At 48.1% G+C, this 60948-nt stretch overlaps 2 protein-coding genes across 8 annotated transcripts; both read right to left on the minus strand.

Annotated features, from left to right (window-relative positions):
* Positions 1-8672: 8672 nt before the first annotated feature.
* On the minus strand, positions 8673-16754 carry LOC133114214 (ADP-ribosylation factor 1-like). Its single transcript, XM_061223384.1, has 5 exons — positions 16635-16754; positions 12783-12932; positions 12321-12431; positions 12023-12147; positions 8673-11401 (listed from the first exon to the last, which is right to left on the minus strand). The coding sequence occupies exons 2-5, from the start codon at positions 12925-12927 to the stop codon at positions 11237-11239; spliced, it is 546 nt and encodes a 181-aa protein (XP_061079368.1). The 5' UTR covers positions 12928-12932; positions 16635-16754; the 3' UTR covers positions 8673-11236.
* Positions 16755-21302: 4548 nt separating this feature from the next.
* LOC133115171 (G patch domain-containing protein 8-like) lies at positions 21303-59979 on the minus strand. 7 transcript variants are annotated; one of them, XM_061224934.1, is made up of 9 exons: positions 59894-59979; positions 53404-53481; positions 41924-41996; positions 30519-30586; positions 30134-30220; positions 29294-29437; positions 25826-25956; positions 24650-25468; positions 21303-24502 (listed from the first exon to the last, which is right to left on the minus strand). In XM_061224934.1, the coding sequence occupies exons 1-9, from the start codon at positions 59936-59938 to the stop codon at positions 21439-21441; spliced, it is 4509 nt and encodes a 1502-aa protein (XP_061080918.1). In that variant the 5' UTR covers positions 59939-59979; the 3' UTR covers positions 21303-21438. The 7 variants fall into 7 exon arrangements, with proteins under 7 accessions (XP_061080918.1, XP_061080919.1, XP_061080920.1 ...); XM_061224936.1 differs by lacking the exon at positions 59894-59979 and adding exons at positions 33983-34024; positions 36441-36576 and having other exon boundaries at positions 21304-25468; positions 53404-53470; XM_061224935.1 differs by lacking the exon at positions 59894-59979 and adding an exon at positions 36441-36576 and having other exon boundaries at positions 21303-25468; positions 53404-53470.
* Between the last annotated feature and the right edge of the window lie 969 nt (positions 59980-60948).

The raw sequence follows: 60948 nt of genomic DNA on the forward strand, positions 1-60948 counted from the left end.
TCGAGTCATTTCAATTCCCCTCATGGCACCCCGAGTACTGATTCACCTTGTTTGCAGCCGTGAGAAATAATTCTCAAAAGCCAAGACGCAGATGCCTTTGGAGATTAATATGGCTCGTTAATACTGGACCTCGATTGGATCGGAAAGGTCCGGGGAACAGGGGAGTCGCCACCGGAGCCCGCTGCTGGGATGATGAATTAAAGCGTATTGGCATTCAATGACAAGCTTACAAGCAGCTGAGCGATGCACCTGTCCGTGGGAGCCGCCGAACACCCGCCCCCGTCAAACTGAGAGAAACGGCAGTGTCAAAAAAACCAGCAGGCCAGCTGGAGGAGGGCCGGTCAATTCAGTCAACTCAACTTCCCGGGTGGACCGAAATGGAAATGGAATTCACCCAATTTAATACAGAGCAAACAATAAGGGACATGTTCTCGTATTTTGAGTTTTCTGGGCGTGTAAAGTTTCTTCCGCCCTCACGCTCTCCTCCAATATCAAACCACCAGCGTTCGGCAATATACTTTGGCCGCTTATTCAGTTAAAATGAATGCCCTCCATATTAGATGTGAATGGGGGGCAAAGACTCAACCCCTGCATATTAGTTGTGAATGGGGGGCAATGACTCAACCCCTGCATATTAGATGTAAATTAGGGGCAAAGACTGAACCCCTGCATAGTCGATGTGAATGGGGGGCAAAGACTCAACCCCTGCATATTAGCTGTGAATGGGGGGCAATGACTCAACCCCTGCATATTAGATGTAAATTGGGGGCAAAGACTGAACCTCTGCATATTAGATGTGAATGGGGGGCAAAGACCTTAGGGGGTTTTAATCATGCGTGACACATTCCTCAGAGAGAAGAACTGACCGCAAGTGAGAAACAATGAATGGGAATGCTCTCACCAGCAAGTGTTTAATGAGGCACCATCTCTCTCAGGTGGGCCAGTGGAAGGGTACTTTGACATTACATTACATTAATGGCATTTGGCAGACGCGCTTATACAGTTGATTAGGAGACAATCCTCCCCGGGAGCAATGCAGGGTTAAGGGCCTTGCGCAAGGGCCCAATGGCTGTGTGGATCTTATTGTGGCTATACCTGGATTCGAACCACTGACCTTGCGGGTCCCAGTCATTTACCTTAACCACTACGCTACAGGCCGCCATACTTCCTGTCTTCAGTAGAGCATTCTGGGAAAGCCCACAGTGGCACAGCAGGTACCATTCTTTCCTCGCAAGACGGAGGTCCTGGGTCCGAGTTCTGGTTGGCTCAGATCGTGAGTTTGCCTGTTCTTTCAGGCCCCCACAGCCACACCATATAGCCCAGGGACGAGCCAGGAAAATTTGTCTTCCTGGCTAACTGTGGTAGATTTACAGAAATGTTCAATTTTCCCTGTCAAATAAACTGAATTAAACTGTGAGCTGTGATCGAGGATAAACAGCCAAAGCACTTCAGGTCAGGAACACAGCAGCATTGAAAACCCGCAACCCCTTGGTTACAAGCCCAGTACCAATACACTCCACAGCTCCCCCCCCCCTCAACCCCACATACACACCCCCACCTGCCCTCCTAATGAAAGTGAAGTTCTCAGCACCTCAGCACTTTAACCACATCAATCAATATCCCAGCTGCTAATTAACTCCTAATCCAGTCTTAACTCCAACTGTACTGCAGCACCTGACCCACACACAGATTCTGCCTTAGAGGGGCAGTTCAACTCTCTGGGGTTTTCTGATTATTATTCATGCGGCCCTTGGCCCAGGGAGATGTGTATGTGCAATGAAGGGTATTTTAGACATACGCCAAGGCTTCTGATGGGCTGCTGGCTTTACGATGTCAGTAAAGCAGTTGGGGGTTTGTGGTCTAAGGCCAAGATAATAAAAATAAAAACCTGAACTAGAATTATTCAATAGCTTCCAAAGCAGCTTGTACAGGGATAATAATAAGAGATAATACGAAGATGAGTGAGATTCCCCATGACCTTGGACGAGCATGAAGGGCAGAGTAGCCCAGGATGGGTTTCTTCAAAACCAGAAGAGAACCTTCAGGCTTGGCTGTGGGGTTCCCCTGGACCATACCTGGGTCAAATACTTTGACACTTTACTGAGCTTTGACCCTGGTCTGCCTCCAGACCTCCTGAGCTGCTGCAGACCTGTGTAAAAGCACAGTTCCACTGGGTCGGCCATTTTGGTGTTCTTCATCATCTATGAATCTCCAAGCAGCACAGAGACAGACACGTGACACAAAGAAGTAAACACAGACACACACACACATCCCTCCTACCTGCAATATATGATTAGCACACAGTGTAGCAGTAAACACCATAGACTTCCAGGAGTGTCAAGTGTTAGTCTAATAGTGATGGAGATTAAACTAATGAACTGCAACAAACAGCAAATTAATATGCAAAAATGGTGTATTGTACAGCATTGCACCAAAAAGCAGTGACAACTGAATAATAACCTGAATAATAAATGTAAATTTACTCAAATTATTTAATCTCTCCACCAATCGCCATCCAGCCCTCCAGACCAGGAAGAGGGGCTGGATCACAACAGGAAGTGGCGGCAGCACTCTCTGTGCGGCAGGTGTTACCGGGCCCGACTTGACCGCATTCTCACTGCAGGCCCACAGGTACACAGCGCTCTGGATCTGTCAATCACTCTGACCCCAATGTGTCAGCTGTCAGTCACAGGCAACATCCCACCAATCACGGCACACAGAGGAAGCAGACTGCATGTGTTGTGATCCGATAGGTTTTTCACAAAGGGGTTCATCTGAACATAGATCTGAGGTAAGCTCTCTGAGGCAATTTTATCAATTTCTTTCATCTTGTAAAAAAATGAGATTTTATCCATTTTATAAGATAAATAAAACAGAAATGCTGCCCCCATTTCTGTAATGAAACCACTGGTTGACCAGTTCAGACCAACTCCCAGCTTGACACGATTTGACTAGCTCAGCCTACGTTTTCTTTTGGAACTACTACAAGCAGGAACAGCAGACAAGCTACAGGCATTACCTGGTTGACCAGCTCATACCTAGCATGACCAGCTTGGCCAGCTCAATTTTCAAGCTGGTCAAGCTAGCATAGCTGGATTCTACAGCAGGGAAGTTTACCTAAAGGCTAAAAACCACAACATGGCCTAGCACTACATGGTAGCGGTTCAGGTAGTTAGGTTTGAACACCCATGTTATCACCACAGCCCACGAAAATCTACATCATCTGCTTGCTGTCAGAGTGAACTGTTGCTATGGCACTCATTTCATGTTCCTACGTGTCTGTCTGTCTTCTATAGCTTTCTTGCTGAAACTGTTGCCAGCTTTGGAAAAAAATATTAAATGTAGATTGTACAGATTGCCTACATGCTCTTCTCACTGAAAGTTAATTCGCTCTTCTGTTGCAACCGAAAAGCTCCAATATGATGCATCTCTTTGTATAGCTGTGAAGGGGTGTGACTAAGGATAACCAACATGGATGTTCATTGCTTGGACACACCTTTCAGGGAATAATCAGAAAATGTACCAAACTGAAGAGAAGGAATGAGCACACCATCTAGTTACTGTGATGGAATCTGCTGGAAGAACAAAAAATTGCATCACAATACACACAGTGACATCATTCCTTCATTACATAAACTCACCTCATTTGTCAATGCATTTGTCACTTTTGTAGCCATGCCCACACTATCCAGCTGGAACCATGCTTCAGAATTTGGCTCTTTCCCACAATGCTATTGTGATTCGATCTCAAGTCTGTAGACAACACAGTCTAAACAGATGAAGGTGTTTAAGGTGTTTTAAGGTGTACCAAACACTGTATTCAGCATTCAAGCACATTTTCAAATTCGATGTTACTTCCCTCAGAAAAGATTATGTGGCACCCACATGCAAGCAACTATATTATTTATTCTCAAGAATCAAAATATGACTACTAAGCTTAGGCCTGTTCAATGGTTATACTCTGAAGAACAAAAACCGTAAAAATAAGAAATATGAAATTGTTAAGATTATAAAGGTCAAATACACCTGGGGTCCCAATAAAAAGCCGTCAGTACTTGGTTTACAACCTTCTCCAATCTCAGAACCACACAAGGGCCTGAACCCTGACGGGGATTAGTCCATACAGTGAAGTGGAACACCTCTCTGCTCCATTTCAGGGGCCATGTCATTTTCCGCCCCGTTGCTGTTATGCTATTATCTTTGTTGCTCATTCTTCTCTTGACCGAGACGGTGGCAAGCGCAGCTAAAACCACTCAAACATGCAGAGGGACACTTACTGGCCCTCTCGAATGAACGGCAGTCACAAGCCTGCTCCCTTAGTGGCCCCTGGCTGTGTGCATGACCAGAAAATGACCACAAATTGCTTTCAAGCGCGCAAGCAAACCGCTGTTCTGCTGTCTGCAGCGACAACGCTCCAGAAATGCTCCTGCATCAGAATTTGGCTCCTCCTCCTTGACTGGTTTCCTTGGATACTGCGGGCACAGAGGTACACGAGGGCTGATCCGTTTCAGGATTTCGCACCAACTTCCATAATTATTCAATTCGCTCAATCATATCTTCACCTTACGTGCATCAGCTACAGTCAGACTTTGGGTGCATCCTGATGATTTTACTGTGCTCAAGTACAGGAGCGAACCAACATAGTTTTTACAGCTGTCAGAAAGCAAAACTAAGGTCATCTGTTGGAACAAGAACAAAGACCTGCACACAGATCAGGTCTAGGGCCAGAGATGTGCCCCCTACACCCAGTAGTGGACATCCTATCAGACTAAGCACAGACTAAGGCTGATTTTAAGGTAAGGGTGTGAATTCTGCACATAAAGCCTTCCTAAGGACAAATAGAGCTGTAAAGTTGTGTGGTTGCTGACTGGCACAAATAGTGCTCCTGATTGGCTAGACTGTGTTCATCTGACTCACGCTCACGACTACTGTCTGTTCTGGCTCCACGGTGGTGGAACGAACTCCCCGTTGAGGTCAGAACTGTAGAATCTCTCCCCACCTTCAAGCGCAAGCTGAAGACATACCTCTTCAAGCAGCACCTCTCCCCATCCCTCCCTACCTCCCTGTGAACCTTAATTGTTGTCTCTGTGACTTGCTTTGTGTATCGGTATTTTTAGTTGGCTAGGTAAGCAGTGTTTGGATAATTAACTTTGGTCACTTTTGCTCTGTTGTTTGTTTGTTTCTTTGTTCAAAAATAAATTTAAAAAATAAAATAAAAATTGGCCCTCGTCCTTATCTTCATTGTACAGGTAGCAGTTGGAATTGTACTTCCCTCTTGGGTTTTTCAGCAAACTTATCCCTGGTTATGGGTATGCACTTTGTTGTACGTCGCTCTGGATAAGAGCTTCTGCCAAATGCCAATAATGTAATGTAATCTGACTCCCAGGTAAAGGGAGGGTGGAAAGCCAGTAGATCTGAGTCCTTGCAGACTGCGATTTGTCGAAAAGGGAGATACGCAGTTCTCATTGGCTGCTGGACCCTGGGAAGAGGCGGAATTATGCAGGTGGCTTCAGAAGCCAAAACAAACTTTGCAGTACTCTTTTGGCAAATACTGTGAGGTGGCAGCGGTGACCCTCTTGCTAGAATGAAGGAAAAAATCCTGTTGGAAACAGAATTAACAATGTGCACTCCTGTACCCTCTGATGAGTAGGTTTTTCTGGAATGTTTTTTTTTTAAACTGTGCTCAAGAACCCTTTTGCTTCCAATTATCATTCGTGATCAGCATTAGAATAGTTGTTAACTGAACAATCTAATCACAAATCTGTGATTTAAATAAATTTTTTCCCAGGGCTACGAACAATTGTACAATTGATGTAGCCTCACCTTCATAACAGTGTCCACACCTGAGGTTTTGCCATCATGTGGAACTACAATTTATAGTAAAGATAGTTTATGTGGAAAAAAAAAAGACTATTTTGGGGACAGCAAAAACATTTTTTTTTAAATAAAATAAATTCAAACCAGTCTGCGTCAAGTCACTGACGTGAGTACTGTGGGTGATTGAAATTCTGAGCTGATACCAACTGTGCATAGATTGGTCCGGTTCTGAAGACATTCACAAGGAACCTGTGTGCCATCTAGTGTATGAGGACCAACAGAGAATGTACCTTTTTTTATTTTTAATGGCCAACCGTCTGCAACCGCAACCACATTCATGCACAAACCCCACAGCCAATTTTGGGAGTGTTGATATTCACCGGTCTCCATAGAACATGCAAACTCCACACAGAGAGGCCCCAGCTGGGATTCAAACCAGTGGCAGAGTGCTAACCACTGCACCATCATGTCGCCCCTTTTCAAAATAAACATCGTCTTTGGTTGAGAGCTACCTTCAGCTTCAAACGTGCCACAAAACCAATACGCCAATCTCAACAAGTATTTGTCTTAATTAGTCTTAAAATCCTACTGTGATTGCGATGAAAGACATAAATATTGCCAATGAAGTGTTACTCATTCAAGATTTGCCAATGGTGTAAAAATTTCAGGTCAAACAAACAGTAATTTGACTAATATTTTTTTTTTTTTTTTTTTTACAAAAAAACATTTCGTTTTAGTTTGTTTTGTTCAGTTCTATGATTTTTATCATTACAAGTCTAAAATACTTTATACTTTTCTTGCAGTGTCTAACACAGGAGCTGCTGCCACCACTGGCAGTAAGTGACAACCCTGGTTGAACTTCCGCTAAAATTCCCCATTCCTCCACGTGTTCCAAGCTGCATACCTCCAGGCTATAGCCACTGCCCCTGCACTGCCCTCCCCAGTGAAAATGATTAATCGCACAGTGAATTAACAGCATTTCAATTTTTGAACACTACTTTAAGTCTATTGGGATCTGAAATGTAGTACTGAGTGAAATTACTTTCTTTTTTTTTCCAGCAAAAAGATGGTGGGTACTAGACCGGTTCTAGTTGCCCGAGGGAGAGTTAAAGTACTGACTGACAGGGTTCCCAAACTTTTGCACAGGGCCCTTTTCATTTTTTTAAAATTATTTTTAAACTGTAAAAAAATAAAAATAAAAAGTAATCTTGTGTTAAAATTTGAAGAAATGTCACGTTTAACATTGTACCATTTAGAGGTTAAGTTCACTTCTGTTCACTTGGATATTAATTGGAAAAGGCTTTTTGACCAGGACCCAAATGACTACTGTAGGTAGCCATACAGGAAGAAATGCATGTGTATATATATATAGTAAGCTCCAGAATTCTGTAAACAATTTAGTAAACACAGATCATAATCTATACCAAAAATAACAAAGGAAAACAATATACTTTTAATTCTCATTTAATTTATTTATTCTTGTGTCAATATTTTTTTTTAAATGAAGTACTCATTTTTTTCTGAAAACCATAGGTTTCTAAATTATTGATACCCCTAACAATTATTGTAAATACAATCTAAGTGAAATATAAAAATGAGGTAATATCATGCAAAATGACTTTCTTATCAATCAACATGGTAAAAGCCAAAGAACTGTCAATTCAGATGAGATTGATGATAATTGACAGTCTCAAGTCTGGTAATGAAATACATCAATGTTTAAACATACCATGTAGCACTCTAAGGGCAATAACTTAAAAAATGCAAAACATATGGAATGGTTGCAAACTTACCAGGAAGGGGACGCAAGCGAATGTTCTCACAGAACCCAAGGGTCAGTTTAAGAATTTTAGAAATTAGTTACTTGGCTGACTCTCGTGGAGCGGCATAATTGGCTCGCTGGTCCAGAGGGAGGGACTTGGCAGGGTTAGCAGATCACTACGCACAACAGCACCCCGGGCGCCTCGGAAACACGGTCACGAGCATGAAACGAGACGGCTTGAAGAAGGCGTGTTGTTCCCTTCAGGCCACCGAAGGGATGGGGGTGTGGGCGGTGTATTGTATCCCCCAGCTAACACTAATTGGATTATATAGGGTACAACTGGCTGCCAAATTGGGAGAAAAAGTGAAAACTCCAAAATAAATAAAAATAAAATGGTTACATCTTGGGGATGTCTCAAAAAAAACCATAAAATGGGACCTCCATACCAACAAACTCTTTCAAAGAGTGGCTTGAAGACAGTCCTTACTGAGCATAATAAACAAAACTATTTGGAGATTGCCCAACCTCACTGGAATTATAACAGGAATAGTGCGATGGTGAGATGAGACCAAAACTCTAGGTTTTTGGCCATACGCTCCCATCAACATGTTTGGTGGGAAAATGGAATGCATACGTACTGTCAAATAAGGCATTGGGACATGTTTTTGAGAAGTTTTGCTGCCAGTGGTCCACATTTTAAGATCAATGGCACAATTAATTTAACAAATTACCAGGAAATCTTGGTAGAAAATCTGGTTGTCTCTGCTAGGGAGCTGAATCTTGGTCGTAGGTGGATTTTTCCAGCAGGACGATGACCCCAAACGCATCAAAATTGACACAGAACTGGTTCAGAAAAAATAATAATACAAAAATAATAATTCGGCAATGGCCATCTCAGCTTCCAGACTCAAATCCCATCAAAACCCTGTGGTCTCAACTGAAGAGGGGGGCATCACCAGGATAAATGATTCTGTATGGAGGAATAGTCAAAAAATCCCTCCAAATGTGTTCTCACCTCTCACCCAAAACCTCATCTGTAACTTTCCCAAACAGTCATTCAGGCAGAAAATCGATCATTGAATCATCACAAAGATTGGTAATAGAGATCTCTTTATTATAGTGCATTTCTCAAATGTTAGTTAAAAAGGCTAAAACCAAAAGGGAAATAAATCTTTTCTTAAGAAAAAAATACATATGCACACCCGCTTGACTTTTTTTTTTTCCTTTTTTTTTTAACAGAAATCATTTCTCAAACTTAAAGCTTCACATCTGAACATAGGTAGCTAAAATAAAAACTTTAATTGGATTTTTTTTTTTCTCTAGGTCTATTTCCATGGTACACTTCAAAGGCCAAGACAACACAGAACATGTCTGCTTGCACACTCACTGAGTTTGGTGTTTTTAGGACAGCCCGGTTTGGACATGGTTTGTTGGCGTTTTTTTCAACAAAACTGCAGGTTTTTTTCCAGTTGCACAGGAAAGCAAAGGCCACCAATTATTACCAGAGACAGTTACAGTAACCAATCATTACCAAGGACAGTTACAGTAACCAATCATTACCATGGAAAGTTGCAGGAACCAATCAATACCAGGGACAGTTACAGTAACCAATCCAGGCCACCAATCCGCTGATGACACTAGTGAGGACACCACAGGAGGGGAACTTAGTCAGACACTTATGACAGTTTCACATTGCAAGAGAGGAAATAAATAAAATCTCATCTTTGTGGTGGCCTTTACAGGTTATAGTTCCACAGCAATTTTTCAATTTTTGTGCTGACGACTGCAAATTGTCGTCATCACTTTGATTTGACATTCTCGTGAGGGGTGGGGGGCATGTCATGGATGGCAACCCTGGACCCACCCCCCGACCAAACGAGAGTGAGGGTAGCAACAGCCCACAGGAACAGATTGCACTGCAATCCTCTCTCTCGAGCGCCCACAGTCGGGGTTCAAATTCAGAACCATTTACGATCAAACACGGTTAAAAAAAACGGTGCCACTAAAAGCTGGAGATCAGTGTAGACTTGGAGAACAACACTCTACGCTGAAGAAATGATTGCCATCCCTTAGAACACAGCAAAACTCTTGTAAGACCTTAAATTAAATAAACAGGCGGTAAAAGCACCAAGCCCCTCCGGAGTGGATATCTAGCCCCTAAAAAGCGATCGCCAGCAGTTTAGCTGCGTGGGTCCCGGCTCCTGTACAACTGCATCACCAGACCTCTTAAATACACATTCTGTACATGACATTCAAAAACAGTTAGAGCTCAAAATAACAAAAAAAAAGAAAAAAAAAAAGAAAAAAAAAAAGGTAGCATGCAGAAGTGGGAGTAGCCCTGAGTAACCACCTCACTGCCCCGGGACCCTTATCGAATGGGTTCTTCCACAGCGCAAGCCATCGTATTCTCCCACACCCAGCACCCCCATAAGCCCCACATCCCGACAAGCCACAAAACCCCACCACCTGTCACCACAGCCACAGCGGCCAATCCCAATGCCCCCGTGGGACAGCCTCAGACTCAGCAGCCAGCTTTGCACCAGCCCAGATGATACCCGTTCTCAATCGTTCGTCTGAAATCTCGTCTCACCTCATAACGCACGACATTCACTACTGTAACAACCCGTTCCTTCAGAGAGGGACGCATCGGCAGCCCCTGCTGCCAACGAGATGCCACTACATCGTTCAGCCGGATCAGATCTGATTGGTCCTCCGAGCGTGCAACGCGTACGAAAAGCGAAAAAGACCAGCGCCGACACAACGAGGTCCTGTCAATATCGCTAACTATTAAATATTAAACCACGCAAAGCCTGGAGAGGCCAGCAGCTTCAGTAAGAGAACCGAGGAGACAGCAGCACTGCGCTCCTGAACACACCCTGCACAGGCCTGAAGGGCGGCCATCTTTCCCAGCATTTTATTTGATAGGAGCTTGAAAATGACAAAAGTATGAAAACTAAAAGGATGGGGACAAAAAATAAAAATATTTTGCTTGTGCTTCATGGTTTTCAGGAGAAAGGAAAACTGTAGTGTTCACTGAAAAGTCACAGCGGCAATCTTATTTTACAACAAACGATGACAAATCCACATTATTTTCAAAACACGCAAAGAAGGATCAAGGATGGAAAATGCTTTTTATTGACTTCTCTTCCAACCTGATACAGGTTACAAAGATTTTTTTTCTTCATTTTTTATTTCTTTTCTTATTTATTTTTTTTAAATGAGGGAGAATTTAAACAAACATTGTGCCTTTGGACCGTTTGAACTTTGCCGTAGTATCAGGTTTGTAAATCGGAGAACACTTTGCATCCTGGGCCTTTCTTTGCCTTGTGAAAACCACACAGCGGAGAGTTTGGGGGCTGTAAAACTGACGTGTTGTGGGGGCGGATATGGGGGCGTAAGGCACGCCAGGATTGCTCCAGCTCTCTGTCTCTCTGCCGCAGTCACACTCTCGACATGATAAAGGGAGGTAAGAGGTGGACATTTTTGGGTTGGGGGGGGGGGGGGGCTCTGGCTCTGGCGCTGTCCCCGTCACACACACACACACACACACACACACACACACACACACACACACAGACAGACATACACACACACCCACACACACACACACACACACAGTAGACGGACAGACACACGGACAGACGGGCGGAATGGATCTCAGGATTTGGAGTTCTTCAGCTGGTTGGAGAGCCAGTCGAGCCCCTCGTACAGGCCGTCGCCGCTGGTGGCGCAGGTGGACTGGATGTACCAGTTGCGGTTCCGCAGGTTGTGGAGCTGCAGCTTGTCCGTGATCTCCGCCGCGTTCATGGCGTTGGGAAGATCCTGCCAGAAACACGGGGTTCAATCAGCAGTCCGCCCTGAGCATACACCACACCCACTAACACTGGCCCCGACCAATCAGCAGACCCCACTTATGCACCATCTTCCCGCCCCGACGAATCAGGACACTCCTGCTTGTTGGGGGCGGCCTGTAGCGCGTAGCAGTTAAGGTAAATGACTGGGACACGCAAGGTTGGTGGTCCTAATCCACAATAAGATCCGCACAGCCGTTGGGCCCTTGAGCAAGGCCCTTAACCCTGCATTACTCCAGGGGAGGATTGTCCCCTGCTTAGTCTAAGCAACTGTATGTCGCTCTGGATAAGAGCGTCCGCCAAATGCCATTAATGTAATGTGACGTAATGTAATGTGACGTAATGTAATGTAATGTAATGTAATGTGACGTAATGTAATGTAATGTAATGTGACGTAATGAAATGTGACGTAATGAAATGTGACGTAATGAAATGTGACGTAATGTAATGTAATGTAATGTGACAATGTGACGTAATGTAATGTGACGTAATGTAATGTAATGTGACGTAATGTAATGTAATGTGACGTAATGTAATGTAATGTGACGTAATGTAATGTAATGTAATGTAATGTAATGAGGTAAGGGCTCACCTGCTTGTTGGCGAACACGAGCACGACGGCGTCGCGCAGCTCGTCCTCGCCCAGCATCCGGCAGAGCTCCTCCTTGGCCTCGGTCATGCGCTCCCGGTCGTTGCTGTCCACCACGAAGATCAGCCCTAAAGAACAACAACACTGACTCGCACATGTAGGGCACGCGATAACATTGACTTTGACGGTTTCGGCCTTCCAAAGTCATGACACGGGTACATGTCCCTATGAACGGAGGCGCGCAGCAGTGACCCAGGCCATGCAGGCCAGGCTACAGGTGAACAGGAGCGCCGGCCCTCACCTTGCGTGTTCTGGTAGTAATGACGCCACAGGGGGCGGATTTTGTCCTGACCGCCCACGTCCCACACGGTGAAGCTGATGTTCTTGTACTCCACCGTCTCCACGTTAAAACCTGAGGAGAGGAGAGGAGAGGAGAGGACCAAAGACCAGGGTCACGTTCAGCCCCGACGAAACCTTTATTTGAACAGAAACGGCGGTGCAATACGTGGGGCTGACGGACGTAGGTACGGTTTGCCACTATGGCATCTGAGAAGGGCATTCAGGCTTTAAAGCCTATGCCTACGTCATTATTGATTTGGGCTACACACACCCACCAAACGGGGGCAAACCTACCTCAAAGCCTCTTGGCACACCGTGGGGAGGGAACATGACTGAACATGCCCCAGATCGCTCACCAACAGAGTATAGCCAGGGGAGGGAAGGGCTAATGGGGGGCATGATGGGGCTTTTGTGCAGTACTCACCGATAGTCGGGATGGTGGTGACAATCTCTCCCAGTTTGAGTTTGTACAGGATGGTGGTCTTCCCCGCCGCATCCAACCCCACCATGAGGATCCGCATCTCCTTCTTCCCGAACAAACCTTTGAAAAGACTGATAAACTGCCCCATGATCCCTGAAAGGAAAGAGACGACACCTGCTTCACAAGCCTGATAGAGGTAGAGCCAGGGTAAACCCTAAAGAGAGGAACCCGGAAGGCCAAGGTCCAAAGGGCCACCTACTTCCCCCACATTCCCAGCACAGGCGAGGACACCATATGTCCAAGCCTACTTAGGGACCCGCTCAATGGCACGAATGCAATGATTGACATCCCTCAAGAAGAAAATATTACGTTACAAGAACACTACCCATTACATCAGGTGGCGTAAGGTTGAGTAGCAAGAGGCAAGTGCCCCATCTTAACACCAGTAACTGAGAGAAAGAGATGTGGGAGACCTACACTAGTCAGACACAGCAGGCACAGCCAGACAACCCCACACGCGGGCACAGCCAGACAACCCCACACGCGGGCACAGCCAGTCTACCCCACACGCGGGCACAGCCAGACAACCCCACACGCGGGCACAGCCAGTCAACCCCACACGCGGGCACAGCCAGACAACCCCACACGCGGGCACAGCCAGTCTACCCCACACGCGGGCACAGCCAGTCAACCCCACACGCGGGCACAGCCAGTCTACCCCACACGCGGGCACAGCCAGACTACCCGACACGCGGGCACAGCCAGTCAACCCCACACGCGGGCACAGCCAGTCAACCCGACACGCGGGCACAGCCAGTCAACCCGACACGCGGGCACAGCCAGTCAACCCCACACACCGGCACAGCCAGTCAACCCCACACACCGGCACAGCCAGTCAACCCCACACACCGGCACAGCCAGTCAACCCCACACGCGGGCACAGCCAGTCAACCCCACACGCGGGCCTGTGGAGTAAGGTAGGTAAGCACAACAAAAAAGAAATGCTAAAAAGACAGAGTGCTTGAACACCCAAGACTGGCCGAATGAGGAAACACATGTTCTGCACACCTTTATAAGAGCTCGACCTTTTAATGTACATTACAGTGATGCAAACCAAAATGAGACTGGGCTAAATACATGCTCAAATCATCAAGATGAGCACTTTTTTAGGCCATTAAAAAAAGACTTGAGATTCAATACCTTGAACATAATGCCAATACAGATTGGTAAGGCCGTAGATATTAGTAGAGACAAGCTGGGCAACTTGTTTATTCTTTTCAATTGCTTTAAATTCCATTCTGTACACCAATAATCGCAAGCTGTGCATCTCAACTAAACCAGGTGAAACCATTTCAACTGATATGCCATAACTTTGTGATCAACTGCATAATCCAGATGAACATAACAGTCCATTAAATTTTGATTACAATTCTATGCCTCGGCTTGATGACAATTTACATAAAGTTTGGCATCAAGGAGCTTTCTTTTACTCCAAAGAGATTAGAAAACTTTGGAACAGGACGAATACTGAACTTAAATCATTCCTTTTGGCTGCACAAAAAAAAAAAAATTGTTTTAATGCCTGTAACTATGTTCACGTATACGTGTTGAGGACCTGTTTGACCTGATCAAAACAAGCAAAAACATTACAGTATCAGCTAAGGTTTTTGGACACAAGTAAGCCTTTTATACCTTTTGAAGAACAAGGTTTCAATTTGATTGGAAACTTTCCACCTTTGTTTAACACTTTTTGGCGATGTTCTGCTCAGACCCAACTTTGCCATTGTATAATTTTAGAATAAATGATCTTATTGAGTTCATTTATCTTGAGGCTGTTCTCTATCAGGGTATTTACTAGTATTTCAAGTGTGGATACCATACAGCATGTGGTGCTTATGTAGGAAGCCATTAAAGTATATTTTATTGTGAATTAAGGCTCTCTTTGCAATGAGGCCAAGATGCAAAACATGCCAATACATAGCAGTAACAGTTATTTTACACAAGTAGGCCTACTTTATCCTAAGCAACTAAATGGTTTAATATGCAACAGCAGTTACACGTCCTCGCAAATGCTGGTAGGTTTTTTTAGTGGCTCCGTAAGGCGCAAAAAATAATCACATTTGTTAGTCAAGTCAAAGCTCCGCCTAATCTGTAATTCTGCCAACGTCATTGAGTGACAGTGCTGCGGAATGGCTGGTCTCTAGCTTCGTTGCCACCGTCTTTACGTCGCACGCGTAACTGTGCTCTGAGGCTGAAACAACTAGGGAGCCCCCCGCCCCAATTTAGTCTGACCTACCCCACCCAAAGGGGAGTTGGGCCGGACTGCTTTTCTGGTTTCCAATCTGGCCAGCAAGCGCACATTTCAGAGCTGCGTGCCCCGGGCCACTCCTCGGCCGCCAGGTCAAGCACATGAAATGGGAACTATCTAATACAACTTGAAAATAATGCAACACTGAAAAAAACATTATAAACACGCTGTAACTAAGACTGACAACATACTACAGCATACGTTTGAGCGTTCATGCAGTATTGGCTCGGATCATGACATACAACAATTGCCTCACAAGTCCGGCGTTTAAATCCTAACGTCACAGACCTGTTTGGATCAGAGGTGGAAGTTTACAATCTTGAGAGGTCTTGCGTAATATCTTATGAGGCTAGGTAACGTTAGCTTATGACGCTGGGTTTGGGACATAAGTCACCAAAACTAGATCCGAACCACATGGATATCACCGCTGATTACAATGTACAGTAATTGAAAAGATGCAATACGAGTGCCATTAACAAAAAAACGATGTAGTTAGTTAACGTTAAATTTAGCCAATATACTTTTATGCGCTCCAGAAAGTTTTATGAACTAGAGCTAGATTGCACTTGCCGTCTCCAGCTTAGTGGATTTGATTGATATAGCTAGATTTCATGTTAGAAATGACTAGACAATCAATGTTAGCCAACCATCTAGCTAACTTTACAAAAGTTAGGAAATGGACTCAGCTACAATCCATCTAGATAGCTTGCTTGTTAAAAACCTCCACAAACAGTGTTCACTGGTAGCAAGGATTATTCGCTAACTAGGCTACCTGTCCAAATTGGTTAGCCATATAGCCGCATGAAAAGATTAGAATATGTATGAGAGGTAGGTAGCGAAGTTAGCAAACCTTAAATAAAGCAAGGAAGCAACACGATCGGATGGAGAGCAGACGATGTGAGCCAGATGACTAGCTAACGTTAAATGACAGCAGCGCATGTTAGACTAGCTAGCTACCAAACAAATGAACAACAAATATACAGAGCTAACTAGCTAACATTAGCGATGAAGAACATTCTTGAGCTCGCTTGCCTGCTCAACGACTAACGTTGGGCCCATGGACCAACTCGGTCTGCTAGGCGGGCTTCCCATAGATGTAACGTTGCCCGCGTAGTCTGCACTAAACACATAGCAAACTTAGACAAGCCAGCTCAATAGCTGACAAACTGGTTAGCTACGATCGACTTCTTTACCTGTGCTTTGCGGAAGCTTCACGAAGACAGGCGAAATCGACAAAGCCACTCGCTAGCTATCAAAGACACTTGTATCATCTAGTTACTGCATTTGACAAGATTGAAAAGACGCTCAAACTTGCGCTTAGAACCGAAGACACTGTTCGCTCACACCAACGTTAATGTGTGAAATAAAGACGGTATAGCTGGAAGCCCATTGAAGAGCTCGCACTGGTTAGTAAACTTAACTTAGACTACCTCCATAGGTGTTACATGATTAAATGTTTTACTAGAAAGAGACATACTACGATATAGCTACACATATCGGATTACATGGCAAGGACAACAATATACACATGATTTTGATATATTTACCTCAGAGACGTGGCTTCTCGATACCAGCAATCAACTTCACCGCTAACAAGAAAATGGCGACTTTCGTAGCTAACCCAAAAGACAATTGCGTCATTGACCATGCCCACTGTAGCAAAAATCTTTCCAATCAAATTGTTCATAGTGGCCATAAATCACCGCCCCCGTTATTTGTAACGTATTGGCATACACGGTTAAATTCTGTGGGCGGCGGCAGGGAAAAAGTGTGTTGCAGTTTTTGACTACGAAATTTAGGACGGGTCAGACTGGATTGGGTTGTACAGTCCCCCCCTCCCTCTTCAGTACTTCCGGACGACGTTTCAACCGGAGACGTGGAGAAAAAGTCGTCGTTGACAAACCGGTTAACCAACCTAGCAGGGGAGACCTGTCAACTAATGCTAGCGCGACATCGCTGACGTGTTCCAAAACTAACTTTACTGTCTTGCCATCATTAGTCGTGTGACGTCTCACTTTTGTTTGCCAACCAGCCGCCTTTAGTCCCTTTGATTTGATCATCAAACCGATTCAGGTTACTCTATTGCTCCCAGCCCTCAATATAACGTCACATTACTGGGCCAGACTGAACAGTGGAATTAAAAAGGATACTTTTTTTTTCCACGGATAATTTTTATTTATATTTTATGTTGCATCAACTCCAGAACTGGTGTCATCTAAATTTATTCATTTTTGTGATAATCTGGATTGTCAGGGGCGACATTGACTCAGGCGGTCGTCTGGCAGTTCGATCCCGGCCTAGGTGTGTCGAAGTGTCCCTGAGCAAGGCACCTAACCCCCAAATGCTCCTGACGAGCTGGTCGGTACCTGGCATGGCAGCCAATCACCGTTGGTGTGTGAGTGCTTGTATGAATGGGTGAATGAAAAGCATCAATTGTACAGCGCCTTGGGTAAAGGTGCCATATAAATGTCAACCATTTACAATTTCGTTTTTAGATTACAGCCTTTCACAGACACACTTGTGTCCTTCATTAGCAATGTGCCACTGCTTTGGTAATGAGGTACCGGGTCTATTACAACCGCAGCTGTGGTGTTGATTCACTACTATTCATGTTCTTATCCTAAATGTTCTTAACCAATTTACCTACAATAAATCTATTATGTGCCAAGAAGTAATAGCTGATAAAAGTGTACTGCACTGGTAAAGTGCACTGGTCAAATTAAAACAGGATAATCACAATTGCCAGCAATTGAGATTACAGGTGGACCAAAGGTACAAGGGAGATTGAGGAAGAAGAGACAAAGAGGGTAAAAGTGATATGAAGGTCAGGTGTTGTCCCTTTCTTTAACACACCTGCACATCGTCTTTATAAATGGTTTAAAGCAACTGCATGACAACCACTCCTTACCCCAGGAACAGGACCGATGAAAATGTGTTCTGAGGATTCCTTGGTATGCTCAAGCTGTATACCGGTTAGGCAACTATATTTATCACTCCAGAGATTGCAGGTTCAAACCCCAGAGGGTGCATCACCACTGTACCCTTACATAAGTTATTAAACTTAAAGGTACAATAGGTCTTTTTGGTAGCTTCTAACAGTCAAGAGAGGAATTGTGTAGCAACAGACACCCTCAAACCACAACACCGTTTATCCCTCCCCCTTCTCTGTGAACGCATTGATGTTGAACACCCCACGCCATTGGCTGTGGCACATATAACCTTCAACCAATGAGCTTGTATTATTGTACAGCGATACAATGTTTTGGTACCAAATGTTGGTCTGTCAACTGTATATTTTGAAACCTGAATTTAAGGACTTTAAACACAGGCAGAGGGTGAGTTGATATGTCAGTGAGCCTTTTTATATGATTTTAAAGGCATTGTGACACAAAAATCTTACCTATTGTACCTTTAACTGCTTCTGTAGATAGCTGGTCATATAAGTAGATAGTGTGCAAAAACATGAACTGTGGAAGCTGCTCTGGACATGAGCTCCCGCCAAGCTAACAAACCTATTGAAACTAGTGATGTGCCAGTCATGCCTCATGTTATTAGTCTTTTTTCCTGGGTTATAGAGCAGTTCTGTGAGATGCTTAAGACTGTTGACAGTCTGCCAATAGGCATTCATCAACCATGGAACTGCTCAGGAGCCCACTGTTTTATAATTTGAGCCAGATAATCCTTTGCCTTCAGCCGATGTGAAGGCTAGTAAGGCACCAGACATCAATGACTGGGTGGAAGTTCATCATCAGACCTGGGTAAAATACAAAAAAATTTTTTTTCAAGTATCTTTCCGCTTCACTGAGCTTGTCTGGTGTGTTGGATCTGATGAAATACTCTCAAAGTGCAAACCCCACGTTCTGGTCCTCTTAGTTGGCTCAATTGCAGCTCACGCCTTGGGTCCAGTGTCAAGCCAGAGGTTCCCCTTTTTAAAAAAAATTATTAAATTTAAAAAAATTGCAAAGAAAATGGAACAAATAGAGACCCCAAGATTCAGTAAACGTCTTTTATTATAAAGAATTTTTTTTTCTTTTTTTAAACAACATCTCCAACTGTGATAATGTCGCAGGGGACTATGTTACGGAAAACCATTATTTGGGTTTTCCCTCGACTGTAAAAGTATAATTACATGGTGGAGTTAGACATTCAGTGCATGGGGGGGGGGGGGGCTCACACAGTGTCACACACAGGAAACAGAATTCATATACATAACTAAGTACACAGCTCGCTCGTCGTTTCAGAAAACATGTATTTGTATAGGTGTTTTTTTTCCCGACTCAGAAGTGGACTACCCCCCTTTCATTTACCAAATTGGCAAAGTTATTCAGCATTAGTCACAGGTGAGCTCCAACCACGGATATGGACCAAACAGTGTGCACCTGTGTGTTGATCAGCGCATGCGCGCGTGTGCATTTGTGTGTTGATGCGAGTGTGTGTGTATGTGCGTACGTGTGTTGATGCGAGTGTGTGTATATGCGTTGATGTGAGTGTGTGTTCATGCAAGTGTGTGCGCGCGTGTATATGCGTATGCGCGTTGATGCGAGCGTGTGTATGTGCACGTGTGTCGATGCGCGTGTTCATGTACGTGCGTCTCTCGATTTGAGTGTGTACGCGCCTGTGTGTGTGTATGCGTGTACGTGTGTTGATGCGAGCGTGCGTGTGTGTGCGTGGTCTCTCATACAGGCCACTGGCTGCTTCTACAATGTGGTGCTAAAGCCACCACACTGGGCCCTGGACAGACGTGATGATGTGCACAGCGCTCCACTGAAGGCACGCTGCTCTAACCCAACTCAGCTGTCAGCTATTTGCAACAATAAAAGACCAGTGCATGTCATCAGCTTTTATTCACAAATGTACCAAGTTAAATTAAAAAGCAAAGCACATCCTTACCGTTAATAGCATACACTTCATATTCAAAAGAGCTCTGAACCTATGATACGCACTGGCTTTGAAAAAATGTACATGCCAAGTACTTCCGTTTGCTAGTTTTCAGTGTTTTCATCATTATTGTATAAGTTCATTGTTAACACAAACTACAAACCCCAACATGTTTACAAGTCGGTGAAACTATACCAACCCCACCCTTTCTATTTTTTTTTTTTTTTTTAAATGCATTTAATTTTAATTTTACACTGAGCTGTGTTACAGAAAAAAAAACAACAATGGCTCTTCAAAGAGCAGTTTGTAAAATAATTTAAATACAAACAAAATAAAAAATAAAATTATTGCAGTATACTACAATCATACAATTGTGACATGCTACAAAAGCAGCATTATGCAAAGATTTTCAGTGCAATTCGTTCCTCATTAACGGGATCATACCCTCTGACCGAAAAACGGTTTCTGCTTGTATGGCCATGGTACAGTGCGTGCCAGTGGGCATTAGAAATGGGCTCAATGCTTTCCAGTAGCATCAGAACTACAAAGACAACGGGAACGTGCCTCTAGAATCCAGCGGAAGGGGCCCACGCAGGTCGAAGAAATGCGTTCAACAAATCACTGTGATTACGACAGGCCTCATCTTGTTGTTTTGTGAAATTGCAATCGTAATTTTGGAGCAAAATCGGATTTTGGTGGCTTCTCGTCCACAACGGTTACACGGTTACAATACAACAGAGTGGTTGTGTCACAAGTCACTGTTACTCCTCCATTCAAATGGCACCGGGCTCATCAGTGCAGTGAAGACGCTGTGTGAATGTGACCTCACAGTGTAAATAAGGGGGATAAGAGTTAGCTGTATTTGCGTTCACACGGTCAATAGCATAATAAAAATATTTTGCTGCACGCAATGTTATTTCAGCCCACAGCCTTTCGGTGCAAATGACCACACGGTCTTCATTCACCCATTCCTTTCAGAGTCCAAGCCACTTACATTTTATGGGACCCACTCACCACCAAACCCCAACCCCGCTACACAGACTGTGGTCGACCCTGCTTATGGCTTCAGCCATTTGCATCTCTTTGGCTGTATGGAAAACAAACAGAAATTAAAGAACATCAACAGCTATATTAACAACAACTTGAAGAACGCTCCAGTGTTCTTCCTGGTTTCCAAGGAGACAAGCTGCAGAGACTACCTCAAACATTTTCCCACCGATATAACGTATCAGGCCCCAATTCCCAGAATCCAGTGGGCCTCGGACAGGGGACGACAGAGTGTCTCTATCTCTCTCTCTCTCTCTCTCGCCCTCCGTCCCTCTCCACCGCTCTGTCTCCATGACAACACCTCGGGTCAGAGGTAGTTTCCTCACACGATGCGAGGACTCCGGTTTCCCCATGCGACTCTTGAAGACGTGATTTGTCGCAGTCGGGCGGGGTGCGGGGGTGGGGTGGGGGGGCACAGGGCCGGGCTCAGGAGCCGTGGCTGGGGGGGTGCTGGAGGTCCTGCCCGGAGAAGATGGGGTGCAGGAGCGGATGCAGCTGCAAGGCGGCGGCGGCGGCGGCAGCGCTGGTGGGGCGGGGCGCGAAGAGGGTGGGGTAGAGCGCGCCGTGGGGGACGTGGTGCAGCGCCAGGGGGCCGTGGTGGAGGGCGGAGGCCGGGATGATGTGGATGGGCTGCCCCGACAGGAAGGCGGCGGTCGGGTGGGCGGAGATGAGCCCGGCATGGCCCAGGGACGGGCCCAAGTGGGAAAGGGAGATGGGGGTGAGGTGGTGCTGGGGGAGGTGGTGCACCTGGGCCAGCTGGTGCGGGTGGGCGTGATGGTGGGGGGAGTGCGGGTGGAGGCCCATGGCGGCCGCCGCCGTGGCGGCGTGGTGCTGCAGGAGGGCGTGCTGCACGGTGGTCAGCGTGGTGGGGGCGGCAGACACCGCCGGCTGCTGGATGTGGATTTGCTGCAGGGTGGGAGGCGGCGGGGCCAGGCTGACCGCGTTGGCGGCAGCGGCAGCAGCAGCGGCAGCAGCAGCAGCGGCGGCGGAGGGGAAGGCCTTGACCTGCTTGGCCAGCAGCTGCTGTTGGATGTGCTGCTGGGCGGCCTGCTGCAGCTTGCTGTACTTCTCCATCTCCTCAGGGGTGAAGGTGATTGGCTGGCTCTCCAGCGGCGCCAGGTCGTCCTCCTTCTCCGCCTCCAGACCCATGTCCTCTTCCTCCAGGATGGGAGGGGGGTACCGGGGATAGGGGTGAGGGGGCATGCCCTGCATGAGGGGCTCCAGGAGGGGCGCAGGCCGCTCGTGTCCCGGGTCGGCTTGGAAGGGTGGGACCAGCGCGGCGCCCTCCTGGTCGAACAGCGGGGTCTCCTGCTGGGCCTCCTCCTCTTCCTCCTCCTCCTCTTCAGCCTCTCCCACCACCTGGCTCGGTGTGCTGACCTCCACCGGCCGGGGCGGAGGGGGCGGGGGGAACTCCCGGATGGGCTCTACCAGCACCAGCTCGTCTGCGTCCGTGCTCTCGGCCGGGCCCGGCTTCTCCGCAGGGTCGGGCCGCTGCAGGGAGGTCAGCAGCGAGGGCTTCTTACCTGCCGGAAGTTTGCCGAACAAGGGCAGCATGGCTTTGTTACCCAGGGCAGGGGGCAACTTGGGCCCGAAGTAGCCCTGCGGAGGGTCTTTGAGCTTCGCGCCCGCCTTGGCGGCCGCCCCGGCTTCCTCTCCGCTCTTGCGGGACTGGATCCTCTCCAGGAGCTGCCGCGCGGTCAGCGAGTTCCTCAGCTCACCGGGCCCTCCTCCTCCTCCTCCGCCGCCGCCGGCGCCTTTCGACCCGGCCGCCCTGCCGCCTTTCGCTGAGGAAGACGAGGAGGGGTTTGCGGCGCCGCGGGCGTTTGAGCCGGCGTTGCGGGAGGAGTTCCTGCGGGAGGACGGGGCGCGGGACGAGGAGGACCGCGGGGACTGGGAGCGGTAGATGCGGGAGCGGTTGAAGTCGCGGCGGCGGGAGGCCGGGGAGCCCTTGGCGGAGCTGGAGGAGCGGCTGGCCGGGCTCCGGCTGCGGCTGTAGCTGCCCCGGCGCCAGGACCGCGCCCTGCTGCTGCTCCGGCTGCTGGAGCTGGGCGAGGAGCTGCGGCCGCCGCGCCGGCCCCGAGAGCGGCCCGAGGAGGAGGACGAGGAGGAGGAGTAGCGGCGGCGGGAGGAAGAGCCGTGCCGCCGCCGCCGCCGCCGCCGGCCGTACTCCGAGTCCGAGTCGGACGAGCGGCGGGACCGCCGGCGGCTGGAGCCGCTGTAGCTGTCGGAGGAGCTGCGGCCGCGCCGGCTGTAGCGGCTGCTGCCCGCCGTGGAGCGCTCCGAGCTGCTGGAGTACGAGCGGCTGCGCGAGGCCCGGCCCCGCCCGCCCCGGCGCGAGGAGCCGCTGCGGGAGCGCGGAGAGTCCTCGCTACGCCGCCGCCGCCGCCCGTGCTGGCGGGGGGTGGACCTGCGGCGGCGTGAGGCCCCTTCTTCCTCGCTCCCACTGCTGGGGCGCCCTCCACCGCGGCTGGAGCTCTTCTGCACAGAGGAGGCGACGGCGGTGGTGGCGGCGGAGGCCGGGCTGGGGCTGGGCTTGTGCCGCTTGGTGCCGTTGTGCTCTTCGGAGGGGTTGGCCGTCTCGGTCTCCTGAGCCGTCCCCGCTTTGGCCCCCGACTGCGCCGGCGGCTCCTTCAGGGACCACTTCCTCTTCCTGCTTTCCGGGTCCTCCACTGCCCCTGCTGCCTCCTTCTCTCGCTCTTTCTTCTTCTTCTTCTGTTCCTCCCCTACCTCCTCGCCGGCGCCTGAGGCTTTGTTCTTGTTTTTCTTACGTTTGTGTTTCTTCTTCTTCTTGGCTTTTTCTCCCAGGGTTTCTACTTCCCCCTCCACCGCGCCGCCCTCCGCCCCCTTCTTCTCCTTCTTGGAGCTCTTCCCTGACTTTTTGTGCTTCTTCTTTTTTTTCTTCTTCTTGCTGTTCTGCTGCTTCTGCTCATCCTTCGCGCCCTCCCCAGCCTCTTCCTTCACGTCGACGTCGTCCGTCCCGCCCGCTTTGGGCCCTGGGGTCTTCCCGCCGGTGGTGCTGGCGGCGGGGGGCTCCCCTGCGCCCTCCACCCCAGCCAGTTTGGCCGGCCTCCTGGCACCAGATGCCTTGTTTCGGGAGCGCTTGAAGTCGAAGTAGAGCGGGTTGCAGCTGTAGGACAGGGAGGGCTGGGCCTGGGTGAACTCCAGCAGCTCAGAGGGCCACTGCAGGGTGGTGCTCTCATCCTTGCTCAGGACGGGAAAGAAGGGCCCGGTCAGAACCCGAGGGCCAGAGTGGGGGCTGCCCGTCGCCTCTACCGTCCTCTGCTGGCCGCAGTCCGCCTTTACGTTCGCTGGTGCAGCGGGGTCCGGGGAACCCTCGACACCATCCTCCTCCTTCTTGGTGGGCACCCTGGTTACGGCGTCAGGCTCTACCGCCTGAGGTTTGGGAGACTTGTCCGACCTCTTCTCCGGCTCGCCGTCGGCCTTGGTCTGCTTCTTCTCTTTGGCGCTGGTCGTTGTCCTCTTTTCAGCAGCTGCCGTCCCCTTTTCAGAGGCCGCCGTCCCCTTTTCAGAGGCCGCCGTCCCCTTCTCAGAGGCCGCCGTCCCCTTTTCAGAGGCCGCCGCCCCCTTTTTTGAGGCCATCACGCCCTTTTCAGGAACCGCCATCTCCTTTTCAGAGGCTGCCGCCCCCTTTTCTGTGGCAGCCGGCCCCTTTTCAGAGGATGCCCCCCCCTTTTCAGAGGCTGCCACCCTCTTTTTGGTAGCTGCCACCCCCTTTTCTGGGGCCTCCACCTCCTTTTCGGTGACCACCACCTCCTTTGCAGCAGTTGGCCCGTTTTCAGAGGCTGCCGGCGCAGTGCCTGCCTCATCGTCCTCGGACCCCGCACTCTGGTCGGACGCCTTCATGAAGAGCAGGAACTGAAAATGGGGTTTGACGCGGCAGTGGGCCGGTGGCATGTAGTGGTAATACTGGGGGTCCTGCCCTGAGGCGCCTTCCTCTCTCTTCATCATCATCTTCAACTTGGAGAGGGTGGAGGCCAAGGAACCGCCGTCATCCGACTGGGGAGGCTGTTGCTCTTCGTCGCCCTGCTCCTGTGCGGGGCTCCCTGGGGTGGGGGCTACCGTGGTGACCTCTTCCTCTCCGGGCTTATCCTCCTCCTGCTCCTCGTCCTCCCCCAGCGCCTCCTCACCCTGGTCAGCGAAGACGGCGGCTGCGGTCTCCAGCTTGACGGGGGCCTTCTTAGCGAAGGAGAAGGACACGCTGACCTTGGGCGCCAGGGCCGTGGTCGGGGCGGGGGAGGAGCAGGCCTTGCCCAGCGAGAAGCTGATGGCGGGCATCCGCTTGGGCGACGCTGCCTTCTCCTCGCTGAACGACCCTTCCGCCGGAGCGCAGTCCGTCGCCATGGGGACGCCCTCCAGGGCATCGAAAGCATCCTCTGAGTTCTCACCGTCAACCGCCACAGTTGTGGGTTTAAACATTGGGCCACTGCCTGGAGCTCTACAAGAGAGGGAAAGAGAAAGAGACACTCAAATCTATACATCTGCAGAGTGGGCAGCATATTTAAGAGACACTCACATGTGTACCGTGTACCTTACCCAACTAAAATAAAATGTTCCAAAATATTTTACTGTAATGATTTTTCATTGTTTCCACTACATGGCAATGACACTGTGAGAATGTTTTGGGTTAGCTGGGAATACATTTAGAGCAGCATATTAAAAGCATTCAGATTTGTGTGCTCGAGACTGTGGCGACAAATCTGGGCATGTTTAGAGTTCTGTGATACGACTGGTGAAGGTGTTTTCGTAAGGCGAGCTGTCAGCCTCCTGCCACCAGAGGGCAGTGTTTCCTCACCGGCTGGGCTGCTTCCTCTGTTCGGCCAGCTCGTGCAGCCGCCGTAACATCTTCTCCTGCTTCCTCTCATCCCTGCGCGAGCGCGACGACACGTTCCGCGCAAACTCCCGCTGTTTGAGCTCCTTCAGCCTCTGCAGCGGCGGGGAGAGAGAGAGAGAGAGAGAGAGAGAGAGCAGACAGAAAAAAGGAAGGACAGATGGGGGATGGGTGGGGAGGTAGGCGAGACAGGAGAGGAGAAATGATCAGAAATGGTCCGCTCACTTCGGGGCAGGTCCCAAATAGCTCCCAAACAGCTTGTTTCCCGCTACCATGGCGATGCTTCCGCCAGACTACCTGTGCTAACCGACTTGGTAATTTCGACCAAGATCAGTTAACCACCAGACAGACACACGCTCACACTCACACTCACACTCACACTCACACTCACACTCACACTCACACTCACACTCACACTCACACTCACACTCACACTCACACTCACACTCACACTCACACTCACACTCACACACACACTCACACTCACACTCACACTCACACTCACACTCACACTCACACTCACACTCACACACACACACACACACACACACACACACACAGAAATCTATGAAAGCCAGAACGGGAATAGAACTGTTCCCAATAGATATTTGTTTCACATTCATCGTTATAATATATGCAGATGACATTGCAACAGCGTCGTTGCTCATAGCAACACCCTCCTAAGCTGTGCCCTGGCGATAGCAGACTCATCATGAGCATCAGTGCAGAAATGACTCATGGGTCATAAGGCGGTATATGTTGCTCTGCTGGGTACCAGGCAGGTGTATCAGAAAGCATTCACAGGAGGGGAAAACCAGTCTTTTGAGACAATTGCAAACAACAACCCCCCCCGCCTCATGCTGAAAGTGTTCCAGCCCCTGGTCCCATATCCCGCCCCACACACTGAGGCCCCAACAAACCACAGCACTGTGTACCAGCACATCACCACAGAGGGGCCGGGCAGAGCACCTTACCTGCCTCCCAACACCTGTCCCAACGAGGACCACCCACTGTGGGCAAAACTACTGTGTATGTGTGCGTGTACAGTTTATCGGCGTTACAGATATTATAGTGTTTATTTCATAGATGTTTTGGCCATTAGAGTGTGTATTTCACGGAAGTTCAGCACATTAGAATGAACTTCTGAATGCTGAATAGTCTATTATTTAAATAGACGTTATGGGCATTGGAGTGCTTATTTGATAGAGGTCATGGTCATTAGAGTGCATATTTGACATTTTCTGGCCATTACATTAGTTCTTTGATAAATGTCATGGGCATTAAGGGTGCTTACTTGATGGATGTTCATTAGTGTGCTTACTTGATAGATGTTATGGGCATTACAGTATGTATTTTGACAGATGCTTTGTGCATTAGGGTGCTTATTTGATGTATGCGCATATTTGATAGAGGTTATTAGCATTACAGCGCTTATTTTCTAGATGTTATGGATGTTTTTACCATCTCGTGTGCATATTTGATGGATGTGCGTATTTGATAAGAGATTATTAGCATTACAGCGCTTATTATACAGATGTTATAGATGCTGATGGACGTTATTACCATCTAATGTGCTTATTTGACGGACGTGCGTATTTGATAGATGTTCTGGGCAGTAGAGTGCTTATTTGATGATGTTATGAGCATTAGAGAGCGTATTTGACGGATGCTAGGGGCAATTAGAAGCAGCGAGACTACGAAGCAACGCAGCCACCGCTCAGGTCTTCCGGGGGCGCTCTACTGCGGAGGGGCAGAAGCTCAGGGGGGCAGGAGAAGCTGTTGGGTTAGCCAGTGCCGACAGAGAAGGAAACCGAACATGGAGCAGGGGAGGGGCGGCGGAGGGGAGGTATTGGGGTAGGAAAGCAGAGCCCTGCCTGGCAGAGGGTCCCCCCAGGTAAATCCCACCGTAGCCACTGGTGGGAATGCGACAAATCAAATTACAGCTCAGATCATGTGAACGCGCTGGATTATTGGAGCCTGGAGAAGTCTCGAAAGACTTATTTCCAATGCGTAAAATGCATAAGATGAGCACATAAAACATTCATATATATATATATATAAAATGTATAGGCAAAAATGAAACCCTTTGAAGAGTATGTTCAGCTAAATACATATTCGTTGTCCAGCACCAAAGGTGACGTCTTGACACATATATACTCACACACAATTTGACGGAGTGAAAAGTGGTGAATTTGGCCCTTTTTCATTGGCCAGAATTGACTTTTGACCTTTCAACCCTCTGCCATATTGGACATTGCTTTGAGAATGATAACCCATCAGAACTAGCAGAGATGGGGAGATGGAACTGGGGGTAGGGTAGGGTAGTGTAGGGTAGGGTACGGTAGGGTGGGGTGGGGGCAGGATGTTCGGGGACAAGGTGGGGTGGGGGTGACGAAGTAGAAAAGCAGACAAGCGAGTAGAGAGACTCACGCGGGAGGTCTGGAAGGCCACTTTTATAGAGGGGTTTGCTGGCAAAACATGGCTGAAAAAATGTTAAACAATCGCAACAAAAAAAAAAGAAAAAAAAAAGAAAAAAAGACAAAAGAAAAATAAACAAAGGAAGATGTAAAAATCCTGAAATAGGCACTCTTCTGTTTTAAAGTAGAAATAAAAAAGGAGAAATAAATCAGGCATCACACAGCGAGCGGTCTATAACGTGGGGTCTCACACAAAACGCAATGGGAAAGGGGGCATCATCATGGCGGGGAACCCACACGCAAACACCCCGCCCTCCCCAGGCTGGATGCAAAACCAGGGTGGAAAAGCAGCGTTTTGATGTGGAGGATCTCGGGAATCCCACCGCAGACATGCACAGACAGGCAAAGCCAGGTTTCAAGGGCTTCAAACCCGCAACCCCCGAACGAGCACACTGATGGCAGATGGACCCATTGAACGGGGGTATGACATCACTGAATGTTTTTGTTTTTTTTCTCTCAATATTGTGCGCTGAACAAAATCTATTAATCCAAATCAAAGTTTTTAAACTTGTTTCTATACATATATTTTTTCCATATTTCTCCCAATCAGGAGCGACTACTTTCAGGGGTGCTGTCGGGACTGTTTTCATTGCTCTGGTGAAAACAGTCCCCCCATGGGTCCTTATGAGCCGCAGGAAATGACGTCACCAGGGCACTCCACTCAGCAGCGATTGGACGAGCAACAGGACGACGGCCAAGGCACGACAAACCACACACACAACAACAACCCCAAAAACAACAACTAAACAAAAACCAAAACAAATGACACAGCAGAAACGAAATCACGAACACAGATAAAGCGTAAAGAGCCTGTTTGGGGGGAGGGGTTGGCGAGAGGTCTGGAGGAGGAGGGCTCTGCAGGCCCGAGGGAGGGAGGGAGGGTAGTGGAGACATTTGGCTGGTGAGCCCAGTCGGGGGAAGGGGGTGTTTGGGGGCGTGGGGACTTCGACCCTACCTGCTTGTGGGCGTGGTCATAGGAGTTGATGTGGTTGTCGAACTCCTGGTGCTTCTGGTACTGTTTGTCACATAGCTCGCAGTAGAAGTTCGCCCGCAGATCCTGCAGAGCGTCGGCGATCGCCTTCTCCTTTTCGGCAAAATCCTGAACACACACGCACGCGCACACACACACACACACACTTACGTTGCCGTTTCACAGACGAGAGTGCATCTTTGTTTCTTAATTACAGATCATTACATAACTTAATTACAAATAAAACGATGCCATCTCTGCGCACAGAGAGACAAGCACTCAGCCTCGATGTTCGATTCACAGTGCACTCAAAACTTAACACATGGTGAACCAAAAAGACATCGCAAAAGAAGCATCACTTGCCCAATATCATAGTATCTTCTTACACATTTTGATGGTGGGTATACTGCCTGTATGCACTGTAGGCCTGTATCGGACACAGCTGTGTGACTGGTATGCTGTTATCAGTGCATATGTACCTTCCCCTCTCCAATCACACTATAGTAGTACTTACAACCGTTTTCATCTGCAGTGAATCACCAAAATAGTGATGTCATGTTGATGTCACTCCTATGCTGCATTAGTGTTGTTGAGGGGGAGAGAAAGAGAACGGGAGCGAGGGAGGGACAGCGAGAGGAGAGAGAGACAGAGGGAGGGAGGGACAGAGAGGAGAGAGAGAGGGAGGGATGGAGGGACAGAGAAAGAGAGGGAGAGGGGGATGGGGATGGAGAAACAGAGGGGGAGAGACTGAAAGAGGGATAGAGAGAGCGAGGGAGAAAAAGGTAGACAGAGGGAGGGATGGAGAGAGGAAGAGGAGAGACTGACCTTGTATTTCTGTCGCAGCTCCTCTGTATCCTCCTTCTCCACCTCCAGCACGCGCCTCTTCTCTGTGGCGTCTTCAGCATAGTCCAACTGCACACACACACGCACACACACACACACACACACACACACACACACACACACATTAACGAAGCATGCACACACACACACACTCATACAGTCACATTAATGAAGCACACACACACACACACACACACACAATAGTGTTGCACGCACGCACGCACACACACAGATGCGCACACACACAATAGTGTAGCGCACACACACATAAGTGAAACGCACACATTAATGAAGCACACACGCACGCACGCACGCACGCACATCTATGCCTCAACAGCCCTCCCCCGCCCATGACCACAGGCCTCACCTCCATCTCCATGCGGCCCATTCCCATGACGTCATATTTGAGGATGATGGGCACTGGGTCCGTCCGGCCTGAGAAAACAGAGAAACAAAGAGGGGGGGGATGGGTTGGGGTACAGGGGGAGAGAGAGGGGGAGGGAAGGGGAGTGTGAGAGAGAGAGAGGGGGACAAAAACAGGATGAAAGAGATGGGGAGAGAGGGGGGTTAAGATGGAGAATGAGAGGGGGAGAGAAAATGGGAGAAAGGGGGTCAGGGGAGAGAGACGGAGGGAAAGAAAAGGGGAGAGGGGTTGAGGGAGAGGAAGGGAAAGAGATAGAGAGGGAGAAAGAGAGAGAGAATGTTAGGGCAGAGAACAGGCAGCATGGCTCAGCCTGGGACAGCTGTTTTATTGCGCAGTATGTTGGGTTAGAGATACTGCCCTGAAGTGCAGAGACCAGAGAGCTACAGTGAACCAAACACCAGCCATTCTCACAGCTTGCAGCTTCGCTCATACAGTCTTTAAACCTGGATGGGGGGGGTCCGCCCTTATACGCCCACCCAACTGTGTTTGAGTGACAGGTCCCTGGCTGCAGTCAGTCCCGATTCACATTCGAACAAGCCGACAGCTGCAGTCTTTAACATCAACCCTTTAAGGTGTGAGGTCACAGATATGCGATTAGAATGTTCTTGACTAAACATTCTCATTCCAAAGAATTTTGAAATAAAACATTCAGAAAAAGAAAACCTGCTCTTCAAAGTGCAGGAGTTCCACTGGCTCTAAATGCAGGAGCCCACACTGGGTCACCCACATAACCTTCCCTCTAGGAACAATTGATCAGACATCATGGGTTCCTGCTGAGGTTATGGGCCTTTTTTTGGCAAATGGCCCCACCCCTACCCATCCCATTTTATTAGGAACCCCCCTGTGTTAGGGGGGTGCCAGTCCCGTCCACCCTAAGGCTTTACGGAAGCTGTGAAAAGAGCTGGATCAGAAGAAAAGGAACTTATGAAAAGAAAAAACAGAGAGAAAAATAACGATAATTACGAAATAATAATAAAAAAAATAAAAATCAGAACTATATCGGGAGATCGATACATTTGTTTAATCCACTCATAACCAGCCAAACAAAGCAGAGAGAGGAGGGTAAGGACACAAGCACTGAACTACTGCAGCGGGGTGATGTCACAGGCAAGTGATCGCCATGGTGACAGTGCAGGGCGGGGGTGGGGGTGGGTGGGGGTTGGGCTACTTACCTGGGGGCAGGAGGGGAGGGAGGGGAAAAGGGAAGGGGAAAGTGAACGGACAGTCAGTAGACAGAATGCACAAGACACAACTTGTACTAAGCTGCTGCTTCTGCCAGTAACCAGAATCAAAAAGGCTCCAATTAGTTTGTTTGGTTTCAGTTTTTTTTTTTTTTTTTTTCTGCATTTCAATAAAAGAAATAGACCAGAGGTTATACCGTTGGGCCTATTTTTCAGACGTATCTCTACAGCTACAAAGGGTTTAGAATTAAGAAAGATTAGATTTTATTTATATTATTCAATGTGTAGACTTTCATCCATCCACTGTCAGCTTGTTCAAATCTTGGGGGCGACATGGCTCAGGCAGTAAGAGCGGTCGTCTGGCAGTCGGAGGGTTGCCGGTTCGATCCCCCGCCGGGGCTGTGTCGAAGTGTCCCTGAGCAAGACACCTAACCCCCATTTGCTCCTGACGAGCTGGTCGGTGCCTTGCATGGCAGTCAATCGCCGTGAGTGTGTGTATGAATGGGTGAATGAGAAGCATCACTTGTACAGCGCTTTGGATAAAGGTGCTATATAAATGCCAACCATTTCCGTCATAGGCATGAAACTCATATTAAGTGGAGGGGAAAGAGCACAACCTGGAGTAATGCTTCATCTTTCAAGTGCTCGTCTTTCCTCTACATTTTCCCAGAAGCCCTTGGGAAGAGAGGCTTATGGCCTTAGCTCACTGAAAGCAAAAAGCAATCGAAGCTCGCTTTTCACCCAGTGCATTTACTGCAGTACCCGAGCATGCATCTGGACTTGCAGAACATAAGTTTAATAGCGAATCTAAAGTAAATGAAAAAAACGTTTCGGTGAAAGTGGCAGCTGTTGCTCGCTTATCGTGTTTGCACAAATAAATAGTAAACATTTGAATTGCAAGTTCCGTCAGCAGTTTTCACATTACGAAGGCGGTTCTTTGGCCGTCTGGGAATGGGAGTCGACAGATTCCAGGGGAATTATCGCTATAAATGTCCGCTATAACGGCCGCTATAAAGCCCGCAATAATGATAAATAATAGCTATAACCTATCGCTATAAACTAAACCTGTTCACGGGCAACAGAACTGAACTTATCGAGCACTTCATGGGGTAGAAATGGAGGCTTCACATTCTGCCAAACTTAATTAGATGCTTTATTAATTCTCAGCCCCTTGAGTGTAAGAAAGCGTTTCTATTGGCTGGCAGGCCGCAGCCCAACGGTATAACTGAAGGGACAGACCCCGTGGTGGGCGGGTCTCACCTCACCTCCTGCCCCGACAGCAATGCCCACGAGCCAGCTGCAACACAGCAACAGAGTAAAACACTGTGTGGAAAATAACACGCTAAATGGCACGTTTCAGTAACCCCAGTCATTTCAGGTTAACGTAATTCAAATTTAGATGCGCGATATCTTCACGAAGAAAGCCAAAATATGTCCACAGGGGCGCAGAAGAGACTGCGCCCCTGTGGACCCCAGTGAATACTTGTTAAAACGTTGTTAAAAGTTGACAGATAGGGAAAACGTGTCCTGCTCTTCTCTCTCAGTACACATCTGAGGGGCAGGTGGCTCGGGAGTGTAACAGGTGATATTTAAAGGCAGGGATGTCTGACTGGTTCTGGGGGGGGGGCTCAGTGTTTCTGGACTCTACCAAATTTCTGACAGACCCTTTTGAACCTTGTTTGCCTCGAGCAGCTAAATATGACTTCGTATTTATTTGTTCCCGTGTGTTACAACATCTGGCAGACAGGCAGTGCTGTAGGGTCAGAAAACCCAGCAATAGGGGGCGCTCTCTGGGATCGTGTCCCCTTCCCTGCTACAGGCAGGAGGAATCGTGAAAACAGGCCCAAAGAAGTAGCAGAATTTATCAGTACAAACTGAAAATGTAATTGGAGGAAAATACTTCATATTTTCCCCGACAATTATTTTGAAACGATAAACGGTAATATTATTTCCGTGACCCGTGTAAAGTGCTGAGAAGAACAATCACACAGAAATATGCACTGAAATGAGGTGCGTAGTTTAAACAAGAAAAAACTGAAAACAAACGAGGAGAATGTACTAACAGATGATGGATATCGATAAAACAAGCAGCAGAATGAAGGCTACAACAGAGAGGAAATTGGAAGCCTATTGGTATCGGTGCACTGATGACAAAAAAAAATTACAAAAAGAAAAACAAAAAGTAAAATAAAATGAAAACAATTCAATCAGGGGAAAAAAAATTACCACTAAGTTTACCATCACCACAACATGGCCAGGATCATATCGCTGCAAGAAAGAAACACCAATTGGTTAAGCTGGAACATTAAGGAAGACAGTAGGGGGGGTGAGGTGGAGGGTAGGGGGACAGGGCAGAGGGGGACTATACACCCATCTCCTCAAACTCATCTGGGTGCTTCCCCTCACCCCCCTCCCACACCTCCACCTTGTTCTTTCAGGGGCCCCAAAATATAGCCCCCCCACCCCTTTAACTCTGTGGCTAGGGGGTGGTGGGAGGTGAAGGTTGACAAACGCTGCCGTCACAATATTACAGACAACGTAACAAATTACTTCTTCATGAATTAACTGGCATCAGCTTAATGAGCTTAATTAGCTTAATTAGCATCACAGGGCGAGAGGTTGAAAGAGAAAGTGTGTGATGCTTCAAAAATTGTAACGGCTGAAATTTATTCTCCACCCCCCCAGGAGGAGAACATGGCATGCACAGGATTCCACTCTCCATGGTTCAGGTTAGTGACCCCACGTCAATCACCCAACGACTGATCCCCATAGATTCGTGCAAACCCCCCACCCCCCCTCCCCCTCCCCCTCCCAAAATCCCAAAATCCCATACCACCACCACCTGTCCCATTCCCACACTGGTACACACATCCACCATAGTGCACCCCTCTCCCAGACTTCAGTGTGCTCCACCTTAAGTAACCGCCCCCCCCCCCCCCCCTCTGGCACAAACTGCTGATTGGTTGTCAGCTTTCATGAGCCCCTCCCAGTAACCAAGCCCGGCCCCTTTTCTCTGGACGCCCCGGTGCGAGGGGTCCTGTGAACTCAAAGACTACAGGGGAGAAAGGAGTCATTGACAGGCAGCCGTGAGCGAGCTTTGAACAGTGCCCTGTCGGGGAAGGGGGGCGTATAGGCGGGGGTCATAACGGCGTCATCGCGATGCGACAAACTCATCTTATGACATCGCGTTACCACGGATGCTCATATCCAGAGCAACAGGCACATTTGCATTGCCCCGTAGTATCCAGTGTGCAGCTGGATACACAGAGAAGCAATGAAGTTCATTAAGTTCCTTCCTCAAGGGCACAACGGTAGTGTAACCACCATTACGCCACCACGGCCACTCTCGACGTGAGGTTTTGAAAGAAGAGGGCCAGACTTCCGCCGGTTCGTGGCCGCCCGTGTCTCGACTGCACTGCTCAAAGCTCGCCTCGAACGTGTGATAGACAGGCATGACGGGAAGCCTTCGGACCAGCATGCAATGCGGCGGTGGGGGGGGGGGGGTCGGCGGACAGGAAGGCGGCATGAGGATTCTCTGTAAGGCACGGGGTGGGGCTCAGGACGTATCCGAATCCCACACGACAACAACAAAAAACCTGGCCACACACCGGTACTCCACAAGAGCCAACAGGGAAAAGACAAGGTCCATTCAGCAAGCCATTCAAAAGAATCGAACAGGATTGGAAGCGGATCGTAACTTTAATCGCAGCCATTGATGTACATGGGGAAACATCATATTTAATACTCATCTGCGGGATTAAGGAATGCCCAGGGACTCTACTGGATTCTACTTTTTTTAAATTTTATTTATAATATAGCAATTTTTTCCTAGACTTGATCGCAATATTCTTAAAAATCAATAGCGGCAAAATATTGAGTGAAATGTGTGAGGTGAGACGGGTTTTAGTGGAGCTACAGAGAAGCCATTAGGAACAATCACAGAGGTGTTAAGGTGAGAGAAACACACACATACACACGGAAGGGGAAGGTCCTACAAACCTTACCTAAAAAAAGGCAAAACAAAAAAAAACAAAAGAAGAATAAGAACAAGAATCATTACAGTGAAAACTCAGGGCATGAGATACAATGTGTCATAAAGGAATCAACTTTGACAAAATGAAAAGGTTGAAATATTGCCAGGGCAGAGCTTTATGACATTTATGAACAGACAAACGGGTGTTAATGCGTAATTGTGGGGCTCAGTTACGCCTAAAACTGTGCTGAGGAACTTCAGACAACGCAACCTAGTCATGCCGTGATGAACTCCACAACCAAAAACACAGAGCCAGGCATCAACCAAGTCGCATGCAGAGAACATCACATGCACCCAGTACAACTGAATTCTAGATGCCATTTCACAACTTCCATTTAGGCATGCTTTTCTCACACCCCCAGAAACAGATGCAGTTTGGTATATTAGACAATTAAATAGAGAATACTTATTTTTACTGGTAAAGGAGGAAAAGCCAAACAAAGTACGGTTGCTGAAAATTTGCGCCATTGCACCATGAAAGCAGGCCCATCTCCTTTCAAAGCGGGTCTCGTCGCGACACACAGACACCTTCGGGTCTATTGACCGTACCTCACGTGGGCACGAACAGCAAAAAAAAAAAACAACAACACCTTGCAACACTGCAATTCCCTTCCTGCCCTACAGATGGCGCTGGCAGGCCTCGGAGCTTACCGTTAAATCTGACTTGGGAAGCCAAAGCCATATATGTCCCTGCACTGAGAGGCAGACATCCGCTGCTTTAGGCCTCCGGTGTCCCCCGCTCGGCCATGACCCCGCCGTGACCCCTCCACAGACTCCGCCATCTCGCCTTAAGAGGGAGAGGTAACGGGGCCTTTAATTCTTGCAGCAAGAAACTTGATATTTCAGCGCTTCTGGCGCAGTAAAGCAGGCCCGCTTGCGGCTGAGGCACGGAGGTCCGAGCGCGAGAGGGACTCAGCAAGCAGGATTTTGTGGCAGGCGCCGAAGAGCCACTTGAGCGTGGAGGAAAGGAAACAAACCTTACTTTCAGCATCCTCTTTCTTCACAGAAACGATTAAAAGGAGTACACCAAACATTTTGGGAAATGTACCTTTTTTAATTTTCATTTTTTGTGCATTCACTGGCTCAGTTTCCATGTTAGCATAATGTGTTAGCTTAGCATATAGACTTGAAGCCTATAGGAGTCAGTAGCCTACCTCCTTCAAAGTGAAGGCACACCTTGCAGCAAATCCAAAGCTGTCTTATTTACACATGGTATCAAATTGTGAAAAAAAACTGAGAGACGTTGTTTTAAGTTAGACGGTTGGAACTATAACCGCGGAACACACAGGTATCCTTCCATCCTTACCTTATCTTCAGAAAGTGCGCAGATCACTGCGCTGAACCAGCGGGAGATGGAAAGATAGCTTCCGGAAGCTTCAGAGTTGCTGTAAGCTGCATTTCTCCTACTAGGCTACTGGCTCCTACAGGCTTGAAGTCTTTATGGTTGGCTAACATGGAAACCGAGCCAGTGAATGCAAAAAAAATGAAAATGGAATCCAACATCTCGTCTAAGTCTGGGTAAGTCGGAAAGAAGGCATATTTTCCAAAATGTTGCGGATTTAAGGATTAAATGAGCTGGAAAGCACTGCTGGAAACACAGGACAGGGCCAATGCAGAGCTTATCACTTCAGTTTCTGTGTCTATTTCTGACTGGCCCAGACAGAGCTTTTGTGGAATGAAAGTGCTTTTGTGGGATTTAGAGATAGTTTGAGAAGTTTGTGAGGACCTGCTGGCTTTGGCGATGGTAGGTAAAGAGCCGTTCAGAGGTTTCTGGGCCAAAGTGAGAAAATGCACTTCAGGTCAGCTCCAACATGGTTGTACAGAGATATCCTATTTCCAGTTTATTAACTGTGTTCACACAGGTAATTTGTGCAACCTCTGGAGGCACAACGTTGCTGTACAAGCAGTTCTGGAATGATCTAAAGTGTATTCCCTTGCTTTAACCATGTCATTCAAGACTTATTTTTAAAGCAAATGAAATGATATCTATCAACCCAACATCAAGGAACTCCATATCCTGATACCAACCCAACATCGAGGAACTCCACACCCTGAAACCAACTCAACATCAAGGAACTCCACACCCTGAAACCAATGTTCAATGAACCGGATACCCTGATACCAACCCAACGTCAAGGACCCCACTACCAAGTTATGAAGATCCCTGATACTATCCCAATGTCTAGAACACCCATACCAAACCAACATCAAGGACCTTGATAGCAACTCAACGCCAAGAACCCCAATATCAACCCAACGTCAAATACCCCGATACCAACCCAACATCAAGGACCATAACATGCCATGTCAAATGCCTCATGCACATATTGCTTAAGCCGTGCACCAAGATGAACAGTAACAAACCCGCTAAACTCCGATCACAGATAGTCCTAAGGGTGCAGGAGAACAACAGCCATCTAAGCCATGCCAGAGATGGGCCGTTTCACTATGGCGAATACCGCTAACCCCAACGAAAGCAGGAGATAATCCGCAGCTGTGCGCGTAGGCCAAGCCAAACCTCGCAGGGCAGCAAAGCAGGGCTCAGCAAATCAAGGTCACTTTTTAAGCACAAGTTTTATTCACAACTCAACAGTGATCTGCTCCCCCGATATAACTAATAAAGCAGGGAATTACAGTTCACCGTAGCAGAGAATGATCACCCACCCCACTGCTGCACAGCCAAAAACAGCAGTCACTGCCGTGGTGGTTTTTGGTGTGCTGGGTTGAGGCGTGCCGTGACAGAGGCGGAGAGGTGGAGTTACTGTCATAGCAACCAGAGGAAATGGCCTCCTGATGCAGTCCCCAAACCATGCGGAAGTGTCTGACGTAATGTGTTTTTCACTTCAACCCTAAAATCTAATACAGATGCTTTCGGGAGGAAATAATGTTTTTTTTTGTTGTCATTTTGAAAAGGTCATGGACCACCCCCCACTCCCAGAATCCTGGCCCTTCTGTAAAGGAGAATATTGTGCAGGCATTTCTCCACTGCTGGCCGCACAGTCCTTTCACTGCTAGCAAAACAACATCACCCTTTTTCCTCTGTCCTAGGGCCGTGTGTGCGCGTACATGTGTGTGTGTGTGTGTGTGTGTGTGCGCGTGTGTACGTGTGTGTGTATATGTGTGTGTGTGTGTGTGTGTGTGTGTGTGTGTGTGCGCATGTGCATGCCTGAGAGAGGGAGCGAGAAAGATAGGGGGAAGGGGAGAAGAGAGAAAACAGAGAGGAGGGAGGAAAGACATCCAGGGCTCGGTTCAGATGGCGGTGCAGAGGGGCCCCTACCACAGATAAATCTACCCAGGCCTGTCCACGCCGCACTGGGCTACTGCCCCTTTAAGAGAGTCTTAAGGAGTCATACATTCTATCTCTTCTGGAGGAGGACCTGAGTGATTTACAGCACAGGCCGCCTGCTCACTCAAAAGGCCAGGTACAGGCCATATCGAGGGCAAAGCCAGGTTTCCTGGGGAATGCGAAGAGCCGCATGGGCATGTTCAGTGGTTGCATCGTTCAGTGAACACCTCCGGGGACCTGCTAAAGTACCCGCAACAAACGTACAGTTTGACACAGCGTGACGTCGTATCGTGGGCTCACCTTATCGTGGGCTAACCTCAACGAGGGCGGGTCCTGAAATGTGCGAATGCATTTGTGTGGATAATATGGCCAACTTACACACCCGGTTCCAGAAACGTCTCTCAAACACTGTCGTTGACCGCGGCACCGAGTTATCGAGCAAGTTTTATCAAGCAAAGCCCTCTGGAGGTTGATAGATAGGGCGACCGGTTCAAGCAGTCAGCCATGGCACAATACTGCTGCTGTACGGAGTACAGTAAAACAAATGGATAAACACGCTTATTTATCCAGACAGAATCTACTTAACATAATCATTGTGTTCCAACTTGAAATGACAGCTTTAAAAAGCTCAAATATTTCATAACACATTTTTTTAACACAGAAATAAAAAGGCTGATGCACCACTCCAAATTAAGGCATGTAAATTACGACCAATTTCTGGAAAATCGCTTTAATTAATTACCCGCAACAGGAAAAGATGGGAGCGCCAGGGAGGATTAGCAGTTGTACGCCACTTAATCGCTTGAATGATTACTGCACCTCCGGCGGTTTGGAGGGGGGGTGGGGGGAGGGGGGAGGGGGTGAGACAAATGACAGATTCAGAGCTTCACGGTGCTGCTGCAGGCACAGCTGCCACTCGGCGAGTGAGTGGGCGGATGTTAATCCCTCATCTGAAGGAGGTGGGGGTAAAGGAAAGCCCAGCAGGAACGCCGGGATGAGGCAGGGAATTCCTTGGAATTCCACACTCAGTGCAGCGGCCGGGGGGGGGGGGGGGGGTGGGTAAACCTGGGAGGATGGAGGAGGCAGGGCCATGAGGAGGAACAGAAGGGTGGAGAATGATACAGAGCAGTGCTGTGTGTGTGTGGCTTCCAGTATCTTTCAAATACATTTGGATACCTGCCACATTACCTCTGATTTCTGTGTTTTAAACAAACAATGGTTCCTGCTAATGCATACAACAGTGGGTTCATGGAAAAGAGGACACTGCATGACAGGATGACTGGTCAAACCAACCTAAGCCACTATGCACTAACTGAACAACACTGCACTAAAGAGCAGAGAAAACTCTCATATGACCCTTTTCCCTCTCCCAAAAAAACACAACAAAACCACCATTCTTACGCAAAGGTCGGTCGCCGGTCACGTCGGGCAAATTCTGGCGAGCTCAACCAAAGGCTTTGGCTCCGATTTTACCGCTGTTCCCGCTTCTTTACTGAGAGCTTGTATTAACAGCTCCAACAGGGTAACCGTGTGAAAGGATATTACCACGGCCAAGACCTACTTCCTTCCAGCACCTGGACCACGTGATCAGCACAGATCCGTAACCCGCAGTCAAACAGAAGCACTTTTTTTAAGCCGGGCACATGAACAACACAAGAACTGCTTTGTCGTTCGCAGAGCGGAACTGAATGACTTCAGTGGCAGTAAATTCCCCCCTGTATGCTTCCCGAAGCTGCAGTAGCCTGAAAGCAGTTCCGCACGGATTCTGGTAAAAAGGCTGAAGAAGACTGCCCCCGCGCATGCGATTTCTTGCTCAACCTGAAATCTGTACGCAGGTTTTAGCCGAGCCGCGACAGAATACGCACAATGAATGAGGGTTTCTGCAGGAGGACCGACAATGCGCGCGATGGAGTCATGCATGCGCACCCAAGAAGCGAAAACAAGCAAAAGTTTGCGAGGCCAGAAAAGCACTGGGCCATCCCACAATGCATCACACTGCAGCTTAAAATATCACCTTACAGAAATCAACTGCTTCGAAACGTTACAATTTGCGTAGTGTCTTTTACAGGCCGACAGCGTTCCAACGTTTCGGATGCAAATGCTAACGGACGACTCGCAGAAAATGAGAAAACGCACCACCGTGGGCCCATTCCATCATCTCCGCCTGCCCTCATCCACACATTTTAACAGGCAGCCAGCTTCCTCACAAGGCGCAACTGTTCAGAGATGAGAGGAGCTTTGGGCTGGGGGTGTCGCTGCTGCCCCGCTCCAAAACATTCCCAAAAACAGGGATGGGATAAACATCGTAATTCAGAGAGCAGGGGAACAAACTGGCCCTTTCTTTGGTGTGTGAGCGTCAGAGACCCAGGGACAGGGCCTTGGGCTTGGAAAAGTTGTTCGCTCCACTGGGATTCCTTCTCCAGCCTGTATAATCCCTGTCTGAAGCCTCAGTCTTTCCCAAAGTCTGTTTCCCCTACTCAGGGAAAATAAAAACTGCTCCAGGAGAGGAAATGGCTCTGGAACAAGAGGACGAAAAACCCCCGAGACACCCTAAACACGCACCCAGCCTATACCCTTCAGTCCTACCCATGCAATATCTCCTGTTCCAGAGAAAACCCACCTCCTCATTTCAGAGCCCTCCTCCAAAAAAACAACAAAACAGACAGACAGAGACAACTGTGGCTCGACACAAATAGCGACAGTTAACGGACGGGGACACGTGACAGAAAAGGGGGGGGGGGAAAGTGGTCGGTCTCATCTCCAAAACCGAAAGGGGAACAGGACGGTACAGAAGAGGAAGGGAGAGAGAGAGCAGAGCAGTCGTGAGACGGGACGAACGGACCCTTACCCTGCATGCTCTTTCCCAGGCCTTGTCCGAGCTGCCAGCCATGTTTCTGTAGGAGTCGGTGCCCAATATTATCCTGACGGACACAACAGAAAAGGGAAAAGAATTCCAGTAATAAGAGGAGTGTATTGGCATGACCATGTCATATCATATCATGCCCTCTTGGGTGACAAAAAAGGTGAATCCTGGCAGTACTACCGGATACATATGCTAAGGGGAGACACTAAGCCTTAAAAACCATCCAACTTTATAGAATGTACTGGTTTTACAAATCTCCCACATGTTGAGCGTCCACTTACAGCAGCAAGCCCAGCTATTAAGGGCACTTAAACACATCACACCCCCCCCCCCCCTACATGGCCTTTAATGCTTCTGTGCACTCTAGCACAGACCTAACAGTATCATAAAACAGGAAGAGAACTGTACGAGAACCAAAAAAATAATAAATAATCTGACTACTACTGACAACTAGCATACAGAGGAAAATATGGTTATATACGTATGGCAAAGGCATACATATATAAGCCAGAATATTGTGGCTAAAAAAAAATTAAAATGAAAAAAAGATACACAAAACACAAATCTTGCATTGACACACAAGGTACAAAACTCCAAGCTTGTGATGATGACACAAAAAATACCAAGAGAGGGACAGGGCCTGTGGTCACCATGGGAACGCACAGAGCGTGATCATGTGACAGAATGAACATCGCTCGAAAGTCCCGCTACTCCTAATAATTCAGCAAAGGGGGATGGAGGCGGGAGGGGGTGATGCAATACTGGCGTACTACCATACTGGACAAAAAAAACAACAAAAAAAAAAAAAAGTTGTGTGATCATGTTAGTCTCAGGATCTTTATAACAAAACAGGGATGCGGTAACCCAATACATGAGAAACAAAAAACAAAAGGAAACGATTGAAGGAGAGACTTAAAAATCTAAATGTAAAAAAATAGTAATAATAATAAAAAACTTAATTATACAGCATGCAACTTTTTGTTAACGGTTAACAAAAAGAAGGGGTGGCGTTAGTCAGCTGTGTAAGCCGTGTCTACAGTGAGCACAAAAACAGAACAGGACCAGAGGAACACCGAGTCTAGAGGGACACTGAGTAAGGATGGGCTCAAGCAAAGGACGACGAGGGACTCAACACGTCCTCTACGGGAAAAAGGCGAAGGGGGTTAGGATGGTACATGGCCGAGCGACCAGGTTACACAGCCAGAGCAGTTAGTGCACATGAGGAAGGAACCAGCACGCACGGTGGACACAGCGTCTCCCTACCCAAGGCTCGCAGTACTGGGGATCTGCTGCTGTACAGGTGGGTAGAGCAGGCTGAGCGAGTCTGGGCAGAGGCTCAGGGAGTTTGGGCGGAGGCTGAGCGAGTTTAGGTGGAGGTATGAGAGTTTGGGTGGAGGTATGAGCGAGTTTGGGCAGAGGATCAGGGAGTTTGGGTGGAGGTATGAGCGAGTTTAGGTGGAGGCTCAGGGAGTTTGGGCGGAGGCTGAGTGAGTTTAGGTGGAAATATGAGTGAGTTTGGGTGGAGGTTCAGTGAGTTTGGGAGGAGGCAGAGCGAGTTTGGGCGGAGGTACGAGTGAGTTTGGGCGGAGGTACGAGTGAGTTTGGGCAGAGGCTCAGGGAGTTTGGGCGGAGGCTGAGCGAGTTTAGGTGGAGGTATGAGAGTTTGGGTGGAGGTATGAGCGAGTTTGGGCAGAGGCTCAGGGAGTTTGGGCGGAGGCTGAGCGAGTTTAGGTGGAGGTATGAGAGTTTGGGTGGAGGTATGAGCGAGTTTGGGCAGAGGCTCAGTGAGTTTGGGCGGAGGCTCAGTGAGTTTGGGCGGAGGTATGAGTGAGTTTGGGTGGAGGTATGAGCGAGTTTGGGCAGAGGCTCAGTGAGTTTGGGCGGAGGTATGAGTGAGTTTGGGCGGAGGCTCAGTGAGTTGAACGACTGCTGAGTAAGAACGAAAGGCAGCACACCCTGCGGCTCTCCAGGACCAGGGTTGGCCACCCCTTTTCTAGCCCATTGAATAAAGGCCTTTATCCCCTTTTTCACCCACAGTGCTTTGGCCTTTTTCCTTGGCGCTGCACTTTGAGTTTATTCACTCTTCAGAGGAATTTCGTTCAACAATTACAGTTTGGATGAATGGATGGGTTTCAGTGAAGAGAGAGGAGTTTCAGAGAACCAATCACACATCTCATCTAGTCTGAAATGCAAGCCAGATCTCTGTTCTTGGTAAAATTCATCAAAAAGTGTCCGCAGGTTGCAATTCGAGGAGTAAACTGGTAAAATTTGGTTGGTGGGGAAAAATGAACAGAAATCTAGACTCAAAAGCCAGTTTGGGGAAAAAAGCTTACTCACAAGAGTTGGATCATTTCCACATTTAATTATTTCACTTAAAAGACCTATTATCCTCAGCAGCTGCCAGAACTGGGATGACGGTGAGAAGAAAAGACTGCATCAAAAGTTATAGCAAAAAAAACCTCATTCACACTTGATTACTTGAGATGAAAAAAACAATCTTGAGACTTGGCATTTTGGGTCAACACTCCCAAGAAGACTTTGCAAGTGAAAGTTGTGTGTTGATTATTTCAAGTTAAAAACACATTCTCAATCGTGGGAACTCAGAACTTCAAAGGATCCAAAATCCACACCCTTTCTAAGTTCTGCTCAATCTAAGGAGGCGGTATTCTTCAGGAGTGCTGCTTTCGATGAGCCACCCAGTAAAAAAAAACAAAAAAACAAGAGGAGCAAAACAAGTATCCTTGGCTATGGATTTGTCACGTAACAAAATTAATTCTGTCATTTGTTTTTGGACAGGTAGTCGACCAAACAGAGAATTTCAACAATGCACCATGGTCACACCTTGCAAAGGAAATCGGTTTAGCCTGAGGTTTTGCTCGTGCCTGGGGAGAGAGCTGAAGGGCATTCCAAGGCCCCACTGGCCCTTCCCATGCCAAAGACAGGCAGACCACGGCTTCAAGCCCTTCCTGCAGTTTCCCAGGGAGATCTGAAGAGTCCCAGCAATTTCATTATCCGACACTACTGCAGCGTTGACGGTCACAGAGTAGTCATGGAGTCCCCTCCGAACAGAAGACCCCGTGGGAGTCCGCTCCGATCAGAAGACCCCGTGGGAGTCCCCTCCGATCAGAAGACCCCGTGGGAGTCCCCTCCGATCAGAAGACCCCGTGGCTGCCGGGCGCCATGGCGGCCTGAGAATCTCGTCTTGCGGCTTCTTGATCGTGAGGCCGGTTTGCAAGGCAGCGAACGGCCGCCGGCCAGAGAGAGCTTTAGCTTCCGAGTCCCCGTAACAGAGCCGTAATCCGACCGCCCGACTTCACGCCTGCCAGCTTCCCGTGAGACGTTTGTGTGTGTGTGTGTGTGTGTGTGTGTGTGTGGGGGGAGGGGGGGGGGGGGGGACACTCAGCAGACAGTCCGCTCAATTCCCATCTCTATTTACTCCCTTCCTTTTTAAATGTCAGTAAGGTAAACCGCTCCGGCCGCGGTTTGGCCCTTCCAGAACTTTCCTTCCAACGCGGTACAGCAATGCTAACGCCGCGGCTCCTCAGAACTGATGAGAAGTGGGGGATCCAGCGTTAACGCAGACCGATGGCACCAATGGCCTTATGAGGGGGTGTGTTTCCCTGAGATCCGATTGGACAGGAGGAGAGTCAGGTAGGGAGACACTGCACCAGTGGGACAAATGAGCGGGGGCTGAAGTGAACAGACAGATGAAAAGCAATACGCCGATTTCAATAGCAGTGCAAGTGGAGTGAAAGCATTTCCATACGAACCTGGCTTTAAAAACTGCGCTGTCAAAAGAACAGTTAAATGTAACACAACGTAAGAAACTTTTCAGTCACTAAGACTTTCAAATGTAGGTTTTTTTTTTTGGTTTCTAACTTAAGGCATGATAGGGTAAAAAAAAAATCAATAAATGTAGAACAGGAGTGTGAATCAGCATTTTATTAATATTCACTGGCTTAGTTACTGTTTAAAGGAAAACATCTCATCAAACTGATATAAAATTACTCAAAAAAACCAAAAAAAAAACATGAATACAAAATAAAGTCCACAAAAGGTAATGTGCAGTGTGCTGTGATTGGCTGAGTGGAGGAAAAGTTAGAGAGCAGTACAGAGAGAAAACAAAAGGTGTGAAACACAAACAAAGGTAGAGAGATATACAGGGTGGCTTCTACAGGGCCTCTTAGGGCCAGACGTCCTATTTTTCCAGCAAATAACTGTAACCTGTCAAACTCATTGAATTGTTATAATGGATTCCTTATCAAATTTCAGTTATATCCATTTACCATTACACCTGGCCGGCCAGCGGAGGACGGGCTCCCCCTATAGCCGGGTTCTGATCTGTGCCTCTGTTGGGCCCTTGAGCAAGGCCCTTGACCCCAGGTGGTGGACTGGCCCCTGCTTAGTCAAATGAACTGTAAGTACTAAAGTACAGTTATTTAGCGGACTAAATTCTCTCACAATGGTAAGTGTAGTTTAGATTTTTTTTAGATATATAATATAGACAGTATTTAACAGAACCAAGAAAGTGATGAATTTGACGGACATCTGCAAAAACATCCCGGACGAGGATTCAGAAGCCCTGGTTTTAGGCAATTACCTCCAAGGTGAGAGAGAGGAGAATGTCACCATTGTGTGATGAAAATAGGGGGATGAAATTGGGCGTCCTCCTCTCCCATTGGTGTGTGTGGTACGTCCTACGAAGAGCCCAAATGGATTCCTGACTCAAGGCCACATTCCAGTCAGTTTCGCTAATGGTGGTCTCCGCAAAGGCTCGACCCCACAGCAACCCACAGCTTCCAGCCGTACGGAAGAGTCCACCGACACAGATTCTATGCGATAATGCAGACCTCTTTTGTGGTAGGGGATAGTTAATACAAGCTTCAGTGTTTTTTTAGGCAGTTAAATATACTGGGAATAAGACTAATAAGGATTGGGAGGGTCCGGGGTACGGGTATAATACGGGTATTATAAAAATCTCTAATGCTAATGATACATTAGTAACAGCTTCAGAAACCCTTCACGATGAGAACAAGATGTTTGTTTGGCTGCTGTTTGAGCCCTTTCATGGAACTGCCTTGGCCAGTATACCGTTTTGTTGGCTAGGTAGAGACACCTACAAAGAGCGCCCACACACACACGCGCCCACACACACACACGTGCCCACACACACACACGTGCCCACACACACACACGTGCCCACACACACACACACGTGGCCACAGACACACACACGTGCCCACAGACACACACACATGCCCACAGACACACACACACACGTGACCACACGCACACACGTGCCCACATACGCCCGCACACACGTGCCCACATACGCCCACACACACACGCCCACACGCACACACGCACACACGCACACACGCACACACGCACACACGCGCACACGCGCACACGCGCACACACACACACACACACACACACACGCGCGCCCACACACACACACACGCGCCCACACGCGCCCACACGCACACACACATGCAAACATACACAGATAGAGTGTAGAGAGGCTAGGGAGGGTAGGTCAGAGTGCCTTTAAAAGAGGGATGACCGCTCGCTGGGAGACGGACAGACGGATGAACGGACCGAGGGCAGGAGAAGCCGCTGTGTGGTTATGGCATTTGGGAGATGGGAAGGATATTGCCTTTCAGTTCAGTGCTGGGCTCATACTTAACAGGGCCAGTTCTATTTGCGAGCTGGCGACTGGGGGAGCGCTTGCATTTTCTGCCAGGATGTCAAGGCCAGCCCACAAATAAACTGTCCTGAGGCCTAGCCCTCTCTCCGACAGGCCGCAGAGTGGGGATACTCCAGAGGCCCAACTGTGTGCTGTCAGCAATGTCTCCATGACAACAGACCGCCTGATAAAATGCAGACACCTTTGATCCCGGATTTTTGAATTGGACTATTCAGACTGAATCGACACGCCAGTGACTGTTGTATGAATAAGCAGCTGTCGAATACTCAAGAAAAAGAGCCAAAGAAGTGAATGTAGATTGGAAGGATGTTGGTTCTAAAACGTACACGGTCCTGACAGGGGACGATTTTGATATTGCGGTCGCCGGGTAAGCAAGGGGAACATTTAACGCAGATAAACGTGCCTTTGAGCGCAAGGCCATTCCCCTCACAGCAGGCAGGAAGCAGCTGCAACACCGCCGGCCAAATTTCAGCCCAAGGGAAATTAACTTTACAGGGGAACACATTAGAAGATGCCAACCTTGCTGATGAACAATGGCTTTTACAATCTCACAGTGTCCCTAGAACACCCAGCATCACAGTCTAGGCTGGGTTATTATAGAGAAAAAAATATATACTATATTAAAAAAACAGGGATAATATTGATTCATATGTAATCCTTTAAGTACAATGTATGTTATAATAACAATATAAAACATATAATAAAGCAGCAAATGATGAATGCAGACCAAAGGCATGGTAAAATACCCAGATGAATCACCAGCTTGGTTTAAAGTGAATTAAAGTGTCAGCGGCCTCTGCTCTGTCTGTCTGTCTGTCTGTCTGTCTGTCTGTCTGTCTGTCTGTCTGTCTGTCTGTCTGTCTGTCTGTCTGTCTGTCTGTCTGTCTGTCTGTCTGTCTGTCTGTCTGTCTGTCTGTCTGACTGTGCTCACAGTGTCAGGCCTGGGAAGGTATTGTTAGGCTTGAGGCTGCCACCCGTATATATCTCTCTTGGAGGGGGGGGGGGGGGTGTGGCTGGAATCAAATGCTACACCAGTTGTGCATGCAAGGCAAAAACATGAAAAAAGAAAGACAAACTCAGAAAACCCCCGCCCCCCCCAGAGAGACACAGAGCTGTAGCACTCTGCATCGCACACGGCGAGCAGCACAGAGAGACGCTGAGGGGATGGCGGGTTTGGCGGGGCGATGCGATCAGGGGTTAGCGGCCGCAGAGGGACAGGTGAGGCCAAGGCAAACCGGATCTGGACCGACCCCGTGTCCCGCTGTTATGAGCCGGAGTGGGCCCATCCCAACACCGCTGCAAGAGGCCTCACCTGTCCCCCCCACACCGTCTCAACTGGGTGTGAGTGAGTGAGTGAGTGTGTGAGTGTGTGTGTGTGAGTGAGTGAGTGAGTGTGTGAGTGAGTGAGTGTGTGAGTGTGTGTGTGTGAGTGAGTGAGTGTGAGTGAGTGAGTGAGTGAGTGTGTGAGTGAGTGTGTGAGTGAGTGAGTGAGTGAGTGAGTGAGTGAGTGAGTGAGTGTGTGAGTGAGTGAGTGAGTGAGTGAGTGAGTGAGTGTGTGAGCGTGTGTGAGCGTGTGTGAGTGTGTGAGTGAGTGCGTGAGTGCGTGAGTGCGTGAGTGCGTGAGTGCGTGAGTGCGTGAGTGCGTGAGTGAGTGAGTGCGTGAGTGAGTGAGTGAGTGAGTGAGTGAGTGAGTGTGTGAGTGAGTGAGTGAGTGAGTGTGTGAGTGAGTGAGTGAGTGTGTGAGCGTGTGAGCGTGTGTGAGTGTGTGTGAGTGTGTGAATGAGTGCGTGAGTGAGTGCGTGAGTGCGTGAGTGTGTGAGTGAGTGTGTGAGTGAGTGAGTGTGTGTGTGAGTGAGTGTGTCTGTGCGTGTATGAGTGTGTGTGTGTGTGTGTGTGTGTGTGTGTGTGTGAGTGAGTGTGTGTGTCTGTGCGTGTATGAGTGTGTGAGTGAGTGAGTAAGTGTGTGCGTGTGCACACGTGAGTGTGTGTGTGTGTGTGTGTGTGAATGTTTGTGTGAGCGAGTGAGTGAGTGTGTGCGTGTGCGCGCACGTGAGTATGTGCAGGTGAGTGTGTGTGTGTGTGTGTGTGCATGCATGCGTGTGTGTGTGTGAGCGTATGTGAGTGTAAGTGTGTGTGTGTGTGTGTGTGTGTGCGTATGTGTGAGTGTAAGTGGGCGCGTGTGTGCGCGTGTGTGCGAAAACACTGCCAGGCAATGTGCTGCTCCATAACGGTGGATGATGCAGGCATGGCAGATATAGATATCGTCATGGGAGTCCACTGTGTGCGTGTCAAACACCTTCCTTCCCCTGTGCATGAAAAAAAAACGTTCCCCATGCACATCCAAATGGCAGGACAGAGCGTTCTGTTCAGAGGTTTTATTGTGGTGTGTGTGTGTGTGTGTGTGTGTGTGTGTGTGTGTGTGTGTCTGTGTATCTGTGAGTGAGTGAGAGAGCGGTGAAGTTAGCAGACGTTTTCCCCCCCAACTCCCAAATCTGGATCACCCAGAAGTTGTGCACAGCAGCCCCGCCCCTCAGCACCTCTCCATAGACAACACCGCAGGAGCAAACAGCCAACACCACAAACAGGCCTGCCATTGTCCCACATCTCTCTCTCCCCCTTTCCCTCCCTCCCTCCCTCCCTCCCTCCCTCCCTCCCTCTCTCTCCATCTCCCTCCCTCCATCCATCCATCTCTCTCCCTCCCTCCCTCCACTGCACTGTCTTCATCGGCCCAACCCTCTCCACAAAACTCATTAGCGTCTGCATGAATTATCTGCACATTTAAAAGCAAGGAGTTTCCATTTTCTAACCAGGAGGAAAAGCTGCAAATTAAAACGAGACCAGCTTTAACTTTATCTGCACTTGGATGAATGCTTCTGAATTTAGTTTGTAGTTCGGCAATTCCATCACTGAGTCATACACTGTAACGGTGATTGCAATTTAAAAATAACTATAAAAATTACATGCCCCAGTAAACTTCCATATATTGCCCCAGCCAGCTCCCCCTTCATCTCCAAGCCTCTCACACAGTGATATTCGGCAACTCCCTGCACTGCATTCTGGGAATTCTGTAAAATGAAGGCCCATCTCACAGCTGAATAAAATCATTTCTTAGTGGAAGAAGCACACGCTAATCAGTTTTGGCTGAGAGGCGAGGGTTTTTTTTTTTTTGGAAGTGTGGAATGGACACACAACAGAGAGGAATGTCTTCCCAGATTCCCAGAGGGAATGAGCTGGCTGGCCGTGGTGTCAGAGAGGAACTTCCTGCGATGTTCTCTATGCGCCCCGTCAGCCAACAAATGCACTTCCTGCTACACAAGCATCATGCCAGCACAGAACGACAGAGGGCACTGAACCACTGTGAGGGAGAGACGGAGAGAGGGAAAGGGAGGAGGAGTAGGAGGTAGAGTGAGAGACAGGCGTGAGCCAAGCGTTACAGGAGATCCTAGGAGACAGAGAGAGGAGGAAAGCAAGAGCGTGCGGATACAAACCAGGTCAGAGCTGCTTTAGCTAACTGGGGCCAATTCGCTGCGGGAGAGAAATGGCGAACACCCCAAGTTGTGTACAATACTGGAACACTGTTCTCCCTCCCACCTCCCACCCCACCCCCGAAGACACTCCTGACACACACGCACAAACACACACACACTCGCGCACACAAAATTAACACACCCGTTGACCACCAGCCAGCCGTCTCTCTCTCTCTCGATCTCACTGGAGTGGACACTGTACCAAGATCCCTTTTTCTTTTTTCCAGGAACGTCCAGAGACCAATTAAAAAGAAACCACTTCAATCGATTGTAGTGACTACCGCATTGTACTGCAGTGTTTGCAGTCAGCGCACTTCTGTGACTGGGTGAGGCTCCATACTTTACATGCACCTGCAGCTGCTATATAATGGCTTCGATTCACTCTGTAAACTTAACAACTTAATATCCCCTTCCATGGGAAGATGGGAGAGCTCTCAACCCTGGCCCCTGCTCAGCTATTCAGCTAAATCCCATTAGCCAAATTAGCCTAGCCCATGTTAGTCTTTCCCTCTCCTCTGCAAGTACTTGTGTGTGTGTGCGTGTGTGTGTGTGTGCGCGCGTGTGTGTGCGTGTGTGTTTTGTGTGGTGGGACTACAATGATCTCAATGTGTGAAGGGGGCATATTTTCTGGGCGGTGTTCTGGCAGTGGCCTGGGTCCAGGCCAGAGAAGGGCCCCTCCCCACCAGAGTGCACGAGGGGAAAACAAGACCTGGCACACAGCTACAGGCCGCGCCTCCATTGGCCCGCTGTTGCCACGGCAGCGGTGGACAGGAGCGAATGAAAAGCAGCGGCATTCCCGCTACAGGAGGTAGGGTGTGTTTGGGAGCCAGTGACTTATACCACAAATATTATAGAATAACCAGTTCTCTCATTTTACTGTTGAAAGAGATACATTTAAAATCTGATGCGTCCTGTTCATATTTATGACAGGTCACAATACTGGCGGTAGCAAAATGAGCAAATCTAGGACTTGTGGTCCCCCTGATGTACTACAGCTCGGGGTCCCGCATCCTACTGGAGCTTTCTGGGCCCTTTCCATCTGTGGGCCCTTAGAATGGATGGTCACCACCTTTCCCCCCACTAGCGACGCCACTGGGTAGCGGTGTCATGTCCCCCAAGGAACGGCAGGTCGTGAATATTCACAAACAGTAACGCAGCACCAGAAACTAGAACCTGCTGCAGTCAGGAAGGAACAGCAGCTGAGTATCAGGTTACGGAACGGAATCTGTGGTTACACCATTCTCATATTCCTGTACATTCATGCCTACAGCTCAAGCCAAACAGCGGAGGAGAGATCCTGATGTGTCAAGCGTAGTTTGGTTCTAATTTGGTACATTCCCATGTTATTTTTTCGGGGGGTTCTTTTGTTACAGTGCACTATCCACTCCAGCCAGACGGTCAACACACAAACTGCCCTCTACTAAAGAAAAACAAATATAAAAACAAAACAAGGGAGAGGTAGAAACAGACAAAAGAAAAAAAAAAAAGAAGAAGAAAAGTTAAACAAATACATCTAAATCTACAATAAACGAGAAGGGGGGGGGGGGGCACAATGGGTTGTGAAATCATATTATTGGTAGAAACCCCGCAAAAAAAAAGTGACATGAGAGCTCCATGAGGATTTTATGACACACACGTCAAGTGGGAAGAACAGAGGGCGAGGACACACTCCATGGCAGTTGTTTTACTGCACTGTGGGGGAGGGGTGATTGAGTATTGGTGGGGGGAGGAGCTGTGTGCGTGTGTGTAGGTTTGGGGGGAAAGGAGGGGGGTGTGCTGGTTGGGGGGACGGGTGTGTGTTTGTGTGTGTGTGTGCATGTGCGTGTGCGTGTGTGTAGGTTTGGGGGGAAAGGAGGGGGGTGTGCTGGTTGGGGGGACGGGTGTGTGTTTGTGTGTGTGTGTGCGTGTGCGTGTGCGTGTGTGTAGGTTTGGGGGGAAGGACGGGGGTGTGCTGGTTGGGGGGATGGGGCGTATGTGCATGTGTGTAGGTTTGGGGGGAAGGGGGTGGGGGTGGGGGGACGGGGCGCGTGTGTGTGCGTGCGTGCGTGCGTGTGCGTGTGCGCGTGTGTGTGTGCGCGTGTGTGTGCACGTGTGTGTGTGTGTGTAGGTTATGGTGTGGGGTTATCCCAGGCCATGCAGTCATCCATCGTCAGACCCCCGCACCCCCACCCCCACCCCCACCCCCCCACAGCAGTCCCGGCTCCGACAGGTGGTGGGCGGGGTCTTACCGATTCTATGGGCTTGTCCAGCGAGGCCTGCTCCAGCTCCAACTGGCCCTCCTCATACTGATCGAAGTGATTTCCCCCCTGCAGAGAAACACAGAAAAACATGTTAGCGCGCAGGAAACGCAAGTTAGCACGTAGGCAACGCACGTTAGCGCGTAGGAAACGCACGTCAGCACGCAAGAAACGCACGTCAACACACATGAATCACATGTCAGCGTGCCGGAAACGCACGTCAGTGTGCCGGAAACGCACGTCAGCGCGGAGGAAACGTACGGTAGCGCACAGGAAACGCACGGTAGCGCGCAGGAAACGCACGGTAGCGCACAGGAAACGCGTGTTAGCAAGGTCACAATCACACTTCGCTCAGCACAACAGCGGTTGGAAAAATTGCAGATGAGACCATCGGAGACACTGTCGTGTGCTAAAGCACTTTCTGGAATGTCACAAGCCGTTTGAGGAATGCCACAAGCCTTTTGTTGACCTTAACTTCTGCCGAACGCAGGTCTAAATTTGTCCTGTGATGACAGCCTATTGACCGATGAGGAGATTAGGGATTTACCTAACGATTCTCTTGTGGCACACTGCACACAAACAGGAGGCCAATACTAAAACAAGCACACTTGCAAGTCTCCCTGAATTATTAAATAACAATAACGCACATGCACACACAGTGTATGCCTATAGCGTATCAACAAGGCGATTCACAGTTGATGAGACTGAGCAGGGGACAACCCCCCCTCTGGATTGACCATGCCCTTAACCAGGGCCTTGCTCACGGGCCCAACAGCTATACAGATCTTATCGTGGCAAGTAACGGGCCTTGAACCATCAACCTTCCGGAGGCTCAGCCACAAGGCTACAAGCTGCTCCCTAAGGGTGTAAGCCAGAAACCATCTACCAATCACCGTCGGTGTGGCTCTGTTCATCCAAACCAACATACGCTGTGATTCGTCAAGCTCCTCTCCGTTTGTAGTGATAATGAAATATTCCTATTTTGTCCCCCACAGTGCCTAGCACCTCCCACAGGAGTGACAATGAAATTATTATTTTTTTTTTTAAGTCTGTGCATCCGTATGACAGCCAGGAGTTCACCAGCGTGCATGTGCACGAGTCATTATTTATTTGTTTAACCTTATTTATACAAGGTAGGGTTGACTGAGCATACATGCTCTTTTACAGCAACACCTTGTGAATCCCCCCCAGGCAGCCTATCCTGCATCCGTATGGCAGTCATGCCACCAGCCATGCAGTCACATGACCACAGCTCATCCTTTTCCTTCCTCCTCCATGACAGGGCAGAGAGAGGAGGTGGTGACGGGAGCTGTTATGATCCCCGTCCCCACTGACTCTGAGACAGAGGGGTGCGGTTCCGCCCACACAGACGAGGGGCCACAAGAGGGTCTGTTTCTTTTTTTTTCTTTTCTCCCAATTTGGTAGGCAATTGTACCCTATCTAATCCAATTAGTGTTAGCTGGGGATACGCCGCTTACGGCCCCGTCCCTTCGGCGGCCCGGAGGGAGAACAACACGCCTTCTTCAAGCCGTCTCGTCTCACAGCCTGCGACCGTGATTCCGAGGCGCACCGCGGTGCATGCAGGCGGCGATCCCTACGAGTCCCTGCGGAGTCCCTCCCTCGGAGCAGCGAGCCAATTATGCCGCTCCATGAGAGCCGGCCAGACTCAGCTTTTGACTCGTTGTGTAACTGTAACAAACTGATGCCTGCATCTGGGTCCGTTACTTTAGCTGTGACAAGAGGGTCTGTTTAATTGATATCACGCAAGTTTCCTGAACACTGGCTGTCAGCCACACGGTTGGTTGGCTACTTGAAGATGTTCACCACAGACTAGTGCAAGTATCCGTTTTACCTCCCTTCTGAAACAGATGTACAGATAATATGGCGATACTCAAACACACAACCAACACTGATGAACGTTTGCGGTCACGCTCCTAGGTCTAGCCACCATAGAGGGCCTGACCTTCTGAAACCAAACTTAAAAGGTAAAATAGGTCATTTCAAAAGGTAGCTTTCATGGAGCCATTTGATGCATTCCAGGCTTTCCGTGTGAAGATGATGCCAAGTACGCTGGTGTGATATCTGCCTGCCTATCAGGTCGCTGCTCCAGGAACGGGATCCGCCCACCCAGCAGTCAGCTGCCCTGGCGATCAAATTAAATGACCTCATCTTTCCGCCTGCCCATCCACCGCTGGCTTTAGTTCCGCTGCCAACAGATTAAAACCCACATTCCAGAGCGTATCGAGTCTGACAGGCCCTGCATTATGAAGCAAACCATCCCTGTTCCTGCGAATAAAAGATAACACTTCTCTTAACTGATGATGCCCGAAAAGAAATAAGAAAAAGTTAAAGGTTATTACAGAGGTGTTCTGGGTTTCACTTCATGTCACAGCTAAATGGGCCTAGCAAGCCTGCTCACAGATGGAGGTGCTATATTAGCATAGCGGTGCTGCTCACAGATGGAGGTGCTATATTAGCGTAGCGGTGCTGCTCACAGACAGAGGTGCTATATTAGCGTAGCGGTGCTGCTCACAGACAGAGGTGCTATATTAGCGTAGCGGAGCTGCTGAAATGGAGGTGCTATATTAGCGTAGCAGTGTTGCTCACAGACAGAGGTGCTATATTAGCATAGCGGAGCTGCTGAGATGGAGGTGCTATATTAGCGTAGCAGTGCCGCTCAGACAGAGGCGATATACAAGCGTAGCAATGCGGAGGTGCTATGTTAGGTTAGCAGTGCGGCGGTGCTATTGTCTGGCAGGTGTCTGGAACCTGTCATACAGGTCTTCCCATTTCTCGGAAAGCAGAAGCAATGAAGAAGATGAAGGACGGGTTGCAAAATGAGTATTTTTCTGCTCTCTCATTTGTTTCAAAAAACATACCACAGTGTAATCAATACCCAAAATATATTACATCATTTCCCTCCAACCTGCTGGAAATTAGGACCCAAATTGAATAATCTTGCAAAGGTTATCCAGTGATAACACACAGTGTCTGAGACAAAGCTCTTCACAGACAAATGATGCTCCGCTACGCCAAAACTTTATCAGCCTTTCAGACAGTAACCTTGCTGCAAAAAAACAAAGTGCTTAAATACAGCAGCTTGCTTATCTTCCATTACAGCACATTTCCCTTACGAGCGACACTTCAATTTATATACACACCAAGGCAAACAAAAAGAACAGGGAAATTTAAATGATTTAATGTTTCCGCCAAGTCTACTCCCCCCCCTCCATCCCCCCTGTCACTCTCACTCCCCCCCCTCCCCATCCTGCCTGCCCTGTCACTCTCTCCTGGCTCAACATGGTTCAGCTGGGACACCGCTCCTGCCAGCCAGGGTCCGGGGATCAGGCCAAGGGGAAAAGGCACCATTCAGCTCCCCTCTCTCTGACACACTGCCAGGGCAGCACACAACCCTTCCGATGTCTGCCGACGTGCGCAAGCTTCCAGATCCAGCAGGTTAGCTGGGCTGGGCGTCGGTTTCTACCCGAGAACCCACTCACATCTTCAGGGGGGATAAAAAAAGTGGCTAGGCTGGGACACACCTGATTGGAGGGGAGGTAGGGGGGAAGGTTGTGTTCCTGCACCATCCAAAAAAACCGGTCGAAAACGCAACAACTGCAGAGACCCGTATGAAAGGAACTATTGTGGCGTGTCAACAGCTGCACTGGTAAGTGTATGACACTCTGCCAGCCTCAATGGATGTGGAGGCGACAATGGATCATTACAAGTGGCGTAAGAACTAATGCAAGTGGCTCAGAAATAGTATATACAGAGCCTTGAAAAGTATTCCCCAATTGTTCTGACATATAAATGATTGTCACAACCTAGAATTTTGATTAAACTAACTGGGAATTTGTATTTATTAAGTCTATTAATTTTGGACAACATAATGGAGCAATGTTTGCCCATTCCTCCCGGCAAAACAGCACCAGCCATGCCAGATTTGTTGGGGATGGATAGCAATTTTGATGTCTTGCAACAAATGCCTGATAGGGTTTAAGGTCACGACTCTGACTGGGCCACTCATGGACATCGTTGTTCTTCATTGTCAGCCCCACTTCAGTGTTGCTCTGGCTGTGTTCGTTGGGTTGTTGTCCAGCAGAAAGACAAACTTCCTCCCCAGTTCAAGCTTTCCGGCAGAGGGGAGAATGTTTTTACCCAGGATCTCTCTGAATTATGCACCATTCGTTTTCCCCCATTAACCCTGACCAGATTAGTAGTTCCCTGATGCTGAAAAGCATCACCAAAACATGATGCCACCACCACCATACTTTACAGCGGGGATGGTGTTACCCGGCTTATGTGAAGGTGTTCCATCAATGTCCTAAACAAGGGGAAGACAATACAATGCACCTCAGCCAAGTCAGTTTTTCATTTTTAGTACATTTCTGAAAGGTTTTGAGAAGTTTTTACAGATCAGCCAAAAAACTAAGTACATGTACATGCAAATGCATGGCATTCTGCTTACACTTACAGGCAAGAAATAATATATCACATGGACACCATGAAAAGTTTAAGTTTAACCTCGCCTTAAAGGTACAATACGTAATTTCTGACTTCTAAGGAGGGGGAAAGGGACATTTAGGTTACATACACTTTCATGTAGGATGGAATGACAGTAAAACAAGCCTAATTTTCCCACAAAGTTACTGAATACTATATTAGGCTGCAGGGTGCTAGTATTACACAACTTTTCTTGTCATCATATAACACATAAATAACCCTGTACAGTTTAAATGATTCATTCACTTCAGGCTAGGGCAATTAAAGGAGACTCGTCCAAAGACCTGTATCACAAAGCAGGAGTACTGGGTTAGCTGGATAACTGCACCGAGTAAAACCAGGACCAGCTGGACCAGCTCTTTTCTCTGCAAAGTCCAGGTTTTACTCGGTGCAGTTATCCTGCTTCGTGATATAGGCCGCAAATGAGCCCAAATATCCTAGGTTGCAACTTTGAACATGCTTGAGAACTTAACCACAGTACTAGAAGCAGAGACGTCAACACGAACAGCCGAAAAAGCAAAAAAAGAACATAAGCCATGTAAATATTATTTGGTGGTCGTAAAGATGCCTCAGGCTAAGCTATGAAAAAATACAAGCTGGTCCACTTTAAACAAATAAAGCTTATGCAAAACATAAACACCGAGGGAGCATGTTTTTAAAAGTACAGCTGTAAGTACTGTAACTTACGCTGGCTGAAGCTATTGCGGTGGAGAGACTGGCTTAAACGCACAAAATGCAGACCTCAGCGGCAGGAAACGGTTAATTTTCCGCGAGCACGGCTTCAATTATCGGCATACCGTGAGACCTCAAATCCCACCACAGTAGCACAGGGCACACTGTCTTGACGCTTCAGACTTGCAGCCATGCAACAGGACTGGAAGCATGACTCACTTCAACCTCCAAGCGCCAAAGAAATCTTAGCAGCGCAGTCCCTGCGACTGGATATCGCCAGAATATTTTATTTCATGCCCACAACACTGAGTCTGACCCCTCACCCTCCACCCCAGTCTTCCGAGGTATCGAGTGAAAGGGTTTGGCCTACATTTCAGAACTACCCAAAGAGAGAAAGCCCCTTGGCAGTGGCACAAAAAAGATGACAGACGAATCAAATACCAAAATGTTCGGCTGAACAACCGGCAAATGCTGACATACTGTGGTTGGCCATTTGGCTACCTAATAAAATGAGAGCTAAATGGACAGTGATAACGCGACTGTATCTGGCCCATCAGTTTCAGGACAGACTACAAGATGATCGACAGGCAACCCAATACTGTACTATATTGTCAAACTAACGGTAATCTTGTGCAAGAAAATATTAATTCAAAACAAGAAGGCAAAGGATATTGCAAATAAAATAGACTTATATTTCGTCATCCTTCTTAGCACCCAAACTAAGCTATTATGCAAGCTAATATTCAGCTTGTTATTTTGCAACAAGAATTGGCCTAGTTGTTATAAGTATTCCCATGTCAAATCCGTGTAACATCTTAGCCGAAAAGCTAAACCACCACGAATAGCCCAATCCCTTGTTTTTCTGTTTTCACCCCCAATGTCACTGGCTTGCTAGCTTGCCAATTATGTGGTGTGGTGTGGTGTGGAAATGTTAGCTGGGTATCGAGTTGATCGCTCTAGTCTACAGGCACACAAGTCAGGCCCAAATTATTTAACAAGGTCACAACATATGAAAATAGCTTTTACTACTTAGCCCGTACAATCAGGGACGGTAATTATAGCTAACGTTATAGGGTTTGTGTTTCGTAAGGAGCCCTCTTTCAAGCTAACGTTAGCTGGTGGTCGTCTCAAACTAGCGAACTTAGCTAGCTAAACACGCAGACTTTGGACAACACAAGGGCGTGTATAAGGTTATATTTAAAGAGCATTTCGTCAATACATTCATTTATAATGGCGTTTAAATCAAAATAGGATTGGGCGAATGGTCTGGTTTGTCTATATACATTATTTATTTTGCTTTTTTTACCTGGAAATCACGATCCTCGTTGAAGCGAGAGAATCTGTCAGCCATTTTCCAGTCGCAGCTTCTTTCGTCTAGCTCTGTGTCCGATCTTCCCTCACTGCCTCGGAAACACCTACTTCAGGCAAGACTAAAATGAACGTCCAATCATAGCTCGGTTATTTTGATTGATGCGCAAGTAAACCAATCACTGAGTATTGTTTGACTTCCCAATTCTCAGGGGCTTATCAAAACCCAAAAACACTAAGATAGTTCTGACCAACCGTTTACTATAATTACTTAGATTGGCAGGGCACATACCCAATAGGAATCAGCAAGCATATTTTCGTGATGTTTACCATTGTTTATTCTGGACATTGCTGTCTTATCTCCTGGTCTGCAACTTAATGATGACTGATCTACGGTAGCTACACTACCGTATTAATTATGCTAATGGTTAGTTGGGGAAGACAACTCGATTTTTGTCAGTTTACATAATTCTTATGAAAAATGTTCTTATGAACCATCCTCATTTTGATTATATTGTTGTAATACAGCTCCCAACAGCTGTTTTAAAATATCTATAACAAACATTTAATTTCTAGGCATTTTTAAACGCGACATTATTTTAACTGAAAAATGTAACTTTTGTTGTTGCAATAATCCAGATTGAATCGGGATATTGACAGTTTATTACAACTAGGTGTTCTGCAAAATACATTTCAAACTCTTAGATTTGTTTTACTGAACAGATGAAAGAGTGAGTGGGCAAACGTGCTATGCATGTTTTAGCGCAACGGCAATTTTTTTTTTTTTAGTAATTATTCCACAGAGCAGTTTTCTTTTTCTTTTTTTCAGTTTGCGTTGTTAGTTGATAGAGCCATTCAACTCAACTGGTAGTAGAGCTTTGCATCCACCTCGTGGGCAATCACTTGAATTGCTGCTGGAGCTCTTCCCGAGGAAATGTAAACGTTTAACTGTTACTCGGCGTCATGTTTACTTTTTTAAAGTCCTTCCTCGGATTTAATTTAATTAATTTAAAAGTAGGCTACCTCGTGACTTCATTTTTGCTTCCCTTTCTT

Source organism: Conger conger, chromosome 16 (genome assembly GCF_963514075.1).
Source record: "Conger conger chromosome 16, fConCon1.1, whole genome shotgun sequence".
Classification (NCBI taxonomy): domain Eukaryota; kingdom Metazoa; phylum Chordata; class Actinopteri; order Anguilliformes; family Congridae; genus Conger; species Conger conger.

What these genes read in the sequence shown, in the direction of transcription:
- LOC133115171 (XM_061224933.1), bottom strand. Translation starts at nt 59,938, where the DNA reads ATGGCTGACAGATTCTCTCGCTTCAACGAGGATCGTGATTTCCAG. An exon ending in AGCTGCGACAGAAATACAAG is followed by an intron (nt 29,438 to 30,133) that starts GTCAGTCTCTCC and finishes GTGTGTGTTCAG; the next exon opens with GATTTTGCCGAAAAGGAGAA. An exon ending in CAGAGGAAGCAGCCCAGCCG is followed by an intron (nt 25,469 to 25,825) that starts GTGAGGAAACAC and finishes CCTCTCTTGTAG; the next exon opens with AGCTCCAGGCAGTGGCCCAA.
- LOC133114214 (XM_061223384.1), bottom strand. Translation starts at nt 12,927, where the DNA reads ATGGGGCAGTTTATCAGTCTTTTCAAAGGTTTGTTCGGGAAGAAGGAG. An exon ending in CACCACCATCCCGACTATCG is followed by an intron (nt 12,432 to 12,782) that starts GTGAGTACTGCA and finishes TCCTCTCCTCAG; the next exon opens with GTTTTAACGTGGAGACGGTG. An exon ending in TCGTGTTCGCCAACAAGCAG is followed by an intron (nt 11,402 to 12,022) that starts GTGAGCCCTTAC and finishes TGTTTCTGGCAG; the next exon opens with GATCTTCCCAACGCCATGAA.